The 72,089-nt window shown below is 40.8% G+C and overlaps 1 protein-coding gene and 1 long non-coding RNA gene across 2 annotated transcripts; one reads left to right on the forward strand and one right to left on the reverse strand.

Moving 5' to 3' along the window:
- Positions 1 to 240: 240 nt before the first annotated feature.
- Positions 241 to 28,075, reverse strand: rd3 (RD3 regulator of GUCY2D). Its single transcript, XM_003216007.4, has 3 exons — positions 27,943 to 28,075; positions 4,264 to 4,588; positions 241 to 3,641 (listed from the first exon to the last, which is right to left on the reverse strand). The coding sequence occupies exons 2-3, from the start codon at positions 4,557 to 4,559 to the stop codon at positions 3,344 to 3,346; spliced, it is 594 nt and encodes a 197-aa protein (XP_003216055.1). The 5' UTR covers positions 4,560 to 4,588; positions 27,943 to 28,075; the 3' UTR covers positions 241 to 3,343.
- Positions 28,076 to 47,461: 19,386 nt separating this feature from the next.
- LOC134296543 (uncharacterized) lies at positions 47,462 to 55,398 on the forward strand. Its single transcript, XR_010003333.1, has 3 exons — positions 47,462 to 47,803; positions 49,019 to 49,164; positions 54,915 to 55,398. It is a non-coding gene; the product is annotated as an uncharacterized LOC134296543 (long non-coding RNA).
- Positions 55,399 to 72,089: the final 16,691 nt, after the last annotated feature.

Genomic DNA, 72,089 nt, shown 5'->3' on the forward strand with positions numbered 1-72,089 from the left:
TTTACCTTTCAGTCCTCCGCAGCATAATCCCTATGTGTGTTTAGCCAGACATTAGACTGCATGATTACCACCTTGATAGTTTGGGGCTCCTATTGGCAGCGTAAGTTGTTATAAATTGAGTATTTTAAATTAGGAAAACACTTTTGTTAGTGCTCAAGATTTAAAAGTCTAGTAATGCCAGAAGTAATACTGAAGCTGGTAAAAAATAGAACACACATAAATCAATCTCACAAAGGCAGCTAAAAATTAAAGAAATGTATTTGAAAACGTAGTACAACAAACACCTGTTCACTCACAGATACAAAAGTTGATCAAATGGCTTACTAGAAAATGGCTTTTCATGCTTTTCTGATTTTTCCCTAACCTAAAAAGGAACACACACAGTACTAGATACAGCAAAGGGGAAGCAACGAGAAATAGCTATCATTTTAAGAGTAATCTGTTAAACGTAGATTCATACACCTGACAGAATTCCTCAGGAACAGCCTCTCCCCCACCCTCGGATTTCCTTTCCCTTGTGGAAAAGGGAAAAGGTTTGAGAAGAAATGTCTAAGTAAGGAACTACATGCCAGTAGCCTTTACACCACCACATTTGGATATTTTGCTGCTTGTTTAATGTTGCAAAATCAATATACAAATGCCATATAACCTTACAAAAATTCAAAGTTATAGAAAATGGCATAGCAAATGTCTGACTGTTAAAATATTTTGATTTTTTCTCTTTAGCTCCTGAGTTTAAATGTTCCAGGTTCAAACTGGATCTAACATTTGAAGCCCTGAGTTTGGTATCAAATAATATTTTGCTGGTATGCTCAGGAAAAAAAGATAATAGATACAAAATTCTTCAGTGTAGTGAATCCATACTGCTTTGTTTATATATTTGAAGGCTAAATCTAGCAAAATCCAGAAGAAAGTGGAAGCTCAAAAAATAAATGATCCATACCATGCTCTTCACATTGTGCGAAATCTATGCTACTCTTAACTATGAGCAGCCCATTCATTTTCAAGGGTCAGTTGAGAAGCCTAGTCGCAAGTCACAAATTTGGCCCTATGAAGCAAAGATAATGATTAAAGTGATCACATGCTCACAATTCCAGACCTTTTGTGGTGAGATTGCATTGTGCCTTCCATCTGTAGACAAACTGGAGTGATTTTGTACACATCTGTGTCTGTTGTTCCAACACATAAACAACTTTCTTCCAACAGGGAAGGAAAGCACAAGCCAGTAAAAAGTTATCTTGTGCTACCTTAAGTTTCAAAACAGCAGAAGGAAATGTGACGGTAATCGCTGAGAAACAGCACCATGGAAACAGTGCATCAAAGCACTCCTCTTTTCTTCTTACTAGAATAAGAGATGGTAGGTCTTTCTAGCTCTTAGGAGCTCTTGGCAACAGGAAAGATAAATGTATGCACTCCCACCCTACCACAAGACTGGTGAAGAGGACTATACAACAGAGTCTGTATGGATTTCTCTATTTCTCCTAAGGTTGGTAGCTACTTCAACTGCCTTTAGAACAGGGGTCCCCAAATTTTTTAAACGGGGCCAGTTCACGGTCCCTCAGACCGTTGGAGGGCCAGACTATAGTTTAAAAAAAAAAACTGAACAAATTCCTATGCACACTGCACATATCTTATTTTGAAGTAAAAAAAAGGAAACAAATACAGCCTCAATGTTAATAATCATCATAATTAAAATAATGAAAAGGGTTGGAAGAGCCCTTGGGCCATTTAGTCCAACCCCCTTCTGCCTTTGTGCACCAAAAGCACTAGCAAAGCACCCCTGCTTTAGAAGCAGCTCATAAGGACCATCTTAACTACTTCCCAAGAATGAATACATGCCCCAGAGAGCAAAATATAAATCCGACTAGCTTCCAACAAACTATTATCATTCCCCTCTTCCCTCAACACACATTTGAGCTAGAATGTATAGCCCTTTTAGATGCAAAGCTTTCACACTTTTAGTGTCCTAAATGCCTTATCTATGTTGGCTGGGGCTTCTTGAAAGCTGAAGGTCAAAACATCTAGATGGGCAAAAATACCCTATTATGCCATGAGGTCAAAGTAGTCCCACTTTATACTGTATATGCTGATGAACAAGGGATTTTAGCAGGCAGATCTGATCAAAAGCATGTCTTTGTAGAAACTCTTCCATTGCTTGAACTCATGACACTGTTGCCATAATTGGGTAGCATTTCGAAAAAAGGCATATTCTGCCATCTTGTAATGCCAGCTTCAGTTGTTATCTTGTTAAGCAGCAACACTTCTGTGCAAGAGTAAATGTGACAGTGCCTTGGCTGGCTGTCAGAATTAAGAGTATAGTCACAGCATGGCAATTTCTTGTGTGTCAGTCCCTAGATAAGTTGCTACAGTGGTATAGTGGTTTGAGCTACGACTCTGGTGACCAGGAGCTGAACCCTCACTCAGTCATGAAAACCTACTGGGTGATCTGGGACAAGCCATACAGCCTCACAGGAAGACAAAGGCAAACAAGTCTTGCAAAAAAAAATGCCATAATAGGTTTGTTTTAGGAATGGCCTAAGCTGGAAACAACTTGAAGGCACACAACAAGATACGCTGGAGCTGATAGGGTGGTTGATTTAAAACAATGATAGGCGTTCACATCTGGCCTACTCCCCAACACCTGAGAGGTCCAGACACACCAACCCAAATATTTCAATTTTAAAGAATTGAAATATTTGGGGGTCACAAATCTAGGGCAATGTCTCAAGAGGTGTGTGTGGAAATTTCACCAGATTTCTAGCCCAGGAGATGCTTCTTTTCCAACACAAATTGGTCCAGAATCAACCTTCGGGTCACTTCTTATTTGAAAAAATGTCATTGGGTGGAAAGGATCAAAATTGAATCCCATGATCATTTGGGCCATTTCAGGCATAAAGCATTTGAGCTTTCCACGGCATATTTTTGCCAACCTGCAAATGCATTCATTTTAGTTACTGTGGAAGAATCTTCTGGAAGATGGTTGGAACAGAAACACAGAGCCGATACAATTACTTTCTGGGCTTCTCTTTCAATCTGTAGAGGACAGACTAACCTTTACATAGTTTTTCACACAACATATCACACAGCCGGCCACCTGTGGTACTAGAGGTCAGTCTTGTATTAAAAGCTTGCTATGTACACACACAAAGAAAAACACAAACAAGCACAGAAATCTACAGAAAAGACATCAAAAATGTGTTCATTTGGATTCAAAACAAAACAGAGGCAAGAAAGAACACCCAAAAAGGGATGGAGAAAAAAACATTTAAAGGGGTCAATAAATAAGTAAATAAATTAATGCATGAAATGGTCTGTTTCTAAAATCTGGTTGTTATAAATAAAGTCAATAGTCCTTGGTACTCCTGAATTCAGGCATGCTCCATACTCTTCTGGCTGGATCAGTGCCCCTCTCGACATCTTCTGAAATAGTCTTGATATCACTGCTGAAGGGTGAAATCCTGGCTCGGGACTTGAAAGTTGAAAGGGAGATGCTTGTTTTGTGCTTTGTATTCCACTGCCTTGCCAGCTTCTTTGCCTCTTCCTCCTCTTTGCTCTTCTCAATGGCATCTTGAAGAACAGAACGGAAAAGTCGAGACACTTCTGGGGCTTCCGGCTCGTATTCAGCAACAAGCTGACGGAATCTAAGAGAAAAAACCAGACACAGAGTTCACACCTGGAAAAGTAAAATCACGAACGCTTCAGTTTTAAATCTATACTTTATAATGAATTTGTGGTTTCCTTACAGGAGTTCTTTGGCCATCCATTCGACCAGCAGGCCAACAGCCCATCATGGCTGCCACCACATCACTGCCAACAAGCAGCTCCCACCAAGAGCCTTCATGGCAACATTGCATTTCCAGTACACTGGTGTGACATCAGCAGAAATGCAACATTGTCAGCAAGCCTTGGAGAGGAAGCTGCTTGCTGGTGGCAACACATCAGCAGGGCCACTGACGATGCAGACAACAGGCTTGAACCAGCTCAGTTGTCCACATTTCCAAAACTCCAGAACTTCTTGAAAGTTCCAGAGTAAATCTTGTGTTTGGTTGACCTGGATTAACAGCGAGATGCAGCACTTCTGCTTCAAGTCTAGTTGTGCATTTCATGGACCACCCACAGCAGATTAGTAGTGAGTCCATATTATTTTGTAAATCAAAGAAGAATCAGATGCATCTAAGGGAGCAGAAATGATCTTTACAATGTTACAACATTATTTTGCATACTGATATTCCAGACTAATAAAAATATAGGTTGTAATCGTACCTGATAATGACAGGACCACAGTAGGAAGGGTGTATTTTGGAGCACATATCTTCCAGCTGCAAACGCTCCCCTGGGCTGACATCGTAGCTGTGTTTTGGGTAGCTAACCAGCCAGCCGTAGTCAACACCAGTTTTTATCTTACGGTACTCATTTTCTCGCTCCCTCTGCTGCTTCTCCGCTTCCTTGATCTGCCAGCCAAACTCCATCATCAGGGTCTCCACCACCATTTCTGTGGGGCTTCTCTGGGAAATGCGACTGGCGGGTTCATTCCACCCAAACCAGGAAGATAGTGCCATGACTGCTCTTTCTTGCTCCCTTTCTTTGTCTACAAAGGGAAAAATAAAAGGTTACACATAAGCAATCCATCAATCAATCACTTCATTTATATCCCATTTTCTTCCCCAACATGTGACTCAAGGTGGCTTACAAAATTAAAATATGTACAAGTAAAACCACGTAATATTGCTAAAAACATACAAAAAGTTAAGATGAAAATGATACTAGACTACAGCATTAAAGCCACATGAAAACTGAATTTAAAAGCAGAGATCACACAAGACCATTACATCAGTCAGTTCCCAACATCTTAGTGGAAATCGGGGCACAAGTAGGATGGCATTTCCAGCCACTAGCAAATCAGTACCATTCAGAGCAGAAATCCTCTCTCAATTTCTTATTGCCAACCTTGTTCACTAATAGGAACCCCATCTCCCACTTGTGTGAGACAAAAATTGAACATTTAAAAAATAAAAAACACAATTGTGCAGAAATTGCTGAGTTATGCAAAGAACACTCAGGATTCTGCTCCCTGTCTCCTTGCTTTAGGATTTGATAGCCCAAATAGTGCCCAGTGCATGATTGATGGCTGCTTTCTGCCTGAAATGCCCCCATGCCCATATTTAGAGAACAGGAAATGGTGTGATCAAGCAAAAGCCATGCCCCCCTGACCAGCATTGGCTAGAAGGGTCATGCAATGATGATGCTAGCTGGTAGAGAAAAGGTGAACTATAAAACATTGTTCTAAAAGATGCCATTGGTCCCTCTCTATACAAGATAGGCTGGCACTCACATGCATGTGTTCTGTTTTTTTCCCCTTTTTTGCTTTTCTGTAAGCCTAAAATAAAATTTACTCTTGATCTATGAAACATTTGGCAATTTTGACCTATCCTTGAAGCTTCTGAACCTGTTTATCTTGACCTGGGGTGACATTTGTGCCCCAACTGCCAACTGAACAGGCTTTCTTTGCCTGAAATGACTGATAGCTGGGGAATCAAGCTAGTTAAGCTTGGAGAAGATAATGATGCTGGGGGAAATGGAAGGAAAAAGGAAGAGGGGCCGACCTAGGGCAAAACGGATGGATGGTGTCCTTGAAGGGACTGGCTTGACCTTGAAGGAGCTGGGGGTGGCGACAGCCGACAGGGAGCTCTGGCATGGGCTGGTCCATGAGGTCACGAAGAGTTGGAAGCGACTGAACGAATAAACAACAACAACAAGCATATGTAACTAGTAGACTCTGGAAGATATCAGCAAACTTTTCCAAGCTGGAAGGAGTAGATGAGGATCCAAGTCCACTTGCTTGCCATTCTTTAGTTACTCTGCTTCTTAAGAAAACAGAAGCACACTTATAGATATCCCTAAACTAAGAATGGCAAGCGATTTGGCCTTGTGGACAGTTATAGTTTAAGATCACAAATGAGAGATCCATCATGTTATTATAAACCTAGTTTATTTTCCCAATTTCCTCCTCAAGATCTTTTCAGCAAGAGGAAGCTCGTCACAGGAAAGCTTGTGAGCTGCCCTATTTGTCATGTACTTGATGACAGCTTGCAGGGGAGTGTTAAGCGCTGCTGGTGTTTTCAATTTGAAGTTCACTTCAGGGCTAATCATCAGATTACCTACTGTGGCTTTTCCATTAGGAGGACCTAAAAAACAAATCCATAAAGCTCAAGATTGGAAGAGGATTTCCAAAGCTTTAATCTGAACCAATTTTTCATCGACTTAAAATGGTTTTTAATGCAATTTTTTACTAAAACTTTGTGATGGACAATAACTCATCCATGCTGGCGTTTAAATGAATACCTACTGAAAGTGAACTATAGCCCAACACAGTGCATAATCCAGCAAAAGGTTTGTTGCCAGCACTATCGAACCATCCAGGCTTAAGCTGCTCAATATAGTCTAAGCATCATCGAGTTTTGTTTTGGAATCTAGTTCGTGATTTCACTTTTGACAAACTGTGACTACAGAGATTATGGGGTTTAGAATGACACCAATGTGCCCTCTTAATAACACAGTAAAGTCTGAGAACAGTCACCGACCAATCCAGCAAACAGAGCTTGACTTCCTGTAAGAGAAATGTAAAGCCTGATGCCAGCCTCGAAGTAAAAGCTCCAAGCTTATGGTACATGATTTTCAAAAGTAATAATTTTTAATGTTGGTAATAGGAAGAAATTTGGGAAATGGGAAGCAGGGAGTACATTAAATACTAATGAGATGAATGATTAAATATCGACTAGTTGAGGTGGATTATAAAGCTGGATTTGCAAAGCTGTGTTAAACATCTCACATTTCTTCATGGAAATGTATATTATTTCATGAGACACTTCCATTTGTAGTTTCATTGGGCATTAAGAATTCAGTTACTATTTTAATCTGGATACTATATATGAATCAAATTCAGTTTTTAAAATTCAAACTTGTGGAAATCTTGTAGCGGAGTTTTTCAATCCTTTTTTTTTAAAAAAAACAGACAGTTCTCCATTTTCGTTGGGGCTGGGGATGCAGGACCTGCTGCAAAAAGTGTGGAAAAACTCAGATAAAAACACTTCCTTTAAACCCGAGAGTGTACCTCTTTAATAATCTCTAGGTCCTTCAGATGATTCAGAATCACAGTAAAGTACCTAGAGATTCCTAGAGTTCACATTTTAATCAAAGTCTGTAAAAGACAAACCCTTAAATGCAGAGGATAGAATATATAGCAGGAGAAAGTCCACACAAAATGAGTATATTGAATTTATGAAGGGAATATGCTTGAAAATTTGTGTACACTGGGAACCTTGCATGGAAAAATACATGAATTAAGCATACCCAAAATTGTGTACACATTTTCATGTAATTTATTTTAAAAATAAAAACCCCTGGGACAACCCAAACTTAAGACCAGAAATATTCTTAAATTCACATCAAACATAAACTCAAAAAAATGAGAAACTAAATACAAAGCTTTTGTTCCCAGTTGTCTGGAGTCTTGAAATGAAGGTTTTGGAATCCATTACAACATTTTATTGCTGTTTCTCATGAATATGTGCTCTTGAACACTGAAAATTGCATAACTTACATTGGTTGTGGTGCGTTTTCTATCACTGACTCATCAGCTAAAATTTTTATTACAGTTTCAAACACATTTAAAGGTCATTTGAAATGCCACTTTGTTAATAAAGATGCTGGTTCTCCAAGAATTCTTAAGCGTTAGAGATTTTCAGTGTCCATGATCACAGGAACAAGCACTTTCAGATAATACTAGTGAGATGAATATCAGGGAGAAAGCCATGTTTTGGAGGCCGAGGAGCAAGAAGACCCAATCCTCAGAGCTCAACTATACCAAGCAAAGGGACATTTTTAGTAAAAGTACTAAAAATGTCCAAAGCGACATCTTGGTTTGGAACCAAATTTGGGCATATGCAATGGTGGAAAAGCACTTCTCTATCCCCTCATTTTCATGGCATCCATAAGAACATACAAAAAGTCATGCTGAAGCGGACCAAAGGCAATCTACACAATGGCCAACCAATTGCCTACAAGAAACCTGCCAGCTAAATCCGAGTCCCATTGCACCCTTTGCCTTATGTTCCTCAGCCACTGATACAGGGGCATATGGCCTCTGATAATGGAAGAGATATAGGGACAATCTGATTAGTAACCACTGATGATCCCATCCTCCATTAATTTATCTAATCTCCTTTTAAAGCCATCCAATTTAGCAGTCAGCACTGCATCTTATAGCACTGAACTGCAGAGCTTATCTTTGTACTGTGTGACCATGCCTATTTCTAAGCCCCAAGACCCCTCAAAATATTATATAGTGGCTCAGGGCAGGAAGTGTGTGTGAGGAGGCTTCATGAAAACCATCAGAAGTACCTTGGATAAATAAGCAAATCCTGTGCACCAACTGAAGTTGACCCCTGGTGATCAAAACTATGACATGGCTGAGATAGATCTCCAGAATCCAGATTCTCTACATCAACTTAGAAAGGAGCATCTGGGAGAGAAAGTTTGCAGGAAAAGACTCTTATTCCCACAATATTCCTCTTACAACTATCCCAACCCCTTTTCTTATCTTTTAACTCAGCTGAGAATCCAGACAAATTTCCATTGTTCCATGAGGGCAGACATATGTTCAGTTATTCCCAAAAGAAATCAACTGAATGTGCACCAGGTACATATGCTTGAATGCATTTTGAGGTGTATTTCACATCCTGGTAGAAAGAAATATAAATTTAAAATGTAGTGTGTACTTCTGTTATATGCTCCTGGGACTACATTTTCCTTATCATTCTGAAGATAGCAAAAACACACTGAGAAAAGCCAAAGACAGCTGCTGTTTTCTCCACAATATTTATGCAATGAATGCTCTCTATCTTGCTTTTTCTTTCTTTCAAACACATCTGTCACACCAGGGATGGGCAGAAGATAGACTGGGATCTACTGGAAGATCTTGGGGGGATTTCCAATAGATCAACAAAGGTTTCTAAGTCATTTAATGACAGCTACATATGTCTAGCTCCTAAGTCAGTATATGTCACCGGGTTCAGCAAATGGATCTTGGAATTCAAGCAAAAGTTTAATGTGATTCAGTAAACCTAATATCTGCTCCCATTTGTTAAGAGCAGAATTGGTAACTTCTCATTTCTGGGCCCGTCCAGATAGAACCTTTATCCCAGGAGAGTGGCCAAATGACATCCCCTGAAAACATGGGAGCAATTGGTACAAAGCCCAAAAAATGTGAGATTTTCAGTTGCAGGAATATCCCAGTTCTGACCTGAAAATGCAGATATTCTGCATTCTGCATCTGTATGTCCCTACACTCTGAAAATACGGGTTTTTTATGTTGGTTTATTCCTGGGTTATACATGTTGTTTCCTGACTGGTTGTATTCTAAAAACATGGCAACTGTTACAGTTGACGAGAGGGAGAAAACTTTATCCTGGCAAGATAAACTTTGGCCTCCACACGTTAATGAAGTTTGTGACACACAAACAACGTTTTTGCCATGTAATCGACTTTCTCCATGTTTTTATGATAAAAGAAAAGGGGAGCAGATATGTATAACCCAGGAACTGCACCCCGTAGTTCCCAGGCACAAGTACACAACCAGACCTTTCTGCATAGATGGCCACGCAGCCTTTATAACCCATAAACGGAATCTAATCAATAATTCGCATATTTGCATCTTACCTTTTTTTTTAACCACCAAAATTTCCAGCAGACATCCCTTGATGGCCATTTTGGAGGCTGCAAAATCCCAGGACAAAGCACCAAGTGTGGACAACGGAGGCACAAATCCTGGGACCAACAGGTCTGTATGTGGACCTCTTCTTAGGTCCCGGGGTTTTTTTTGCCCCTGACTAAAACCCGCTATTTGGTGCTGTCTGGAAGCGCCCTCAGATGTAATGGCCTTCAAATTGCAGGGCCATTTCAGAATGTAGCTGGGGAGTTGATGTGTATATTAAAAAATGAAAATTTAGTATGATTAAAACGTAAGACTAGATCGCTTAAATAAACACACAGTGCCCACTGGCATGGGGCAAATGTTTTCCACTGCTATATTTTTCCTAATTATTAATTTTCTTCAAATGTAATCAATGTGACCCTGGGATCTCAATGTTTATGCTGATGGAGTAAAAGCTCTGATATATTCTACCAAGATGGTATGACCTCTGTAGTGGATTATACATCTGGCATCTGACAGCCAGCCCAGTTTCATAGAGAGAGGATCGTTATCAGAAAGTCGGCTACCAGGTGATAAACTGGCCACAGCAGCTATGGACATAATGATGGCATTTAAAGATAACTATTAGTATTGGTGTAGGACCTACCAGCATTGATGAAATTACAATTACTGTTTTGTTACTCATTAACACAATGAGTAAATAGATACAAGGGAATCTAGTTGATAGTTCTACAATACACTCTACAATAAGGCATCCACAAGGATTACGGACGCAAGACTGCTGTGAAATTGCAGAAAGGGGGAATTAAAATGCTATTTTTTAACCTGAGGGAACATTTCCCTAGGAATCTCTAAGCCTCTAGTGAGGTTCTATTCTCAACCTCTGGTGGAAGATGTATTCTTTAGGAATCTCTAAGTCTCCTATGGTCAACATCTGACAGAAGATGACCAGAGAGCTACACTGGAGGGCCCAGAGATTTTTAGAGAGCTCATATTAATTTGTTCCACGAATAAATAATCAAATGCATAAAAATTAAACCCACAAATATGAAGGACCAACTACCTTCTTAGACTGGCTTTACCATGGAGGTGCAAGAGTTACTGCTTACACTTCTGTTCTAGTTGATAGATCTACAATACACTCTACAATAAGGCATCCACAAGGGGCAAAGTCTGAATATCACTTCCCAGGTATACAAGAGCAACTGATATCCCCTTGATGAATTTCTGTATCACCCTCGATACTGTTTACCTGCAATAGAAAACCCAGGTGGTGTCCAGCTGTGTGTCAAAAGTAACTGGCATTGGGATTTAGTGACTCTAAAAGATATAGTGACATTGCCTTCCACACCTGAGAAAGAAGAAACTGATTTCAGGCTTGATGGAGTAGGGCTGAAGGCTCCTGCTTCTTTCTCGGGTGCATAAAAGGCAGCTAGACAACACCCAGTTGTGCACCTGTGGCCAGATGGGAAAACTCCACCCAAAAACCCCTGGACACCTTGCACACCTGGAGAGGGAGATACCTTATATCTCTAATAGAAAAGACATGACTCTGGTTCATGGAGCTGATTGTCTCAGGGATAAGTGAACTATATAAATGATACCAAAATCTAATCGCAAAGTGAGGAAAAACATAACTCTGAGATTTTGCAGTCAGGATCTCTCACTTTTGATGGTGGCACTGTCATGTGTCTGTCCCACACCAGAGATCCACCTATCCTACACTAAATTCCCCCAACATCTCGAGTAGCAGTGTATCTACACCTGTGGAGATTTACACACTACAGGTGGAGATTTATGCACTACCAGCAAGCCAACTGTCCAAAGCAAATCCAATCAAGCAGCTGAAATGAAATCCATGATCTAAGTACAGAAAGCAATATAGTATGAACATCTTTCTTATTTCAATAAAACACATTTCCTGATAAAACTCCGAATCTATTTATATGTGACACTGAAAATAAAGGGACAGGGTAATCCAAACAGTTGCCAGAAAGAGCTCAGATGGTAGAGGCTCCAAAGTATCCAAAATCCTGCAGGGCTCATCATGCCAGCGGCGTATGAGTATGACAGAAGTAGCTTTTTTGCTCCATATCTCCTCCACAGCTGGAGCTACATTTTTATTTCACTTTATTCCAATTTTCTCCTGCTGAAACCCAACAGAGGGAATTAATCTACATAATCTCCAGGTCTGGCACAAATTACTACCTAGTTTGGGGACATGTCAATGTGCAGAAGAGCTATAGCGCCTTCAGATTAGAGATAGGGAAGGCGCATACCATCCCCAGAGGACTCCAATTTTAAAAACAGCAACATGTTGCCCCCAAAGGCTTCCTCTAGGGCAGTGGTTCTCAACCTGTGGGTCCCCAGGTGTTTTAGCCTACAACTTCCATAAATCTCAGCCAGTTTACCAGCTGTTAGGATTTCTGGGAGTTGACGGCCAAAACATCTGGGGACCCACAGGTTGAGAACCACTGCTCTAGGGTGTGGAAGGCAATTTCTATACCTTTTTGCACCCTAGGGCTGTTTCAGTCCTAGGAGAGATCTTTATTTCCAAAAGTAAGTAACTTGGGGCATGAGGGGCAGAAAAAAATTAATTTAAAGATGTTCAGCTTGGCAATGGAATTCCATGGTCCTGAAAGAGCCTTTTTTTCCTCTCCAATATCAACACTCCAGCACCAGAGAGCAAAGAGCCATTGATGTTTCCTTAAGTCTAGAAAGGGAAATGTGAGCATAAATCTCCTCCTCCCTGCCTGCAAAGGAAGAGATCCAATGTATTCTATGGCCTCAAACTCTGGTCAAATAAACCTGCCAAATCAATGGATTTTGGGAAATGAAAAAAATCCTAAGAACTTTTTAAAGAAGATTCCCATAACTGATTAAATAATACAAAAATAATGTGCATAAGCATCCCTGTGAATTTATCAAGGCCGATACAATGAGAAGCTTAGACTAATGTGTATTTTTAAAAGGTAACACTAGACGCACCCTCCTGATGATGCAAACTGACATGCCCTGCAATCCCGTAAAGCGATGACGCTAGCAAAGGTCTTGGAAGCGTTAATACTAGTAAAAATAAATACAGAGCTTGGACAAGTCACATTTTTGGATTTTGTTTCCCAATGATCTTGCTGGTTAGGAGATACTAATAGTTGTAGTTAAATTTAGGAGCTTTTCAATGCACTAGATAAATCTTAATCAAGAAGGTCATATTTATTGTTTGAAGCCTCCGCAACTACAAGCAACTCTTTGCCAATACACTTTCAGCAGAAAGGGGTGCATTCTTTCTTGTTTATTAGGGCTCCCTCCACACTGCAGAATTATAGCACTATGATTCTGCTTTAACTGCTATGAGTGAATCCTACATTTACTACTTAAATGTATGTAGTAAAACTTTTAAAAGCTTTTGATTTCAACACACCAAAATATGGAAGTGAATCGCAACCATCTGTCCAGACCTGAGGCAATTTTAATTCCAACTTCAAATGCATTTTCATGTCTTCCAATATGAAATGGCACGTGCATTTCACACTGTAGTCTTGATTTAATGGTGCAAAAAGGAAATGTGGTGTGGCAGGGATTCCTGTAGCAGATAATCAGAAGGCTATGGTCTATTATATTGTCCAGCTGGCATGCTCACAAATGGCTAGAGCAAGATAATCATTCATCTTGCACATCCTTCCCAAACAAGCGCATCAGCTTCTACACTAGAAGGAACTCTGTTTCCATCACTACACAAATAAAGCTGTATCGCTGCACTTTTCAAAATGTATATATAGTAGAGTCTCATTTATCCAAACTTCGCTTATCTAACATTCTGTATTATCCAACGCAGTCTGCCTTTTAGTAGTCAGTGTTTTGTAGTTAATGTTTTCAATACATTGTGATGTTTTGGTGCTATATTCGTAAATACAGTAGTTACTACATAATGTTACCATGTATTGAACTGCTTTTTCTATCGATTTCTTGTCAAACATGATGTTTTGATGCTTAATTTCTAAAATCATAACGTAATTTGATCTTCATTAGGTTTTTCCTTAATCCCTCTTTATTATCCAACATTTTCACTTATCTAACATTCTGCCGGCCCATTTATGTTGGATAAGTGAGACACTACTGTAGTGGCCCCTCCTCATTTGTGTTTTTTTACTTTAGCAGGCCAGGCTTGCACAATGAGTTAAACCGCCAGCTATAGAAGATCCTGCCAACCAAAAGGTTGGCCGTTCAAGCCCGGGTCGGGGTGAGCTCCTGCCATCAGCCCAGCTTCTGCTCACCTAGCAGTTCGAAAACAACAATGTAGGTAGATAAATAGGTACTGCTTTGGTGGGGAGGTAAAAGGCACCCTGAAAAACATGCCAGCAAAAAACTCACTAGGAAAGGCGTCCACAGACATCAGGCTCCTCAGTGTGGAAAATGAAACAATAGCACCTCCCCACGGCTAAGTCAAGCACAGCCAGGCACTGGAGATGAAAAGAGGAAATCTTGCCTCTGTTTATGTACTGTCTTGTCTTTGTCAATTGTATAACGGCATTGAATAATTGCCATATATGTACCTGAGTCCCCTCAGGGAGATAGAGCAGAATATAAATAAATTATATTATTTTTACGGGAGCCCTGGTGACACAGTGTGTTAAAGCGCTGAGCTGCTGAACTTGCAAACCAAAAGGTGCCAGGTTCAAATCCCGGGAGCGGAATGAGCGCCTGCTGTTAGCCCCAGCTCCTGCCAACCTAGCAGTTCAAAAACATGCCAATGTGAGTAGATCAATAGGTACCGCTCCGGCAGGAAGGTAACGGTGCTCCATGCAGTCATGCCGGCCACATGACCTTGGAAATGTCTTTGGACAACGCCGGCTCTTCGGCTTAGAAATGGAGATGAGCACCAACCCCCAGAGTCGGTCATGACTGGACTTAACGTCAGGGGAAACCTTTACCTTTTACCTATGTTATTATTATGTTGTGGATTTGATTATTCACAGACTTGATTGAAAATGTTCTAAGATTTTCTCAGGTCTCCAACGAATCATCAACTTCCTCTACTCATGCTGGAAGACCTCTAGGGATTTCTTAGGTCTCTAATGTGTTCCTATGGTCAGCTTTAAGTGAAAACTGACCATAGCCACAGGGGTCCTGTGCTCCTGTGCCTCTGGCACCAGAGCCTTGCTACTGTGAAAGCACAGGCACTGCTACTATTCTGAAGACTTCTTTGACAGTGTCAGGATGGCTATGTTTGCTACCTTTTGGTTTACATGTCATTATCTTTGTGTGAATGCAGTTGGGAGCACAGGAGCTCTGTCTTATGGCACATGGGTGGCCATGTCACATCCTGCCAACTCTGGATGCTACAAAAGCAGCCCTGGGGACACTTTCTGGCCCAAGAATTGCCCATTCCTGCAATCATTATTATTATTTGAATTCCACAGCAAAGTTGAATAAACCTGACCTCTTCGCACAAACAAAACACGTTTCCTCAGTAACAAAATGTTCTATTGCTAAAGATGAGCTATTTTGTACTTCTGCATGGCTCCGCATTCATCAGAAGTTAAAAGAGACATAGCCATGTTTAAATTATTTGAGAAGATGTCATATTACAGAGGGGGCAAACTCTAGAGCACGGGTTCTCAACCTTTTTTGTTCCAAGGACCCTTTGCCAGTCAGGTGAAAACCACGGTCCCCTTCTCAGAATGTAGCAGCAGAAGGTTTTATGACACTCAACACTGGCATGTACAGTAGAGTCTCGCTTATCCAACCTTCGCTTATCCAACATTCTGGATTATCCAATGCAGTCTGCCTCCCACCCAGATCCACAGCTGTTTCTCCAGGCAGCAACACACAGTGGGCCAACACGCCCAACAACAACACAAGTGCAACCACGCTCCCAAACAAGTGGCAGACTTGTTGTAAAACATAATGTTTTGGTGCTTGATTTGTAAATTCATAGCATAACTTGATGTTTAATTGGCCTTTCCTTAATCCCTCCTTATTATCCAATATTTTCACTTATCCAGTGTTCGGCTGGCCTGTTTATGTTGGATAAGCAAGGCTACTGTATTTTAGAATTATTTTAAAATATGATATATGCAACAACTTTAATGTGATATGAAATGGATACTACTGTCATTTATTGTCTGAATTCATTAGTAAAGGAAGTGCTAGATTTCAATTAGAGTCCAGAGGGGGGGGGGGAAACTTGAATGTCTTGTCGAAGGCTTTCATGGCCGGAATTGCTAGGTTGCTGTGAGTTTTCTGGGGTGTATGGCCATGTTCCAGAAGCATTCTCTCCTGACGTTTTGCCCACATCTATGGCAGGCATCCTCAGAGGTTGTGAGGTCTGTTGGAAACTAGGCAAGTGGGGTCTATCTATCTGTGAAATATTCAGGGTGGGAGACTGCTTGAGGCAAGTGTGAATGTTGCAATTGACCACCTTGATTAGCATGGAATGGCCTTGCAGCTTCAAAGCCTGGCTGCTTCCCGCCTGGGGGAATCCTTTGTTGGCATTGTTGGTTCGTTAAGAAAGGAATACGCAGGCCGCTTATACACTGGCTGGCCCTGATTGATTCATCTCTGGAATTCCTCTGTTTTCTGAATGTTTTTTTAAGTTAATGTCCTGATTTTTGTGATGACTCATGGGCCTTGTAGTCCCGCTCCTAGTGTCCCTGTGGCAGATGAGGATGAAAACATGGGGTTTTCTCCGGATCAACAACAGTCGGAATCCTTACAGATGCCTGATGTTGATGTTCTTGCCCAAGAACCAATTAAAACAGACCTTGAGCAGCTCTCACCTCCCTTCGCTAGGAGACAGTCCTTTGCTGCAGACAGGGGAGTGAAAGAGCGGGTTCGCAGGAGTTTGAGAATTGCAGCCAAACAAGACACTGATTAGCCATGTTTCCCCTGGGAAAATCCAGGGAGTCTCACATCTGGAAAGTTGGGTTTCGTTTCCTGTTCTCTAGGGAAAGAGAGCGCTGGACACCTGTTTGGCGGGAAAACGAGACCCAGTTAAAGGTGCCTGGCACGGTTGATTCTGTGCGGAGACAACAGAGCAGCTTCAGGAGTGATTTCGTGTTTCCAGCCTTGTGTGGACTTCGCAAAGTCCGCAAATCCAGTTTCCTTGCCTTGCCTATCCAAGTATTCAAGAATCGCCTTGCCCCGTTCCTAGTCACGGACCTTGTTCCTAGAATCAAGTTTTGTTTCCAGCCTTGTTGCAGATTTACCTCGGACCTTGAAAGACCCTGGACAATTCCCCACACTATTGCTTGGCAATAGTGTGTGTTTCGGTTTATTGGATTTTATCTTTGGACTCTAATATCATTTATTGGACAAACTATTTCTGGACTATATTTGACCTCATTTGAAAGGTCTGCTTCTGGACTATATTTTCTACTTGTTTTTATCATTCTTATATATTTCCTTAATAAAGATATTAGATAGTTTATTGGCCTCCGTGTATGGTTCTTGGTGCTCCGCTGCCTTGAGCGTGACAATTTTAGAGTTTCTTTTTAATACTGGTAGCCAGATTTCAAATTCCCCCAGGCAGAAAGCAGCCAGGCTTTGAAGTTGCAAGGCCATTCAATGCTAATCAAGTTGGCCAATTACAACATTCACACTTGCCTCAAGCAGACAAGAGTTCTTTCTCCCTGGGTTGAATTCAAACCGGTAACCTTCAGGTCAGCCTTAATAACCTCATAAGGCTGTTCTGAGGCTAATGCTGGAGGAAGAAGCCCAATCTGTGTATAAGTAAGAAAGAAATAAAGGGGCTGACAACTTTGCTGTGATAACTTAGCATCACCACAACAATAATGCAAAGTTCTTACCTACTATTGAGAGTTTACCTAATTAGTGCTACTACATCCAGAAAAGACAATTCTCTGTGCTCAGTAAGTCTGATAGGATGGCTCTTTCTAGGTTATTACAACCACAGTATGGGAATATAATGAAACAAAGGCACTTTCGACTAGGCTGTGATTGGTGCTCATGCCGTGTGCTTCAGCTCATACAAAAGAAATTAATCACAGAAAACATCATGGCACTGGACAACCAGCTGCTTTTAAGGAACCCCAGAGGAATTGGCACGGTTATTCCTGACTTCACAGTTCTGGGGCTGAGTTTAAAAATAACTGCCTTGCTTGATCTGTACTTTTCTCTTATGATCACACAACCATGGAAGGGAAATTTCCCCTTATCCAAGACAGATCCTTTCTCACGTGGTGTGAATAATCTGGGACACGCTACAAAATAGGAATGGGCAATTGCAAGTGTTAGGGAATTCATTTTCACAGAGTCTTTTGTATGTTACCAGAAGTCCACTTCCATTTACTTGTAGATCATTCTTCCATAAATGCACTAAATTACTAGAAAGAAATCTATGTCCACTGTGCAAACAGAATTATAGGAAAGGTTTTCCCCTGACATGAAGTCTACTCTAGAGGTTGGTAATAATCTCCATTTCTGAGTCAAAGAGCCGGCATTTTCCATAGACACCTCCAAGATCATGTGGCTGGCATGATCGCATGGAGCTCCGTTACCTACCTGCCGGAGCGGTACGTATTAATCTACACACATTTGCATGTTTTCAAACTGCTAGGTTGGCAGAAGCTGGGGCTAACAGTGGGAGCTCACCCCGCTCCCTGGATTCGGATCACCAACCTTTCGGTCAGCAAGTTCAGCAGTTCAGTGGTTTAATCTGCTGCACCACCGGGGCTTCTGAATTATAGTCAGCCCTTCACATTTGCTGGGATTAGGAGTGCATGAACCCTGAAAAAGTGGGGAAAGCACCAATCAAAAAACATTTTTAAATATCTCCCAAGGAATAATAATAATAATAATAATAACAACTTTATTTTTATATCCCGCCACCATCTCCCCAAAGGGACTTGGGGCGACTTACAAATGGAACCAAACCAATAACAACAGAATAAGACAAGTAAAAACACATTTACAACATAATAAACAAATAACAATCTAATTGAACAATTAAAAACAGTAGAATATAGAAACATCATTAAAATGAATCAGAGCAAACCTCAATAACCAGAACCAGGCATCTGGTGGGCAAATCAAAAATTAATCCCTATCTCCTCCAGAATGACTCCATGGTCAACTTTCACTGGAAATTCAAAGAATGTGTAGGTCTTCCAGCACGACTCCGTGGTCAACTTGTTTTGGAAGTCGACCATAGAGTTGCACCGAAGAGCCCGGATATTCCTGAGCAGACTACGTTAATCAAGTTTGCAAAAAGTCAAATCCGCAAACTGTGGGGGATAGCTGTATTTGTTTTTGTTATTTCATGTCAAGTTGACTTTGATTTGCAACAAGCCTATGACTAAGAGAATTCCAACAGTCCTGGTCACCAATTGTGCTCTTCAGGTCTTGCAAACTGTGGTGCCATCCTCTTCTTTTCCTGCTGTCTTCCACTTTACCAAGCAATATCTCATAATGAGACAATGCAGTGACGTTGGCATTTTATTTAAAATGTTAATTGAGGACCCGAACTGCACAATACTTCCAAATTTTGGTTTTGAAAAGAACAGTATCTGCTGGAAAGTTCCAGGAGTTTGCACCTATATGACAGCCGGGCAGTCGACTTATGGCAATCCCATTTATTTTATAGAATTTCCATAAGAAATGACTACTCAGGCCTCTTCTGCACTGCCATATAAAATCCAGATTATCTGCTTAGAACTGGATTATATGGGAGTGTAGACTCAGATAATTTAGTTCAAATCAGATAATGTGGATTATTTTGATGAACTGGATTATATGGCAGCGAAGAAGGGGCCTTGGAGGCTGTCTTCCTCTGAAATATAGGCTAAAGCATCTGGTATTCCTTGATGGTTCGCAAACCATCAGACCTGCCTCTGCCTGGCTTCCAAAATCAGACAGGAGTTAGTATATTCAGGCACTCCAGTAGCACCACTCTCGTTATTTGGTCTCCTTCTTGCTAATTTCCAGTGACGGTTGGGGCAAAATTATGGAGACCTTCTGTGTTGTATATCACTGCAATATGGTAAAATGCCCATCTCATCCTAAACATACCTGCTTTCATCTCAATTCAACATCTAAGCAGGGTTTGGCCTAGTTAGGACTTGGATGGGAGGCTACCAGAGATTTCCAGGTAGGGTGGGAAAGAATCCTGCTTAAAACCATGGAGAGACATTGCCTGCCAGAGTTGACAGTGCTAAATAAGTTAATGATCTGAATCGGTTTAAATCAGCCTCCCATGTTCCTATGCCTTCTAACATCAGCACTTCATGTGAAGTGGGTGAAAAAGAAATAAGGAATCTAGTTCTTTCTAGCTGCTGTTCAATAAGTCACAAAGATAACAATCAAATCGTAGTCATAAGAATCAAAGAGTTGGAACAGACCACGAGGGCCATCCAATCCAACTCCTTGCCTTGCAGACACACAGAAAGCAATCTCAACAAATGGCCCTTCAGCTTCAGTTAAAAAACTTCCAGAGTTAATTCCAACACATTGCTAAAAAGATAATCCTAAGCAAAACAAGTAAAAAGGGCAACTGAAGAGCTCTTTTCACAAAGTCCATTGAAACCATGACTTCTGTCTTATGTAACTGACATTAAAGTCTCTTTTTCTGGACGGCTTGAGATGATTTTAATGTAAAGCAAAGCATTTTCAGAAGCATCTGCAATCATCTAAAGACCCTTCCATGACCTATTTATGCCAAAAGCACTTTGATTTGAATCAATTTAATCCCTCTGCAGTCAATGAAATTAAATCAGCTTATCACTCAGGGTCCATGGGAGATGATGGACTGAGAAGAATTCAAGTCATAAACTCCTTTTGGACCCAAGTCCTCTCTGAAAAACTATGGGACCAGAGCTTGGAAATTTGTTTTGAATCCTACAATTTTAATGCAACATGAATTTTTTAAAAAAAAAACCAAAAACAAACCTTGTTTTTGCCATTTTATATACAGGACACCATTTTACTACACCACTAAATACAATGAGACGTTATTATCCACAGATTTTGAGGGTTTGGGAATCAAGCCCATACAGAAACCAAAGTCCTACTGTATATCATTGTTCCAATATAGAAGTCTCCGAATTGTAAACATCTGACTTACAAACAACTCATAGTTAATAACAGGGGTGAGATAACAGGAAGTGAGAGAAATGTATCCCTAGAAAGGGAAATTTGCCCCTGAAAGCATTATCATGGAGAAAAGGTGTTTCCACTGAAGCTTTCTCACAAATTTCTTCAAAATCCAACTCTCACAGGGAAAGAAAGTACTGTAAGGTGAAATCTTTTGATCAGGGACACTGACAGCAAAACAAACACCACAGGGGTGTTAACTCTGAGTTGTTTTTTAGTTGGATGTTTGTAACTCGGGGATTGCCTGTATTGCTCTTTTGTATTCTAACATACGGAAATATTTTCAAATAACCCAGTTTCTATATACAGTAGAGTCTCACTTATCCAACATAAACGGGCCAGCAGAACGTTGGATAAGCGAATATGTTGGATAATAAGGAGGGATTAAGGAAAAGCCTATTACACATCAAAGTAAGTTATGATTTTACAAATTAAGTACTAAAATATGTTTAACAACAAATTTGACAGAAAAAGTAGTTCAATATGCAGTAATGCTACATAGTAATTACTGTATTTATGAATTAGCACCAAAATATCACGATAAATTGAAAACATTGACTACAAAAATGTGTTGGATAATCCAGAACGTTGGATAAGTGAATGTTGGATAAGTGAGACTCTAATGTAGTTCTTTTTTAATCAGGCCCCTTGCAGCATGGCAAAATATTTTTTTACACATTTGTTTCTTTAAAGACATTTTGTATCATCTCTCAAGTCAAAAAACCCTTGATGTAATTCAGTCTTCCTTGATCTGAGTCTGCCTGAATATTTGGGGACATGTTTCTCAGCCTTCTTGGTCAGTGATCATCCTGGGATGAGACAATGCAATTTTCAGTCAAAAAAATATAGAGGGGTCCAATTCGAGAAAGGCTCATTGTGATAGAGCATAAAACCAAATTCTACCAACTCAATTCATTCCCGAAACTGCAAATGAGAACCAGTGTGGTGTAGGGTTTGAGCATTGGATTATAACTGGAGAATAGGGTTTGAATCCTTGCTCGGCAATGGAAACACACTAGGTCACCTTAGGCAAGTCACACCTTCTCAGCCTCGGAGGAAGGCAAAGGCGAACTGCCTCTGAACAAATCTTGTCAAGAAAACCACAAGGTCAATGCAAATCAGAAATGACTTTAAGGCACACAACAATAAAGCTGCAAACCCCAGAAGTTCATAGGATACTGCCATGGGAGTTAGAGGTACAACGGTGTAATATGGAATGGCTCTTTATAAGAAAAAAGGGTTCACATGAACAGAAGAGAACCCAGACTGCCATGGATTCTGTGCTAGTGCAAAATCCAGTAGTCAAATTACTCTCTGGAGCAGCACATAGAAACCATGTGACATTACTTCAATAGGAATTGCAATTACCTTGTTATCTTAGTGAGCCTACTCCAAAGAAATAGCTGTGTCAGTCTCTTGCAGCATATAAAGGAGGAAGGAAAGGTGTAGGAGGAAAATAATAAAATAGAGGAAAATAAAAAGAAATATCGCAGCATCTGGTCCCCCCCCCCCCGCTAACCCCTCAATAACCTCTTAGTCCAATGGCCCCTTGGGTTGGTTTTAGGACTCCCCATGGATACCAAAGTCTATGCATATCATAGTAAAATTGTTTCCCTTATATACAATGGCAAAATCAAGGTTTGCTTTTGAGATTTTTCAAACAAATATTTTCAAGCTTTGAACAGTAGAATCAACGGATGCAAAATCCATGGATACAGAGGGTCGGCTGAACTTGCTTTTTATAAAGCGGACACCTAGTGATCACAAGACAAGCAAAACTCCTCTGCAATCCACCAAAACTCTTCCTTTAGATCCCACAAAGTCACACTTTTTTTTTCATATCAATGCTCTGCTTTTAAATTAAATGTGACACCCATTAAACCTGATGGTTTCCGATGCAGATCATATTACGAGGCTACCTAATGAAGAGAACTGTAGAACTGTTGTTCTTGACAACACAATGAATCATTTCGAGTTTGCAACATTCACAAGAAGGCATTGGCTGAACCAGTAGGTTCCTATAAATAGCTTTACAATAATGCTGTTGGAATTGAACACCTTCCCCACTGGGAAACAGCTATGATTAAAATCACGCTGAAACTCCCCATTTTAAATCTACAATTAGTGAATTTAAGAATTAAGCGTAGATAATTGCTTCTTTCCAAAAGAGAATACAATACACATAGGCTGCATTCATACCGTCAAATGCCATATTCAAGGCACGCAAGCAACAAAAAAGAAATTAGTGACAGAAGGTGCAGTGCTTTGGATCACATTGAACTTTGGCCTGAAATTCTGCCATAATCTTCATTTAATCAACTTTGGGACTTTCCATGGCTCAATGCCCTTTCTTTTAAATATGAATAATAGAGCCTTGCCTCGCAGGAATTATTAAGATAAAACATGGGGTGGACAGCTTTTCATACACACACACAGTATAAATTTGTGTACATAAACATCTGCTTCAAACAAATGGTTGATGCTTTGAACTTCAGTAGGGCTGAAATTGTTAGAGGTGAGGAAGAAAGAAGTAGTGTAAACGCAATTCATTCTCCCTGAAAGGCAATAAAAACCAATAGCACCAGCCATGCATTTGGACACAGGGTCCGTAGTTTCCCCACCATCTTGTATTTTCTGGAATATAGGAGACTCAATCTGGAAGGGAAAGCAGGCACACAAATCTGTTTCCACGAGATGACAAAGGGACTGGGATTGCACTCTAGAGTGGAAACATTATGGATGGCACCTAGCTTTGGAAATCAGATCTGTGTATTCATTTATCTGCACTAAGGCTGGGATTTTTGAATTATATTACTGCAAAGTTGGAAGAGCCATCCAGTCCAAACCCCTGCCATGCAGGAACACACAATCAAAGCATCCCTGAGAGATGGCCATCCAACCTCTGCCTTAAAACCTCCAGAAAAGGAGACCCCCATCCCACTCCAAGGCACCATATTCCTGTCGAACAGTTCCTGATATCAGGAAGTTTTCCCTAATGTTTAGATGGGATATTTTTTCCTGCAATGTGAATCTATCACTCCATGTCTTAGTCTCCAGAGAAGCAGAAAACAAGCTCGCCATGTGTGTTGTCGAAGGCTTTCATGGCCGGAATCACTGAATTGCTGTGACTTTTCCTGGCAACTCACATCTATGGCAGGCATCCTCAGAGATTGTAACCTCACAACCCCTGCCATAAATGTGGGCGAAATGTCAGGAGAGAATGCTTCTGGAACATGGCCATACAGCTTGGAAAACTCACAGCAACCCAAGCTCGCAATTTCTCAATGCGCCATCCTGCCAATATTTAAACATGACTAACATGCCTCAGCCATCTCTTCTCCAAGCAGAAGATACCCAACTCTTTAAGCCATTCCTCATAGAGCTTGGTTTCCAAAACCTTTATCATTTTGGTTGTCCTTCTCTGGTCACGTTCAAGATTGTCAATATCCTTCTTAAATTGTGGTGCCCAGAATTGTACACAGTAGTCCAGGTGAGATCTGACCAAAGCAGAATAGAGTGGGACTATAATTTCCCTCAAACTCATCACTATACTCCTATAGATACAGCCTAGAATCACATTGACTTTTTTTTTAATCTGCTGCACAACAGCTTCCATAATCCCTTACACAGGCCATGCTGGGAATTTTAGGATAAATTATCTACAGAACAAAAGGTTGCTCAGCACTGAGCTATACAAGTCCATGGCAAGGGGTTGGACTGGATGGACCTTGTGGTCTCTTCCAACTCTATGAATATATAGGCATGGGTAAACTTTGGTCCTCCAGGTGTTTTGGACTTCAACTCCCACAGTTCCTAACAGCCTCAGGCTTAAGCAGCTGAGGGGGGAAAGGAAGGGGCCTGAGGCTGTTAGAAATTGTGGGAGTTGAAATCCAAAACAGCTGGAGGACCTAAGTTTGCCCATGCGGAGTATATAACACTTCAACCTCATTGATTTCAGCTACAATCTTGCAAAACATGTGCTTGAGAGTAAACCCCACTGAATTCAATGCGGATTACTTTTCTTAAGTAGACACAAATAGGCCTTCTCTGTTCATTTACTCGCTCGACAGACTACTACATTGCCATAGCAGCAAGAAAAGTGCAATGTTTCGACACAAATACACACAGCTGAAACAGCCTTCCCCAATCTGCTTCTTCCCACATGTACCACACTATGACTCCTATCATTCCTGCCACTGGGGATGAGAGAAATCATAGTCCAGCATGTTAGCAGAGCAAGCAATACGAAAGGTTGGTCTCAACACATTACAGTATCTGCTGGGTTTTGGCTTCTAGACCCCTATAGACACAAATATCTGGAGATAATCAAGTTTCATTATATACAACAGCGTAATAAAACAACATCTCTTATATAAAATGGCAAAATCAGGTTTTGCTTTCTGGAATTACAGAATCATAAAGTTGGAAGTGACCTCGTGGGGCCAACCCCCTGCTAAAAAGCAGGAAAATCGCATCCAAACCTCAAAAGAAGGAGCCTCCACCACAGTCCGGGGCAGAGAGTCCCACTGCTGAACAGCTCTCACAGTGAGGAAGTTCTTCCTGATGTTCAGGTGGAATCTCCTTTCCTGTAATTGGAAGCCAATATTCGGCATCCTAGTCTCCAGGGCAGAAGTGTGCTCCCTCCTCCCTATGACTTCCTCTCACATATTTAAACATGGCTATCATGTCTTCTCTCAGCCTTCTCTTCTCCAGGCTAAACATGCCCAGCTCTTTAAGCCGCTCCTCATAGGGTTTGTTCTCCAGACCCTTGATCATTTTAGTCACCCTCCTCTGGACACATTCCAGCTTGTCAACATCTCCCTTCAATTGCGGTGCCCAGAATTGGACACAGTATTCCAGGTGTGGTCTGATCAAGGCAGAATAGAGGGGTAGCATGACTTCCCTGGATCTAGACACTAGACTCCTATTTATGCAGGCCAAAATCCCATTGGCTTTTTTCGCAGTTGCATGACTTTGTTGGCCCATGTTTAACTTGTTGTCCAGGAGGACTCCAAGATCACATGTACTGCTTTTGATTGCTATATCCTATATGTTTATTATATGTAATTATTATTATTATTAAATATTTTTGAGCTGTGTGTGGCTGAACCCGTGGATGCAGAATCTGAGATTTGATTGCTATATCCTATATGTTCATTCTATGTAATTATTATTATTATTAAATATTTTTGTGCTGTGTGTGGCTGCAGAAATCTGAGAATACAGAGGGCCGACTATATTAGGAAAAAGTTGAAAGAGAAATGGTGAGGGTTCCCTCTAAGTTCATGGCACTCAATGGATTTCCCCTCCTTCCCTTGTTTCACTCCAGAAAACAGTAAGTGCCTTTACATTGCAGAACGAATGCAGTTCGGTGCCACTTTGAGTGCCATGGGCTCCTGGGAGTTGTAGCTTGGATGGGAAAAGGCAAAATATCTTATCAAACTAGTGGTGTTGAACTACAGTTTAGATCAGACTTGGGCAAATTTTGTCCCTTCAGGTGTTTTGGACTTCAACTCCCACTATTCCTAACAGTCTCAGGCCCTTTCCTTTTCCCCCTCAGCCGCTTAAGCGGCTGAGGGGGAAAAGGAAAGGGCCTGAGACTGTTAGGAATGGTGGGAGTTGGCGTCCAAAACACCTGGAGGGACAAAATTCGCCCATGCCTGGTTTAGACGCACTTGGAGCCAGCATGAGACAATGAACAAACAGAACAGCAGAGCCAATATACAGGACACTTTCTCTTTGCACATCTTGAAATACAACCAGAAACATCATTCCAACTCAATGAAGTCCAGGGTTGCTGCTTACAAATAAATAAATACACACAGAGAACTACTTCAAGAATCCAGTGAACAAGCCAGGAGAGTAAAGACAAAGATCCACCCAGAGTAAAAGTGTTCTTACCATACATCAAGGAAACCACTGACTGCATAGGGAAGCTGATGAAGAAATACAACCTACAAACTATCTACAGACCCATTAAGGAAATCCAACAAATGCTACGTTCAGCAAAGGACAAGAGGAATCTTCTCAGCTCTGCAGGAGTCTACCATATACCATGCAGCTGTGGACAAGTCTACATTGGGACCACCAAACGCAGCATTGCACAGACAGGAATCAAGGAACATGAAAGGCATTGAAGACTTATTCAACCAGAGAAGTCAGCCATAGCAGAGCACTTGATGAACAAACCTGGACACAGCATATTATTTGAAAACATATTAATACTGGACCACTCTCACAACTATCATGTCAGACTACACAGAGAAGCCCTTGAAATCCACAAGCATGTGGACAATTTCAACAGAAAGGAGGAAACCATGAAAATGAACAAAATCTGGCTACCAGTATTTTAAAAACCTCTCAAATCAGGACAGTAAATAAAGAACAACACTCAGAAGACAGTTTAATTCCAGACATGAAACAATCAGGGCCAGCTAACACCTCCCATGAAAGGATTCCCCCAGGCATTGAAGCTGAAAGGCTGTTCAATGCTAATCAAGGTGACCAATTGAAACATTCACACTTGCCTCGAACTGACAAGAGTTCTTTCTCCCACCCTGGACATCATTCCACAGATATATAAATCCCACTTGCCTTATTTCCAACAGACCTCACAACCTCTGACGATGCCTGCCATAGTTGTGGGTGAAACATCAGGAGAGAATGCTTCTGGAACATAACCATACAGCCCAGAAAACCCACAGCAACCCAACCAGAAATATCATTCCAACTGAATGAAGTCCAGGACTGCTGCTTACACACAGAGCAGGACTTCAAGAATCCCCTTCTCGCCCAGCTGGGCATATCTACACTGTAAGACATAATGCAGTTTGATACCACTTTAACTGCCAAGGCTCAATGCTATGGGAATCCTGCAAGTTGGTAGTTTGGGGAACGCAGCAGCATCCTTTGACAGAGAAGGGAAAAGGTTTTCTCAGACGACAAACCCCATGATGTGACAGCATTGAGGCTGGGTCTATACTGGAACTGAATGATATGGTTGGTGTAGATCCAACCCTGTTAAAGTGGGGTCACACTGCATTCCTTCTGCAATTCAGAAACGACCTCGAAACCCGACCCGAACTTTGCCGGGCGAACGGGACCTCCATCCCTCGACTCACCCGGGAGGAAGGAACCGGCGTCCAATCCGAAGTTCAACCGAAGCTCGGCTCTGCTGGGAAAGGAGAGATCCGGAGCGAGCAGGCGCTCTCACTCTCTCCAGCCCAAAGGAGGGAGAGCCTGGATGCGCTTTCCGAAGGTGGGCGTGGCCAATGGCTCTCCCCTCCAAAGACCCCGCCCTCCCGGCGTCTGATTGGCAGTTGCTACAGCGACCAGCCTAAGCCTCTTTTGTCTGCCCTGAGAGGGGTGGATGAACGCTACAGTCGGGGCCCCGTATCCACGGGTTCTGTGTCCAAGGACTCAATTATCCGCGGTTTCGAAAATATCCCCCACCTCAACTAATTCATAAAAACACACTATGATTTTTGTCATTTTATTTTGATTTCTAGCCATTTTTATTTAGTACTAGTTTGGGTTATTTGAAAAAGTCCATTTTTAATTGTACAAAATGCATAAGGTTGTGGGCAAACTACAACTCACATCATGCCTGGTTAACCCCAAGAAATTCCATCAGTATTTAAAGTTTGTTATGTTGGGCAAGTTTGCCCTAGTCTAGATGCACCATCAATGAGGTTCAGCTGCAGGGTAAACTACAACTCCCACTAAGGTCAGTCCCCTCAAACCCCCTCCAGTAGGTTGAGTCAGTCGTGGGGGTTCTGTTTGCCAAGTTTGGTCCAGATCCATCGGAGTTTAGGTTCACAGTGCTCTCTGGAGGTAGGTGAACGATAACCGTCCGTGAAGCTGGAAAAATGTTTTTAAAAACTGCCTCTGAGTCTGTCTAATGTATGTTGTTTGTCTGTTGGCATTGAATGTTTGCCATATATGTGTTCATTGTAATCTGCCCTGAGTCCCCTTCGGGGTGAGAAGGGTGGAATATAAATACTGTAAATAAATAAATAAACTCCCCCAGATCATGGTGAATTTTGCCCAAAAACCTCCAGTATTTTTGGTGGTCTTGTGTGCCAAGTGTGGTCCAATTCAATCTTTGGTGGAGTTCAGAGTGCTCATGGATTGCAGGTGAACTATAAATCCAAGTACCTACAACTCCAAAATGTCCCAGCCAATTCCCCCCAAAACCTAGCAGTATTCAAATTTGGGCATATTGGGTATGCATGCCAAGTTTGGTCCAGATCCATCATTGTTTGGGTTCATAATGTGCTATGGATGTAGGTGAACTACAACTCCTATAAATCTCTTCAGTATTTTTCTTGGTCATGGGGGTTCTGTGTGCCAAGTTTGTTCCAGGTCCATCATTGTTCAGAGTCCTCTTAGATTGCAGGTGAACTATACATCCCAGTACCTACAACTCCTATAAAATCATAGTGACTTCTCCCCAAACCTCTCTAGTATGTTCAGTTGCTGTTTGCTGTGTGTTATAGAAAATAATATGAAAGGGTTATGGGATAGACAGTGGATGGATTCATGCAAATTCCACACCAGAGGAGAGAGTAAGAGACACTGGGATGTCTGTGGTGGAGGAAAAACAGGAAATCCAGGATGAAATTGTCCCCGCATGAAAGCCTTCACTTGGGTGGTGGGCAGTTTGGTGTTTGTGGACACTGGCAGGGCTCTTGGACATGTTCACGGCACTCGCTATAACCTGCGATGTCATTGGAGAAGGGCCATTGGTGGCTCCTGAACCGTGGGAGCTATAGCTGTTTGTGTCTGCATGTTTCGCAGAAGTCTGAAAATGCACCTGAGTTGGTACTTGTCACTAAATTAAGTCATGGCAGTTGGAGAAACAGGTCAGAAATAACAGGATGCATGTAGTTTGACACCACTTGAGCTGCCATGGCTCAATACTATGGTATCTTGGGAGTTGTAGTTTATTGAAGCACCAGCATTCTTTGGCAGAGAAGGCTAAATACCTTGTGAAACTACAATCTCCGTGATTCCTTAGCGATCTGGTCCAAACTTGGCCTGTGTACCCGACATGCCCAATTTTGAATACCGGTGAATTTTGAGGGGAATTTGCCTGAACACTTTAGAGTTGTAAGTGCTGGGATTTATAGTTCACCTGCAATCAATGAGTACTCTGAACTCCATGGAATTGGACCACACTTGGCACACAGAGTCCCCATGACCACCAAAAAATACTGGAGGTCTTTGGGGAGAATTCACCTTGATTTGGGGGAGTTGTAGTTCACCTATATCCAGAGAGCACTTTGAACCCAAACACAGATGGATCTGGACCAAACTTGGCACACATACCTGATATGCCAAAATTTCATTACTGAAGGGGTTTGGGTGGGGAACTGACTTTTTTTTCTGGGAGTTGTAGTTCACCCACAACCAGAGAAACTGACCTCCAGCCATGACAGTTAAGGCAATGTCAAGCTGCATTAATTCTACAGTGAAGATGCATCATCAATTGCCCAAAATACTTTGTGGTGCCCGTACTCGTATATTGTTGTTAGGAAAATGTACATATACTCCATTATAATACAGTAGAGTCTCACTTATCCAAGCCTCGCTTATCCAAGTTTCTGGATTATCCAAGCTATTTTTGTAGTCAATGTTTTCAATATATTGTGATATTTTGGTGCTAAATTTGTAAATAAAGTAATTACAACATAACATTACTGCGAATTGAACTACTTTTTCTGTCAAATTTGTTGTATAACATGATGTTTTGGTGCTTAATTTGTAAAATCATAACCTATTTTGATGTTTAATAGGCTTTTCCTTAATCCCTCATTATCCAAGATATTCGCTTATCCAAGCTTCTGCCTGCCTGTTTAGCTTGGATAAGTGAGACTCTACTGTACTTGCAGCTTGTAGGGAGCAACATTTTGGTTCCAAATTATCTCATTTTATTTAGTTCCGAAAGGCCAGTGCATTCATTCACTCACTCATTCATTCATATATATGGATAGTGCGATTTCATCAATGTCTTGAGTAACGAGGCCTTGTTTTATTTCACAGCAACCAGTCAAAAAGTGACACCCCCCCCCCCCCCCCCCGTTTTAATGCTTTCTCATACATACACAAATAGTTTACGATTTGTTATTATGCAGCAAGTCTCGTCCAGGTCCAACTCCTGGCTGATCAGGCGCAAATGATGTAAACAGCCAGAAACGTATTCAATGCATGCAGAGATTACAAAGGTCCACCCATCCGCCTGCAAAAAAGAGAAAGGCGTGAATGGTCCTTCTGAGATGGATAGACTATTATTAGCATCACCGTGGATGCATTTATATCTCAAGGATTGTTTTGTAAAGTTTGCAATTATACGATACAACTGCAAAAAAATTAAATTAAAAAGTGATACAATCTGAAATCTATAGTGTAGATCAGGCATGGGCAAAGTTTGCCCATGCCTGGTGTAGATGCACTCCTAGACCACTACTGAAAACACTTTAACCACACTGTCTCTCACACATATGAATAAAGGAAGCTCAAAAAACCTCCCATCCCTAGCTGTTATTATCTTTTCTCATCCTATCCTCACTGGATCTTTAAAAAAAATCAATTCTGCATTTTGAACATGTAACTGATTTTTTTCTGAGAAGGCTAAAAATAAAAAAGCTGGTTATTTATTGAATGATTTATTACATAAGAGCTTTTTTTAAAAAGGCTTGTGTCAACTACTACAACCAGAGATCGACGGGTTTTGTTTCTAATTAATCACAGAGGATGATGGGGATCAGATGTCTTTGCCTTAGATTTGTTTTTTCTGCTGTCCCTTAATACAGCGCTTTATAAATCGGGCCTGGCTTTACGTATTTGACTGGCGGGTTTTAAATCAAATGCTAACTTGATGGAAGATGATTCAGGCTCTCTAGGCTGTAAAGCAATTGGAAGTGATTAGCTGCAATAAATGGGGAGCGGGTTAGAAAGAGCTAGGGACATTCATGATTAGAGAAATATTACATTATAATCTTACATTACATTATAATATTATAATATTGCATTCATCTACAGTGTGGATTTAATGCAGTTTGATATCACTTTAATTGCCATGACTCAAACTAGAAATTGTAGGAGTTGCTGTTTTACAAGGTCTCTAGCCTTCTTTGCCAAAAACTGCTAGTACTTCAACAAACTACAACTCCCATGATGATGATGACGATAATAATATACTTTATTTATATTCTGCTCTAACTCGCCAAGGGGACTCAGGGCGGATTACAGAACACATATGGAAAACATTCAATGCCATTATACACTTAACAAGGACAGACAATACATAGACAGAGGTAAAAGCTTTTCCCATATTTTCCATTTTCGGCAACTGGAAACTGTGCTCCAGCCACGGGAGGGAGGGGGGATGCTGTCACTCCATCTTCTACGCCGAGGAGCTTTGTTGTCCTTAGACGTCCTCTGGATCGAATTGCCTTATGGATGCCTTTTATAACCTCCCCACATTTAAAGCAGTACCTATTTATCCACTCACATTTCTACTTTCAATCTGCAAGGTGGGCAGGGAGCTGGGGCTGATGGCGGATGCTCACCCCGACCTGAGCTTGAACTGCCGACATTTCGATTGGCAGGATTTTCTGCAGCTTAGCAGTTTAGCCCGCTGAGCTAAGCCTGGACCCTATAGTATTGGACTATTAGTTAAAGTTAAAGTGGTACCAAACTGCATTAATTTTATAGTATAGATGCACTCAAGGGCTCAGAGGGAAGCTTGTGCTTCTTCTTCATTGGGATTCCCCAACTCTCTCCTGTAAAATTGGAATCTTAGTAATTGCGAGAGGATAATATATTCTGTGAAAGCACCATATTTATTTGATCCCTTGAATATACGGGACTTAGCAGATTCAGTTTGTTTTATTAAGCAAAACCACTGAAAGTTTCTTTACTGAAATGGATCACATAAAGTACTATTTCCATAGTTCAGGGAAATTTTCTTAGATCAGTGCTTTGCATACTGTGGCGTTCCAACTGTTTTGGACTTTAGTTCCCAGAATTCCTGACTATTGATGATGCTAATTCCAGTAGATACTCCACTTAGGCAGAAAAAATGAAATGCAAAGATACAGAATGGGGGATTCCTGGCTGGACAGCAGTACATGTAAAAAAAATCTTGGAGTTCTCATAGAGAACAAGTTGAATATGAGCAGACAATGTGACGCGGCAGCTTAAAAAGCCAATGGGATTTTGGCCTGCATAAATAGGAGTCTAGTGTCTAGATCCGGAGCCCCCGGTGGCACAGCAGATTAAACAGCTGAGCTGCTGAACTTGCTGATCGAAAGGTTGGCAGTTCGAATCCAGGGAACTCCTGCTGTTAGCCCCACCTTCTGCCAATCTAGCAGTTCGAAAACATGCAAATGTGAGTAGATCAATTGGTATCGCTCCAGCTGGAAGGTAACGACACTCCATGAGGTCATGCTGGCCACATGACCTTGGAGGTGTCTACAGACAACGCCAGCTCTTCGGTTTAGAAATGGAGATGAGCACCCCCCCCCCCCGAGTCAGACACAACTAGATTTAATGTCAGGGGAAAACCTTTACCTTTACTAGTGTAGATCCAGGAAAGTCCCTTCGGGTGAGAAGGGCAGGATAGAAATATTGGAAATAAATAAAGTCATGCTACCCCTCTATTCTGCCTTGGTCAGACCACACCTGGAATACTGTGTCCAGTTCTGGGCACAGCAATTGAAGAGAGATGTTGACAAGCTGGAATGTGTCCAGAGGAGGGCGACTAAAATGATCAAGAGTCTGGAGAACAAGCCCTATGAGGAGTGGCTTAAAGAGCTGGGCATGTTTATCCTGCAGAAGAGAAGGCTGAGAGGAGACATGATAGCCATATATAAATATGTGAGGGGAAGTCATAGGGACGAGGGAGCAGGCTTGTATTCTGCTGTCCTCGAGAGTAGGACGTGGAACAATGGCTTCAAACTACAGGAAAGGAGACTCCACCTGAACATTAGGAAGAACTTCCTCACTGTGAGAGCTGTTCAGCAGTGTAACTCTCTCCCCCGGACTGTGGTGGAGGCTCCTTCTTTGGAGGCTTTTAAGCAGAGGCTGGTTAGCCATCTGTCGGGGGTGCTTTGAATGCAGTTTCCTGCTTCTTGGCAGGGGGTTGGACTGGATGGCCCATGAGGTCTCTTCCAACTCTGTGAGTCTATTATTTTAACTTGGAATTCTGGGAACTGGAGTCCAAAATATACAGAGGACTATCTGAACGACGTGGTTAGAAATAGCGATTTTGTAGCTGCTTTTGCTAAACAATTGGGAGTCAGAAACCTTTGATAATCTACTTGTAATTCAAATCATCTAGAAATCTATCCGTAGATCAATTCTTGTTCATTCCTGCTTTAGAGAACATCCTGCTGCACATATAGGACACTGTTTTATTTACCACTGAATATCCATGGCTTTTGGTATCCATGGGAGGTCTTGGAACCAAACCCTAGCGGGTACCAAAGATCAACAAGTTGGTCTAAGAACCTATTTAAATTAAGATATCTTTGCCTGCTGCAAATAGAGGAATCTTAGGCCCCTTCTACACTGTCTTAAAAATCCAAATTATCTGTTTTGAACTGGATTATATGGTAGTGCAAATTCATGTAATCCAGTTCAAAGCAGATAATGTGGATTATCTGCATTGATAATCTGGATTATATGGCAGTGTAGAAGGGGCTCTAGTATCCTTTGGAGGAGCAAGACTATGTCCAGAATAAACATGGATTTCTCAATTCTTGCCATGGTTCAGTGATGATTCTCTTGAGAGAGCAACCCAACTTTGATAATAAGAGGCAGAGGACTGGAAAAGATAAAGAATGTACTGAAATCTCCCGAAACTTCTCTTATATAAATATGTTTCTTAGCAACTGTTTGCATTTCTATAGCGAGGACTACGCAACTTGAGAGTGGGAAAATTTTCTTTCAGTGTATCTCTCTTTCTCTCTCTCTCTCTTAGATCTGATGTGAAGTCAGGGCTGTGTCACGAAGTTCAATGAAATTGAAAGAGAAATTCAGTAGAAGCAAAACAAGGTATGCATTTTCCTGTTTGTACAAAATTAACTTGTAGAACATTTATTCTCAATATGTAGTCAAGGTTTCTGGCTTAAACAGTGTTGTCTTTCATAAGGTGAAAGCTTTGCAAAGGTCTTCCTACTAAGAGTACTCCAGTTTGACCCCACTTGAAATGCCATGACTCGATTTTGTGATTCTAGGAGTTGTAGTGTTGGTAAGGCACCAACACTCCCTGGCAGAGAAGGTAGCTCCTATGATTCCATAGTACTGAGACATGGTAGTTAAAGTGGTATCAATCAGCATTAATTCTGCAGTGTAGATGTACCCCACGATAGTAGGCCAGGCTTTAGCACAGCAGGTTAAACCACCAGCTGCAGTAAATCTTCTCAATTGAAGGTTGACAGTTCAAAGCCCGGGTCAGGGTGAGCTCCTGGCCTTTAGCCCAGCTTCAGCCTACCTAGCAAAATGTGAGTAGATAAATAGGTACAGTACAGTCTCACTTATCCAACATAAACGGGCCGGCAGAACATTGGATAAGCAAATATATTGGATAATAAGGAGGGATTAAGGAAAAGCCTATTAAACATCAAATTAGGTTATGATTTTACAAATTAAGCACCCAAACATCATGTTATACACCAAATTTGACAGAAAAAGTAGTTCAATACGAAATAATGCTATGTAGTAATTACTGTATTTACGAATTTAGCAACAAAATATCACAATTTATTGAAAACATCGACTACAAAAATACGTTGGATAATCCAGAACGTTGGATAAGTGAGTGTTGGATAAGTGAGAATCTACTGTACCACTTAAAAGTGGGGAGGTATTTAGGCACCCATAAGGTAATGCCAGAAAAAATGGCAGATATTTGATTAAGAAGGAAGTTTATGAACAAAAAAGCTCTTCGGCAAGGAGATGGAGCGACAGCAACCCCCGTGGCCAGAACCGAGCACAAACCTCCAGGATGCCAAAGATGAGAAATGCCTATATATACCTCTATGTACAAATGTCTGTCTTGTCAGTGTATAAATGGCATTGAATGTTTGCTGTAGATGTATGTTCTGCGATCCACCCTGAGTCCCTTTCAGGGTGAAACGGGCGGAATATAAATACTGTAAATAAATAAATGAATAAAATGGGTCTTAGGTATATCCCTTTTGTGGGTGTTTGGAAATCAACAACGCTTTCTTCTTCTGGTCAGGCCCTACCTATGATCTTCCCTGGCCCCTAATGGAGCCTGATTTTTATTATGTGGATGTTAAGGAATTCTTACATTTTTATTCTTTGTGAAGACAATCAAATTCATAGAATGGTGATAAACCCATTCAGAAGATTCCAATTTTATTCTAAGAATTCATCTATTATCCTGCTCAGTTTATCAAAGCAGTCCTGCCTTTAATAGCATATGAGGCCCAGTGGATCATTACCAAATGAAAAGCCAAGTCCAATAAACATTGTAGCATATTATGACTACTTCAGACTTTCAGGTCCCATCTAAACTGCCATATAATGCAGTTTCATAATGGACTTTAACTCAACTGAATTGCATTATATGACAGTGTAGACCAGGCATGGGCCAACTTCGGCCCTCCAGGTGTCTTGGATTTCAACTCCCACAATTCCTAACATTCCTAACATCCTACCAGCTGTTAAGAATTGTGGGAGTTGAAATCCAAAACACCTGGTGGGCCAAAGTTTGCCCATGCCTGGGCTAAAGCATACCTTTGTGCTTTACCTGAAATGTTGTATGCCTTGATACTTATTCTCAGAGCCATTGGAGCAAGACAACTACCTGAGGTGGTGAATGCTGGGGGATAGAGGTGTATGGGCCTCAAGGCATTTCTTGGAGCCTCCTGAGATCACCTCCTGCCTTCATGCATCATGGAGGACAACATCCCTTTTCTGGTGTTGAAAGATATTGAATTACCAGTGCAGCTTGCATCTGTAGGAGGAGGAGTGAAAAGTGCCGTCTTGTTCTTTGCCTACAGAAGCAAAACATCTTGAGCTGACTCTGTTCTCATAGTTTTAAAAAGCCCACTGGGTAAGGGTAGGCTGAGGGGGGAATGGCCTACGGCTGTTAGGAATTGTGCGAGTTGAAGTCCAAAACACCTGAAGAGCCAAAGTTTGCCCATGACTGGTCTAGACTCTAGAATAATGCAGTTTGACACCAGTTCAATTGCCATGGCTCAATGCTATAGAATCTTGGGAGCTGCATTGTGGTGCGGCACCAACTCTCCTGGAATAGAGACCTTGTAAAACTACAACTCCCAACTTATTTGTTTTTGTATGAAGTTTCTGTTGATGGACCTTGGGGTCTGACCACAAAACTAATATCTGTCTTCCTGAAAATAATTCCCATCACAGTTTGCTTTGAAGCCTTTTATCTATCAACGGATTCTAAGTTCTGGTTGCATAGACTGGTTTCCCCAGTAGACATTAAAGTTGCATACATGACTGCAAGTGGAAGTGGAAATGGAGAACATAAAGCAAATACCAAGACACTTTGGGGGATACATTCAGGCAGTACGAAAGCTTATATTGCATTATAATTTAGCACTCGAGTGCCACTGTTTCCTTCGGAGCTCAATAAATAATGACAATGATGAATCCTAATAACATTTTAGAGAATCCACGGTATTCCGTATCAGATCAAATTTCATAACACTACCCAAAATTTTCCACCTGAAAGCATTAATTATTGTGTAAGGGACTCCACTGGCTTTTCATTGCTGCATGTCTTCCATAACCATTTTATCAGTTACCACAAACAGTTAAACAAGCAAGTCATGCAAAATCCCCATGCGCTATAATACAGCTGGGGCCTGTGCATCCAGTTAAATTGGAAGGAGGCTTAAGTCTTAAATCTCAGAGGGATCAGTGATTACTCACAGGAGACAATCCAATGGCTGTTTATAGCTGGTAGTCACAAAAGTTTGGTGATTTTAAGTAATCCAGGAAGGTTGCTAAAAGGTGTGTGTGTGTGTGTGTGTGTGTGTATGTGTGTGTGTAGGACAGTGATTCTCAACCTTTTCAATGCCGCGACTCCTTAATACAGTTCCTCTTGTTGTGGTGACCCCCAACCATAAAATTATTTTCATTGCTACTTCATAATTTTGCTACAGTCATGAATCATAATGTAAATATCTGATATGCAGGATGTATTTTCATTTGCTGGACCAAATTTGGCACAAATACCTGATACGCCCAAATTTGAATCCTGATGGGGTTTTGTCATTTGGGAATTGTAGTTGCTGGGATTTATAGTTAACCTATAATCAAAGAGCATTCTGAACTCCACCAACTATGGAATTGAACCAAACTTGGCACACAGAACTCCCATGACCAAGAGAAAATACTGGAAGGGTTTGGTGGGCATTGACCTTTAGTTTTGGGGTTGTAGTTCACTTACATCCAGAGGGTACTGTGGAATCAAAAAAATGATGTATCTGGACCCAACTTGGCACGAATACTCGATATGCCCAAATGTGAACACTGGTGGAGTTTGGGGAAAATAGACCTTGACATTTGGGAGTTGTGGTTGCTGGGATTTATAGTTCACCTAGAATCAAAGAGCGCCTTGAACCCCACCAGTGATAGAATTGGGCCAAACTTCCCACACAGAACCCCCACGACCAACAGAAAATCTCAAGTGGATCTACACTGACCCAAAACCCGGGATCCGGATATTGAAAACCCCTATAGTGAATACTGTTATCAGGTTTTCAGGAATTGGCTGTGATAAGTATTTAATAGTGTGGTGTTTTTTTAAAAAAAAAAATAGCATGATCCCAGCATATACCTGGAACCAATACATGTAGTTTTATATATTCAGAAAAGGGTGTATTATACAAGTCTCCTATAAGTTACACCCTTTTCTTGGCACCTCCATTGTTCGTTCCATTGAAAACAATAGGGTTCACTATTATCCACAGCTTCATGCATCCATATAGTTTCCCAGGAAGTATCCACAAATATGGGGTTCATATTGTGGACTGCCTTTTAATGGATTTTAAATAATTTTAAATATGCGTGTGAGATGGTTTTTTCCTAGTCGTTAATCTGTACTGGTATTTAGTATTTGCAAGCTGCCTTAGGTTCCCAGGATTGAGGGGAAAGCAGGATATATATGAATTAAATTAACAGATAATAAATAATACTTCCACCTAAATCCAATTATTAGTCTCAAATAGAACAGACCATTGAATTAATGGAGCTTACGTAATGATGACTTACTAAGTTTCCATTAATACAGTTGATTTACGGTACTCCAGACCAACAAATGGATTACGGCCTAAGCTGGTATGTCTACCCAGCCTTTCTGCCTTCCTCCAGCCTCTAGACAGGGAGGGAAAAGATCTGAGAGATAATGGTGTTCTGGAAAAAGAATGGGAAGGAATAAGAGAAGCGGGTACGAGGAAATGAGAGAGGTGAGAGGCAACTCCACTTTTGACTCTGTTCCCATCTCTGGATGCAGCTCTGCCCATTGCCATTAAGTGGACTCCAACTGTTTAAACTTTGAACCAATAAGCAGTGTACCTGTATGCTGAAAATATAGGATACACCTAGGAACTGACAGTTATTTCAGCTTTATTGGTTGGTTTGATGGTTGATTTATTTTTGCTATAATGTTCCTATTTTTCTGTTTTTATGCTATTGTTTATGTACTTAGTACTTACTATATACTATGTATGTACTTAGTATGTCATATTTTATATTTTAACTATGTTGATTGGACTTGTCCCCATGTACGCCTCCCCGAGTCCCGTCAGGGAGATGGAGGCAGGATACAAAAATAAAGGTGTTGGGATGTTGTATGTCTTTCGGGCTGTGTGGCCATGTTCCAGAAGTATTCTCTCCTGACGTTTCACCCACATCTATGGCAGGCATCCTCAGAGGTTGTGAGGTATTGATAAACTAAGTAAGGAAAGGAAAGAATATATATCTGTGTAGAGTCCAGGGTGTGGCAAGAGTCCTTTGTCACTGGGAAGCCAGCATTAATGTTTCAGTTAATCACCCTAATTAGCATAGGAAAGGTTTTTGTCTTTTGCCTGGGGGCATCCTTTGTTCAGTCAATAGCTGTCCTCTGCCCTCAGAGTGTTGGTTCCCATCCACTGTTCTGATTTTAGAGTTTTTCAACACTGGTAGCCAGATTTTGTTCATCTTCATGGTCTCCTCCTTTCTGTTGAAGTTGTCCACATGCTTGTGGATTTCAATGGCTTCTCTGTGTAGTCTGACATGATAGTTGTTGGAGTGGTCAAGCATTTCTGTGTTCTCAAATAATATACTGTGTCCAAGCTGGTTCATCAAGTGCTCTGCTATTGCTGATTTCTCTGGTTGAATTAGTCTGCAGTGCCTTTCATGTTCTTTGACTCTTGTTTGGGCGCTGCAGTGACAAAGGACTCACCCTGGACTCTACACAGATATATATTCTTTCCTTTCCTTACTTAGTTTATCCATACCTCACAACCTCTGAGGATGCCTGCCATAGATGTGGGGGAAACGTCAGGAGAGAATACTTTTGGAACATGGCCACACAGCCCAAAAGACATACAACAACCCTGTGATCCTGGCCATGAAAGCCTTCGACAACACAAGAAAGTTGTTGTTGTTGTTGTTGTTATATGAAATTTTGTAAGTCAACTATGTTAACTTTTAATGAAGACTATTTTTGGTCTCTTGAGACCAAAAAGCAATATAACTTATGGGAGAGTAGATTTTCTGGGGGGGAACTGAAATAACACTTCTGAAAATCTGCTATATATTTTATGCATTGGCATATCTTTGTTCCTAACAGTTCAAAGAGAAAACGAGGGATATCAGTCTAACAACTGAGAAACCTAAATTGCTTGCATGAATACTAGTGGATATTCGCCACTGATGAGAAAATTTACTCAAGCGAGGTTTTAACTCTTCTCAGGAAGATCATGCTTTACAAAAAGGTTATGATTATTCCAAATCCTTTTTATAAAGCATGATCTTCCTGAGAAGAGTTTTTTAAAAAGGTTATGATTATTCCAAATAGGAACCCCTGGTGGAGTAGTAGATTAAAGCCTTGTAACTTGAAGGTTGGGTTGCTGACCTGAAGGCTGCCAGGTTCGAATCCCACCCGGAGAGAGCGCGGATGAGCTCCCTCTATCAGCTCCAGCTCCATGCGAGGACATGAGAGAAGCCTCCCACAAGGATGGTAATAACATCAAAAACATCCGAGCGTCCCCTGGGCAACGTCCTTGCAGACGGCCAATTCTCTCACACCAGAAGCGATTTGCAGTTTCTCAAGTCGCTCCTGACACGAAAAAAAAAAAAAATATTCCAAATAGTGTGAATGCCAATTGATCTCCAAAAAGGGTCAGGCTTCCAAATGGCTATGGAGATTCTGGTTCTCCAAAAGGTTATGTCTCTAAAAAGCCATGCCTTTTCAAAAAGTACTGCTGAGCCAAATATCCCCCATCCTATACTTGTGTCTGAATATAGAATTTTGCATTTGTCCCTGTTTAATTTCACGTTTTTAATTTTAATTATTTTTTCTTGCAGTACATCTTGCAGTACATTAGCTACCCCTCCAAGTGTTGTATCATCTGAAACTTTGATAAGGATTTAGCCCATCCTATTTAAATCACTGATAAAAAATATTAGAAAGTGTCAGCTCCAGGACAAACCCTGCTGCACTTCACTTGAGATCTCCTTCCAATGTAAACTACAGACAAACACCGCAGTTTTTGCAACCACACCCTGAAGACTGTGTTTGCTGTAATATCAGTTTTTAGCTTGCTGTTAATTGTTAATTGGAGTGCCCATATCTTAGCGTGCCTGGACATGTTAGCTCAAGTGGCTGATCTTGCACTGAACTTGACTGCACCGATCCCTTAGATCAATGATTCTCAACCTTCCTAGTGCCACGACCCCTGAATACAATTCCTCATGTTGAGGTGACCCCCCAATGAAATGAAATTATTTTCATTGCTACGTCATAAGTGTAATTTTGCTACTGTTGTGAATCATAATATAAATATCTGATATGCAGAATGTATTCACTGGACCAAATTTGGCACAAATACCTGATACGCCCAAATTTGAATGCTGGTGGGGTTGGGGAGCGGGAGGAGTGATTTTGTCATTTGGGAATTGTAATTGCTGGGTTTTATAGTTCACCTACAATCCATGTGCATTCTGAACTCCTCCAACAATGAAACTGAACCAAACTTGGCACACAGAACTCCCATGACCAACAGAAAATACTGGAAGGGTTTGGTGGGCACTGACCTTGAGTTTTGGAGTTGTAGTTCACCTACATCCAGAGAGCACTGTGGACTCAAATAATGATGGATCTGAACCAAACTTGGCACAAATACTCGATATGCCCAAACACTGGTGGAGTTTGGGGAAGACAGACCTTGATATTTGGGATTTATAGTTCACCTACAATAAAAGAGCCCCTTGAACCCCACCAATGATAGAATTGGGCCAAACTTCCCACACAAAACCCCCATAACCAACAGAAAGTACTAGTCTTTGGCAACCCCTCTGCCACCCCCTCGTGACCCCCCCAGGGGTCCTGACCCCCAGGTTGAGAAATACTGCCTTAGATAAGCCAAACTTGGCTAGGCTCATACATTTGAAAGCTAAACCTCTTTCAAAATCCAACCCAAGATGTTTCCTGAAGCAGTGGTGGGCTGTGGCTCCATATTAGTGGTCGCGTGAAGCCACTCTGGCTTTTACTAGAGAATTTTAAAGAAGAGGTGTAAAATGTGGATCTTATTTTTGGGGATAGGGTTCAGCACCTTGGATAGGGAATAAGGTTTGGAACTGCTTTGAAGGATTTTCCCAATAGCTTGAAGTTCCTGCCATCCTGAAGAGACAACTCTTACTAAAACTGTACACTGTATATTAGTTGCTTGCTTTACAATCAGCCTAGACATTACAAGGAATATGCTTCCAGTTCAGCTATTCTCAGCCTTACAAATAAATTTTCTACAAATGTCAGCAATGACCTCAGCAAACTAAGGCTGTTTTTCTTTCAATCATCAATCATATGGCAAAGCATGCAAAATGCAACATACCTAGTTGTGGACAATCACATACTATGACAAACAGATGTCTTTCTCCCCCTGGGAGAGTACTTCTTCTCAAAATATACTAAGTAAATAATCTGAAAACAATATAAACGATTAACCTTCAGTCCTATGGGATAAATGAAATGTTCAGCTACAACTATCTGTAAATTGAATGTTCAACCACAGCTATCTGACAAAGTGCCATTCAGATTAATCAGTTTGAAATCATTGTACAGTATTTATCCCTGCCCTGCCTGACATTTGCTCCTTTAAAAACGTCTTACTCCTTTTAAATGTTTTAGATTTCTGATATAATTAAACATTACTGTGTAGTTATGCTGTTTGAGATGCCCACCCTTGTCCCTTAAACCTGCCATCCACATTCTCTGGCCAATGCAGGAAAACTGGGTCAAACTTCAATACCAGGGGATCCTTTTATATGGAACGCACATCTAAAAAACCATAATTAGGTATCTGCTGTTCTTTAGGAATTGTTAACAACCTCTGAAATGATACTGGTTTTTCAGGAAGGCATTTTAATGGAAATTAAGAACTTTTACAAAAATGACACTTTAATGCCTAGAGAGTGAGCGACGCAGAAATGGCAGCATAATTTTATGTTTCATTTTTAGCAGCATTATTTCAAACTGGAAGAATAATAGCTAGTTAAAGCATTTAAAGGCTTTTCTTTCTTCCCCAGGGGCTCATTTAGCAGAGGTGGAGTATAGAAATTTTACATCTTCTCTCTATATGCGTGTGTGTTTTGGTTTTGGTTTTTCTTTTCGCTACTATGGCTTAAGAGTTATATGTATGTATGTAGAACTATCTGGGGATATCAAATAATGACTAAAATGCCAAGGGAGAATTTCCCAAGGTTTACCTCATAATAAATGGCTTTAAACCAGGGGCTGGACATTTTTGTCCTCCCTGATGTCTTGGTCTACAAAACCCAGCCCTGCTTAGATGCTGAAGTCAATTACCAGCATCTCCTGCACATTCATATCTTAGCTGTCTGGAAAATGGATAGCAGGCCCGAGGCACTGCTAGATCTTAGGAAAGTTTCCTTTTGGGGAATGACATTTCTGAAACTTTCCTCAGAATCATAGAATCATAGAGTTGGAAGAGACCTCACGGGCCATCCAGTACAACCCCCTGCCAAGGAGCAAGAAAATCACATTCAAAGCACCCCCGACAGATGGCCATCGAGCCTCTGCTTAAAAGCCTCCTTTCCTGTAGTTTGAAGCCATTGTTCCGCATCGTAGTCTCCAGGGTAGGGCAGAAAACAAGCTTACTCCCTCCTCCCTATGACTTCCCCTCACATATTTATACATGGCTATCATGTCTCTTCTCAGCCTTCTCTTCTCCAGGCTAAACATGCCCAGCTCTTTAAGACGCTCCTCACAGGGTTTGTTCTCCAAACCGTTGATCATTTTAGTCACCCTTCTCTGGACACATTCCAGCCTGTCAACATCTTGGTCTGACCAAGGCAGAATATATAGGTAGCATGACTTCCCTGGATCTAGACACTATACTCCTATTTATGCAGACCAAAATCTCATTGGCTTTTTTAGCCTCTGCATCCCATTGTTGGCTCATGTTTAATTTGTTGTCCACAAGGACTCCAAGATCTCTTTCACATGTACTGCTGTCGAGCCAGGTGTCCCCCATTCTGTAACTTTGCATTTCATTTTTTTCTGCCTAAGTGAAGCCGGGCGGTGGCGCAGGCTGGTTAGCAGCCAGCTGCAACAAATCATTCTGACCAAGAGGTCATGAGTTTGAGGCCAGCCCGTGCCTGCGTCTGTCTCTGTCTCTGTTCTATGTTATGGCATTGAATGTTTGCCTTATATGTCTGCAATGTGATCCACCCTGAGTCCCCTTCAGGGTGAGAAGGGCAGAATATAAATACTGTAAATAAATAAATAAATAAATAAATAAATAAATAAATAAGTATCTTGCGTTTGTCCCTGTTGAACTTCATTTTGTTAGATTCGGCCCATCTCTCTAGTCTGTTAAGATAGTTTTGAATTCTGTTCCTGTTTTCTAGAGTATTGGCTAATGGCTATCCCTCCCAATTTGGTGTTGTCTGCAAACGTGATGGTTGTGCCTTCTAAGCCTTCATCTAAGAGTCATTAATAAAGATGTTAAACAGAATTGGGCCCAGGACGGAACCCTGCAGCACTCCACTCGTTACTTCTTTCCAGGAAAACAAGGAAGCCAAGAAGACTAAACTAAAAGTGTCATAGTTTGGACATATTATAAGAAGTCGAGACTTACTGGAAAAGACAATGATCCTTGGTGAGACAAAAGGCAGTAGGAAAAGAAGACCACATTACAGATGGATAGCCTCAATCAAGGAAGCCGCTGTTCTGAGTCTGCAAGATCTGAGCAGGACAGTCACCTGTCGAAGGTATCCAATTCATACGGCTGCCATGTTAAAGTCATTTTAACAGCAATTAACAACAAAGACATGAATAATGTCAGACTTGAATAACTGAATTTGTGTCAAACCAATGTCCCTAATTATCTGAATCCAGCAGATTCTTGATCCCAGCTACCTAGCCTCTAGTCATTTCTTTGAAATGGACTGTACTGCGAAATAAATCTCTGAGACTCCATATCCTTCTTATTTCTCATCCTATCTATGGAGTTGATTTGGCACTGCACATCACATTTTCTGAGTTACTCCTTGAAACAGAATTTCAATCTTGTCTATGATCTGCTTATTAAGGGGGAGGAATAGCAATGAGATGAATGCCAGCATTTCAAGACTTAGCTCTGTGCTCCTCAAGGGGGTGGATGAGGAGTTAATTGAAAAGAAATTAAATATAGTAGGTCCTCTATATTCACAGATTCTGCCTCTATGGATTCAACCATCCACAGCTTGAAAATATCCCCTCCCAATTCCAAAATGCAAACCTTGATTATATATTTTATAAAAAGGATACCATTTTACTACACCATTATATGCAATGGGACTTGTTTATCTATGGGCTTTGGAATCCCCTGTAACCAAACCCCAAGCTGAGCAACCATTCCAAGTATGGGGCAGCAAGTGGGGTTATTTAAGTGGGCTTTGTGACTCTGAGGCCCTTGCCAGCTGCAATAAATTTTGCAAAGAGTTTTTGCTATATGACAACTTTTATCTTCACCATTCTCAGTAGAACTGTCTGAAACAAAAAGTAAATTGTGTGGTTTTTATCAAAAGCCAATTTTCAAAGCTACTAAAGTTGAAGCAATGACCAAGCCTTCCATGTTTGGCTGCTCCAGTGTAGAACTAGTTTATAATTTGTATGTAGATACTGGTTAGGATCTGAAATATCAGCCGTTCTGTATCTCCCAGATGAGGCATGAAGATGGAGTGAACCTTAAAACTGAGCAGGAAGGAAAACAGACAGCAAACGAAAAAGTTGGCCAAAGGATCTACCAAGTTCCAGCACAACTTTTCAGTCCATCCCACTCACAGCACTGGTCAAGACAAATAAAACGTATTCCGAGCATCAGGATTCTATAGAACTTCAAAGTTACTCAGACAACAACGAAGTGCACATGAGCAATATGTAATGCATCATGCATCAATAATTTGTTTGTTGTTTAACAAGTTATTATCAAGCCTGGCACTGTATGCAAGCATAACTTCTGGCTGTTGGCCTAGGCACCCCATATTGCAGTTATAGCATTTCTATCATAACATTAAAAAGGTAAAGGTTTTCCCCTGATGTCAAGTCCAGTCATGTCTGACTCTGGGGGTTGGTGCTCATCTCCATTTCTAAGCCAAAGAGCCGGCGTTGTCCGTAGACACCTCCAAGGTCATATGGCCGGCATGACTGCATGGAGCACTGTTACCTTCCCACTGGAGCGGTACCTATTTACCTACTCACATTTGCATGTTTTCGAACTGCTAGGTTGGCAGGAGCTGGGGCTAACAGCGGGTGCTCATTCCGCTCCCGGGATTTGAACCTGGGACCTTTCAGCAGCTCAGCACTTTAACACACTGCGCCACCACCAGGGGCCCCTATAATAACATAGAGCTCCGCAAACAATACAAGTCATGGGGAGATGTCAAGCTATTGTCAAGATGGAGTCGATCAAGCTCATTAAAACAGATCAGCAAACAATTGAATCTTTCCTTCTTATGTTTCACCAACATGGCAAGTAGCTTGTGTTATAGAACTAGGATTCCCATTGCCCTTTCATTCAGAATGTATAAATGCTAGCATTTGTTGGCTTTCCTACGTGAAGACTCTAAGCAAATTGCTTTTTGGAGTAAAATGCATACATCCGGATAAGTGACAAACTCACTTATGAAATTATGTGCTCACTCTGACAATAAGATTTAGACCAATCCTGGGGATAATCTAAACTATGTCTTGCAATGGGATGCATATAATAAATAGCAGCAGCAACTTTGGATGCAGCTGTTGTTTGTATTTCTAATCTTGTAGGGTTCGGGAAATGCCATAGCCAGTGTCCATAAAATATCCTTGTACAGGCTACAACTCCCCTAGTTGCCTATTAAGCATTGGGAGTGCAAGATATGTGGGGTGTCATGTATCATGTTCCACAGTTGATGGTGGTTGGAGACGTCAGGCCTAGCAGTTGGTGATGGAAGGGGTTAATGTAAGTTCTACAGGGCTGAGTAATCTGTAAGTAGGAGTTACAGGTAAAAGCAAGTAAGGGTGAAGGCATGCAAGAGATAGGTTGCAGCTGGGTTGTACTGGATATAAAGAGCTGGTATGGAGAATGATCTTTAAGAGAAAAGTACTTTGGTTCTACTTTGGTTGTGGATGCTGCTGGTTTTTCCCCGGGTTTGTGAATTTTTGGTATCCTGGCTTGTTTCCTGAATTCCTGGAACCTGGAACCTCTGGACTGGTCATTGACTATGGTATAGACTCTTGATCCTTGGGCTTTAACTCTCAGTGTTTGACTATTGGACTGGACCTTTTTGACTATGGTGTCATTTTGTATCTGCATTGGCATTTGCTATCAGTTTTGTTTTGATTCTGTGGCTGAGTGCTATCTTTATGTTTTACATTGGGACTTCGAAAACAGCCAGACAGTAAGTGCTTCTTTAATTAAACAGTTTAACACAAGCTGAGTGTTTCTTATGGTTCACCTCTGCCTGCGTACTAACAGAGCCCTGGCATTGTGACATGGGGAGACAATTTTCAAGAGAGTCATGTAAACTAAATGACAGTGACAAGGAAGTGAATGTGTATTGTGCAAATGATCCTACTGTAATTACTATAACTGTTAATAAAGTCTAATGGACTGTGAGTTTTCTACAAGCTGTCCAGTGGAAACTCCTTCAAATATGCTGATTTCTAAAGCCAAGATTACTATAAGTGCCAGCATACATGACAATGGATTTCCAAATAGCTGTTGATGCACCAAGAGAATCACCTTGGCTTGAATATTGAGCTACAACTCTGCAGATTAGGAATCAAATCCTCATTTGGGCATGGAAACCCATTTGGTGACCTTGGGTAAGTGACACTATCTCGGCCATGGCAAGAGGAAGGCAATGGCAAACATCTCTGCTAAGAAAACCCTGTGATAGTTCATCTTAGAGTATTCATAGGTTTTACACTCTTGAAGATGATCATCAACAACAATGAGAAACACAGAGTGATCCCTGCAGCATACAAAGTGTTCATGCATAGAAAGTACATATACAGGGAGTTGATGAAATGTTTGTGTTGAGGGTTTGCCTGATTCCACTATATTCTTTTCTTTGGATGCTTGAACTATACTTCTAAATTCTTAACTACAATGCTAGAAATTTGAGGACTGGAAGAAAATTTTATGGCAGCAGAATGCTTATTTGGGGGCAATGCCCCCATTTCCCTTCCTCCCATGTCACTATACTTCTGGGAATGGCCATTAGGGCTGGTGGATTCTGGGGACTGTGTTGCAAAACCCAAGCCCTGGTCAGAGTTGCCTTGACCTCAGAGTCTTGCAATCTAGTATTAAGATCTCTTTGACCATATCGGTGTGATTCATAATTGCAATGTCTCTGATGCTCATATGCATGTTAACACTTTTAGATGCTTCTCAGTATTCTCTCAAATATAATGAAATGTTTTCTATACAATTTCAGATATTAATAATATAGATAGCAAGGTTTATTCAAGTCTGACCCTACAATCTGGTGATATTTCTGGGTGATACATCTGGGAGAACGAAGACAGAGGAGCTGAAGGCCACGCATGTACTACTCAGCAGAGGACAGCACTTTATATGAAGGTACAAATTGGAGACAGTCCTGCAGATAAACATGTTCTCTATTTGAAGGAAGCTCTAGTCCAAATCTAAAAATAAACAATAAACAGCAGAGACCTGAGAGCTGTTCTTCAACCTTAGCACCTAGACAGGCACACCAATCAGGGACACATAGTCACAGTCCCTTACTATAATGATCTATTCTAAATTCTTGAGCTGAAATACTGTTGATGCTGCTGTGTAACTGCATTCCCAATGGTAGCCTCAAAATAGAAACAGCCAAGAGCACACCAGTGGCAAGGGAGAGATTGAAAAGTCACTAAGAGGAGGCTGCCAGATCCCAAGTGTCTATATTTCCAAAGTTAAGAAGAAGGGGATCCTTGCTGCACAGCACAGATAAATGTCCTGCCCCCCAACTTGGCTCCAAAGACAGACATGAAATTGAACAATTTAAGGCAGTTGTGGATAGTGAGATCCGAACCCCAGATAGCAAAACCCATGCTGTGCATACTGAGACCCGTTAAGTGGATAACCGGCACTGGCCATAGGCCACCTGTGGATCCATGCCTGGCGAGACAAAAAAGCTATAACCCAATATTCCCTAATCAAGAAGTCTCATCAGTTGAATAATAAGCCACTGAGGTATTTTATTCAATACAGCTGTAAAGGATGACCACTCGCTGTAAGCTGCAAAAGGAAGCCGACATGTTTTGCACAAGCAAAAAAGACATTTTTATATTTATTTACTTATTTATTTACAGTATTTATATTCCGCCCTTCTCACCCCGAAGGGGACTCAGGGTGGATCACATTACACATATAAGACAAACATTCAATGCCTTGACATAGAACAAAGACAAATGCAGGCTCTGAGCTGGCCTCGAACTCATGACCTCTTGGTCAGAGTGATTGGTCTCAGCTGGCTGCTCACCAGCTTGCGCCACAGGGAGATCTTTTGTTTTTCCTGTGCCCACCCAGTTAGAGCATTGCCGTCATGGACAGCTGGGGAGGATTACCTCTCAGAGGCGGGACTGCGGTGCCCACCAACCAATCAAAGAGCGTTCCCCACTTCCAATGTAGATTTCTGCTCTCCAATAGTTGACGGGGGCAGGATGACTAGTTTCTTGAATGGATTGCTGTGTCTTATCCTTGAGAAAAACAAAGTGGGGCATGGTTTTTTTTGCTAGGATAATTGTGTCACGAGTCCTCAGCAAATGAGTCTAACACCTCTGAAGCTAGTGTTCATTGAGTTCCAGACCAGAATATTGTTCAAGATGAGAGAATTGTAAAGTCCATTCCTGGGAAAAGAGGAAATGACATTGTGGATAACTGGGGCCAGACCTCATGGTGTACTGGAGGAGTGCCGGGTGATTAGTATTTTCTTTGGGACATGAGAGAAGCCTCCCAAAAAGATGGTAAAATGTCAAAACATCCGGGCGTCCCCTGGGCAAAGTCCCTGCAGACAGCCAATTCCTTCACACTAGAAGCGATTTGCAGTTTCTCAAGTCACTCCTGACATGGAAAAGGTGTCTTCTTTGCGTCCAAGAGACTGCACAAAGGGCAGGCAGTGCGGCCTACAAATCCTGTTGTCCTCTGCACACTTGGGGTTATGGGAATCCATAGATTCCAGTGATGAAGGGTGCTTGAGTCCTATTGTTGCAATGATGACCAGGAAGTGCTGGAGGGGACTCCGAGGTCAAGAGGTGTAGGTGAAAGGTTACCTGAGCCTCGATCCAATGGCTTGATCTCCAAAAAGTTTTATATGGAACACAAAATATAATATTATACACACAAAGGGGTCCGTGGATACTGGGGGAACCCAATTATGGGAGTCCAGGGGCCCACGGGGGCAAGGGTTGGTTTTGGGTTAGTTGGGATGAAGGGAGGTTATACTCTGGTGAAGGGACAGAAGGAGCCCTGCTCTGAGGGCTGTGGGGACTATGGGGCTAAGCAATTCCTGGGGCCGGCTGCAGGAGAAGGTGAAGAGAGGGGAGAGAGAGAGACAGGAGGCAAAAAGGGATACAAGAAGTCAAATAATGGGATAACGCACCACAGTACACATTTATTGAAGGGTTAGGTAAAGGTAAAGGTTTCCCCTGACATTAAGTCCAGTCATATCTGACTCTGGGGGTTGGTGTTCATCTCCATTTCTAAGCCAAAAAGCTGGTGTTGTCCGTAGACACCTCCCAACGGAGCGGTACCTATTGATCTCCTCACATTGGCATGTTTTCAAACTGCTAGGTTGGCAAAAGCTGGCTCTCACTCCGCTCCCGGGATTTGAACCTGGGACCTTTTGGTCTGCAAGTTCAGCAGCTCAGTGCTTTAACACACTTCGCCACCGGGGCTCCACAAAGTATTGAAGGGTTACTTTGTAATAAAGAGGGGAAAGAAAGTATCCAGGGTGCTGGTCGCTTCAGCTGGGCTCCTCCGCTTCTCCGAACATTCACATAACCGATCTCAGTGAGCCTCTGGGCTCCCGCTCTCCATGGCTCCCTCTGCTGTGCCTTCAGTTATATTTTGTTAATAATTTGACCCGGGAGGGGGGTGGGTCACCTCAGACACACCCGTGGAAGCCATGCATTAAAAAAATAGACAGGAGATTTCTCTTCCCTGCTTCAGTTTGGAAAATACCTCATAGATTTGAGAACACCTCTCACTATCTATTATCTTATTATTGTTGTTATTATTGTTATTTATTATTATCATTATTTATTTATTTATTTATTTATTTACAGCATTTATATTCTGCCCTTCTCACCCCGAAGGGGACTCAGGGCGGATCACATTACACATATAGGCAAACATTCAATGCCTTTTAACATAGAACAAAGACAAGACAAACATAGGCTCCGAGCGGGCCTCGAACTCATGACCTCCTGGTCAGAGTGATTCATTGCAGCTGATTGCAGCTGGCGTGCTCTCCAGCCTGCGCCACCACCCGGGCCTTATTCCCTACAATTATTAAATATCATTCAATAGCCTTCAGGTAGCATTAAATGACATTAAACAGTTTAAAACAATGAAATAATAAAGTAAACTAATATATATTAAACAACAATAAGTTAAACCCATTTAAACCTTTTAAAAACTATGTACGTCCATATTTCAGGTGAATTAATGAGGGCCAAAGCCTCTGATGGTGGGCTAAGTTTTAAATTGGTATGTCAATGACATGACGGTTAGTATCAACTGGCCCTCCAAGTGAAGGGTATTATAGAGTTGGGATGCCACACTGAGAAACAGTCCATCCAACTTGCAGAGTGTTAGGTTTGGGAAGACTGATTTAAGGTGACAAAGAACCGAAAAAGGAAGCCAGATTGTTTCACTTGTGTGGTTTTTACACTTTTCATTGTAATCTCTCAGAATTGTAGATTTCTGAAGCACCTTAGAGTATAAAACATCCAATTCTATATCTATATAATGGTTTCATAAAATTATATATCACGTTTAAAACAAAGCTGAACCATTAGTTTAAAAAGGCAGAATCTAAAACTAAACCAGTAATGACAGCAAAACAGTATTTGCAAGTGCAAACGTATAGTTTTAGGAACTAGCCAAAGAAATCTCATCCTGTCTCCACACTGTCAGTTTAAGCTTTCCCTAAGACGTGGAATCCCTGTGACATCACTCCAAGCTGGATTTATTTCCTAGCTCTTGTTTCTGGCAAATGACATGGCAACCTTATTTATTTAACCCCGAAAGACCTATGCATAATACATGCCTTCATGACCACATGGCTTGAATTCTGTAATTCCCTCTTAGTAGAGCTTATAGCCTCACGTCAATGCCACTTCCAACTAGTGAAAGGAGTGGCAAATTTGTTCCCTGATTTGAGTTACTGTCATTATCATCTTAGGTTTGTCCTGAATTCCCTGAAATATCTGCCTTCCTTCTCCTAATCAGATGCCCTCCAAATATACAGTATTACTAACCATGCTGACTGGAAATGATGAAATGTGATCATTTACAAAAGCATGAAATGGCATGTTTACATTCTGAAAACATTTATTGGCATTACAGTAAATAAGATTTCTTCTATGTTTTATATCCTAGTGTATATAATTGATGCAGTGGATCCAAAGAGATGAAATACATCACTCTGATTCATGTAATTGTTTCCAGTTCTTAAAGGCATGGCTTTTCATAATACAGGTTTCCCTTATCCAAAATATGTGGGACCAAAAGTGATTTGGAATTTTGGGATACCTGTGTGTGGATAAACATACAGAATGAGACATCTCAGAGATGGAACCCATATATTAAAACAAAATTCACTGATGTTTCATATTGACCGTATACACATAGCCTGAAGACATGTAATGCAGTAATAATTTGTGCACAAAAGTTTGAGGACACCGAACCATCAGAAAGTGAAGATGCCACTATCTCATCCATCTATGTGGACAATTTTGGGGTATTTCATGGAATCGTAGAATTGGAAGCAAATAATAATAATAATAATAATAATAATAATAATAATAATAATAATAATAACAACTTTATTTTTGTATGCCGCCTCCATCTCCCCAACGGGGACTCGGAGCGGCTCACGCGGGGGCAAGCCCAATACAGTCATATAATATCATAAAATCAACAGTTAAGACATTAAATAACACATTTAAAAACAAATTAAACAACTCATAGTTTAAAATAGACATAATTAAAATATTAAACAATCATCCAAGGCATTAAATACATCAAATAGACACAACAAGTAGGGAAGATAAATCTGAAAGGAAATCAAAGTATAAAGTGACAGGGTAAGTTTCAATGTGGATATGGCCCAGGTTATAACGGACTTGTCTACTCAAAAGCACAACGGAACAGCCATGTTTTTAATTGCTTCCGGAAGACAGTGAGGGTTGGTGCTAACCTAATCTCCCTGGGGAGGAAATTCCAGAGCCGGGGAGCCACCGCAGAGAAGGCCCTCTTCTGCGTCCCCCCAACTGCATTTGCAAAGGGGGAGGAAACGAGAGAAGGGTCTCCCCAGAAGATCTTAGAGATCGCATAGGTTCATAGGGGAAGATGCGGTCTTGGCCTGGCTATCCAGGCCAATCCACCTGCCATGTAGGAAACGCACAATCAAAGTACCCCCAACTAATGGTCATCTGACCCCTATTTCAAATGCTCCAAAGAAGGAGCCTCCATCACACTCTGAGGCAGAGAGTTCCACTGTTGAACTGCTCTTACAGTCAAGAAGTTCTTCCTAATGTTCAGGTGGAATCTCCTCTCCTGTCCTTGGAACACATTGCTCCGAGTCCTAGTCTCCAGGGCTTCATCACCATAATCCAGTTTTGATACAAACATTTCCGTAAAATTTGATGAAACTCATACATAAAATGCACATGGGCTGGTGCAATGCAGTGATTCAAGTGTCTTATCAAGACTGGGAAAACCCAGGTTCAAATCCCTTCTCAGCCACAAAGCTTACCAGTTGACCTTTGGTCATAGGTTCTTTCTCTGGAGAGAGGCAGGGAGGGCGGGAGAGACACAGATAAACAGAGGAAACATCTGCTTTCTTCAAGGGTTGTTCTGCCCCATGCTATCTTAACTACTTAAAAGGCGAACTGTCTGTGCAGGGAACAGATGGGAGACTATATAGCTGAATCAAACAAGAGTTTATTAACTGACAAGAATTTTAGACTTTCTCTCCTCCTGAGTCTCACTACAAAGTCTTTATGAGGAGAGGTAAAGTCTTTGAGAAATAGACACAGTTCTAGCCAAACTGAGGCTCTTGAATCTTTGTTTCTCCTTATTGTCTCTTTCTTGTATAGTGTTCAACTGTCTCTAAGATAGTCTCAATATTTAACTCTGACTGGACTTGAATATAGATCCGACTGAACTTGAATACAGCTTTGACTGGACTTGCTATTTTGTACATCTTCCATCCTTCCTTTCTCTTCACCCTCAGTGAAGGCTGACTCTTCCAAGAACCAAAAGTGCCTTGTGTGAGTGTCTTCATGGGGCATGACAAGGAGGGTGTGATATAAATATAAGGACAACTAGTGTATTAATATAGCAACAACAGGTAAATGTATAATTAAATAAAAGTCCTAATAATTTATATGATCATACTCAAAACAGTGTGTCATTGTCTTTTTTAAGTCTGCTTGTTTACGCTGTTAAAGATCTATGTAAAAAAATATAAACTTAGATTTTGACTAAAGTGTTAGTGGGTTGCAACCAAGCATAATCTGGATCACAAACAGCACAGTCAGCTATTCTGTGCTGAGCTTCACCATGGAGCTTAGGGGAAATCTTTCTACTATGCACTTGCTCTACGTTGTGAAAGCTCTAGGCAACAAAATGTTGGACAGAGCTTTCCTTTGCCTCTACTTTGTCAGGAACTGTCATTATGAAATTGACAGAATGATTAAATATGAGTTTGATGTTACTGCAGTTATCAAAGTGGATGTATTCCTGGCCATTAGATGCAGGAACAACAAGGATGGGGTCTTACACTACAAAACAGAAGAGTAATTCAACATGTTTCAGCAAACCTTTTATCCATAACTAACTATATATGTATGAAACAACCAGATCAGCCAAGCCTAGCATAAGTACACAAAAACATGGCTCAAGAGACCACTTGAAATCTTCTTCAAGATTGTATGCTGGGATGATTTCATTTCTCTTTCACCAACCCCCACTATTCTTATGCTCTTCATTTTAAGTGGCCAAACTATAAATCTTTCATTCTTTCATAGGCTGAAAAGAGTCAATGTTCATTTTGCATGTTGTAGGCAGTCTAACATGATTGCAGCTGCATTGGTTAAAGGAGAATTTTTCTCTTTTGCAGTTCATGATTTATTGCATTGTTCTCTACAGCCACATTGCTCCAACACAACATACATGTTTCTGTTTTGGCAGTTGTCCACCGCTATCCTCTTAATGCCAATTATGCCTTTAAAATCAGCTACACAGAGGACAAGGAGAGTTTGGATAGTCAAAAAGACTTTGTTGGAAGGAATTTCTTGGTCAGAGGGTTTGTTAATTGAGGTATGCCTATAATGTGTTTAATGACAGTTGGTTCAAGGGCCGTTCACCTTCCGGTCCCAATTCAAGGTGAATACCATCATTTATAAGGCCCTAAACGGTTTGGGACCCACCTACCTTCGTGACCGTATCTCCTATTATAAACCTGTTCGATCCCTCCGCTCATCCGGGGAGGCCCTTCTTTCGCCACTGCCTTTATCCCAGGCCCGTCTAGTGGGAACGAGAGAGAGGGCCCTTTCTGCTGTGGCCCCCCGACTGTGGAATTCATTGCCCTCTGAGATCAGGCAAGCCCCCACCTTATTGGCTTTTAAGAAAGATCTAAAAACATGGCTTTTTCGATGTGCCTTCGGGGAGTAAATGTTATATACCTTTTTGATTACTCCCCTTGGATTTTATCCTTTGGACTGTTTGGACTGTTCCATCTTATACCCCTGTTCTCTTTATTTATATGCCTCTCTCTCCCGAGTTTTTAATTAAATGTTCATGTGGCCCGCCCTGTCTGCTCTGATTTGTGTTGTAATGTATATGATTATTTTTGTACTATTATATTGTGTTATGATATATTGTTTTATTTTGTTATATTGTATGGTGTCTGGGCATGGCCCCATGTAAGCCGCCCCGAGTCCCCATCGGGGAGATGGTGGCGGGTTATAAATAAAGTTTTTTTATTATTATTATTATTATTATTATTATTATTATTATTATTATTAAGGGTGTGATATCTCAGTTATGATTGAACACAGCTTGGAAAGTTGCTTTTAAGAAGGATGGATATCACAATATGGTGAAACCTTCCATAACTCAGCTGTGGCAGGTTGATGCTCAACAGAATTTCACTGCTACAAAATGTAGTGACAGTAGTTGAGTTGGCTTTAAAAGAAGAGCAGATAAATTCATAGAGGTTAAGGCTTGTCACTGGTTTTTCATGAGGACAGCTATGTGTCACTTCTAGGATGAGAGGAAGTATGCCTCTTTATATCAGATTTTCTTTTATCAAATTCTCTCTTTTGATTGATATTACAAAAAGAATAGTCATTTCCATCAATACTAACAAGAGTGTGATTATCACGAAAACCAATGAAAAACTACACTTAACATCATCCAGTCTCATATCACAACAACAAAGAACTGCATGCACCATTTAAAAATTTCATCAGGGAAAATATTGGCACATACAAGAAAACTAAGCCAAACATGATCAGAATCAATCTTTCTTTTCATGCCCCTGGTCCGTTTCAAATTGCAAAAAAGTTTCTCAGCCAGATCAGTTGTCCAATCAGGAACACATGGATAAGTTGGGCGATTTGCTGAAGACCCTAGATATTCCAGAGTGGTGTTCTCACAGGTTAAAAAAGCAATATTTTCATCTTTGTGGGGGTCCTGTACCCTTAACTCCAGATAATGTGTATGACTAGCATCACTTGAAACTTTGATTCCTTACATAAGCAATTACCTGCATGATCTCATTCCAGAATTTGCTGATTTGCAAGAACTCCAGCCAGAATTGTTTTAAGGGATCTCTGTTGTCACAAACCTTCCAACACAAAGGAGCAACTTCAAGTGTTATCTTAGTAAGCTTGTCTGGAGTCCAATGCCACCTATGGGCTAATCCCAGTCTTTGTTCCTTGCTAATGGAGAAGATGAAGCAATAGGAGAGAAAGCACCAGATTGAAAACCATTGTTGATCTGTTATTTCTATCTCAAGATCCATTTGCCAGGCATATTTTGCACCAGTTGGCTTGCCAAACGTTATGTCCATTATTTGTAAAACAGAGAAGCTACGCCCTTAAGGCAGTGGCCATATTTAACACAAATCTATTCAAAGTGGGTGAATGGCAGTTGAGGCCCGTGCACCAGTGAACGAAATTACTTGGAAGTATAGCCATGAAACCTGCAAATGTATCAACATAGTTGAAATATCAGTGAAATGCATGGGATTGCCATTGCAAATATGTAAACTTAGTTTGAATATCGTCAAGATACATAGGATCACCATTGCAATACAGTGTTCCCTCACTACTTCGCAGTTCACTTTTTGCTGATTCGCTGTTTCACGGTTTTTCAATAAACTCTAAATGACTATTATAAATCATAAAAAATTACAATTTACAGAAGGGAGGAAGGAGAAGCTGAAGGGAGAGAAAAGGAGCCCAAGTGGCAACGGGAGGAGGCGATTTATCAACACACAATTGGTTGATAAAGACTTAAATAGTGTATAACTACTAAAATAATGTATAGATATTAAAATAAATATAGCGTCCCAACTTCACGGATTTTCACTTATTGCGGGTGGTCCTGGAACCTAACCCTCGCGATAAGTGGGGGAACACAGTACATGGGATCACCATTGTCAATCAAGTCACCAATCATCCCAATATTGGATTTTTAAGCGCCTTAAACTGGTTATGTGTGAAATTGATTACACAAAGAAATCATGAAATTAATTGATACTTCGTACATACCTTATGGAATAATTCAGTTTTCAGAATTTGAGGTGAGGAATATTCAACCTGTATTACAGAGATTATTCCATAATCCCCTGGAGATGGTATATCACATCATACCATGTATATTCCATCTAAACAGCACATCTAGAATATTGGCCAACATTGTTTCATATCATCTCTTTCATATCATCTCCCACAAGAAAAAAATATCAATGATGTCATTAATCTTGATGGTATCATCATCATCATCCCTTTTATGTTGGTGAGCTTTGGGCATTGGCAAAGATAACCCATGAAAACTGAAGATACGATACTATGAACTGCTTATGCTTTCTTTGATTTTGCTGAAGCTCTTTATCAGCAGCAGGTGAGAGGCTAGAAAAGTTAGGGGGGGTTGGCATAGTACTTCAAGGACTCATGTAATTTCTTACATTAGTCCTCCCATTGGAAAAAAATAATAATAACGTAAATATATGACATTATGAAGGAATGAAGAACACACTCCAAAGAGAGGAAAAGAAGTTATTAATAAAGAATCCAAGACCAAGAATGATATGTTACTGCTGGAAAGTTTTGTAAGAACCTGGGCTCAAAATATGGTTCTGCAATGTAGATAGAGTTCCTCTTTGTGCACACAGTTCATCACACACAGAACTTGTCATGTAACTTTTGGGGAAAACAACTCTTCTCAGGATTTCCCAGCTGGCATGACTGGAAGGAACCTCTCCAGCCTCTCATATGCTGTAGATTTAAGTAATGCCAAATAAACAGAGCAAAACAAAGGAAGGACAATGGGACCTAGGTGGGGTTTGGTTCCAGGATCCCTCATGGATATCAAAATCCATGGCTGTCCAAGTCCCATTATATGCAATGTGTAGTAAAATAGTGTCTCTTATATAAGAGGCTAAAATAAAATGCTTTTTGTATTTAAAGAATATTTTTCAAGTCATGGATGTTTCAATTTATGGATATAGAATCCATTTATACAGTGAGTCGATTGCAAAAGCCATTGATGATATAGCTTTAGCATCCGAGTGTGATGGAGTCTCCTCCCCTGGGGTTTTTTAAACAGAGACTAAATGGCCATCTGTTGAGAGTGCTTTGATTGTGTGTTCTTAAATCGTGGGTGGCATCTGGACTGGGTGGACCTTGTGGCCCCTTCCAACTTTATGATTCTATGAATGTGTTTATCTCAGCCAATGTTCAAAAAAACATAAGAATCAAAGTTATTATGATGACTATGGGCACATCTTATAGAATTAATGCAGTTTGACACCACTTTAATTGCCATACTATGGAATCTTGGGATTTCTAGTTTGGTGAGGGACCAGTGCTCTTCGGCAAAGAAGGCCTATTTATTTATTTATCTATTTATCTATCTATCTATCTATCTATCTATCTATCTATCTATCTATCTATCTATTTATTTATTTATTTATGGTATTTATATTCTGCCCTTTTCACCCCGAAGAGGACTCAGGGCGGATCACAGAACATACATACAATGCCTTTTATACAGAGACAAGACAAACAATTGTACATAGAATACAGGTATATATAGGCTTTTTCTCATTTTTAGCGTCTTGGAGGCTTGTGCTTGTTTCTGGCCAGGGGAGAGTTTTGTCACTCCACCTCCCTGCCGAAGCGCTTTGTTCGTAAACTTCCTATTTTATGATGAATCGGCAGCATTTTTTTCTGAGTGCCTTTAAAATACCTCCCACTTTTTTTTAAGTGGTACGTATTAATCTACTTACATTTTTGCTTTCGAATCGCTAGGTAAGCAAAAGCTGGGCTAAAGGTCAGGAGCTCACCCTGACCTGGACTTCGAACTGCCAACCTTTTGACTGGTAAGTTTTACTACAGCTGGTGGTTAACCTGCTGTGCTAAAGCCCTGCCAAAGACTTTGTAAACTACAGCTCCCATGATTTCATAGCATTGAGCCATGGTAGTTGAAGTGGTGTTGAACTGCGTTAATTTTACAGTGTGGAGACACCCAATGAATGCAGGTTTCTTCTAACCCTCTAATGGTCCCCTTAACAAAACACTACTAAGGGGGCTGAAAATTATCACAGTTTCATCCATCTTCTTTGTGAATACAACAGAAGGGTGATCACATTCTTCGCCATTGTAACCCCCATAAGAGGAACATTAAACAAATGCTGTATTGGATGCATCCAAAGGCCCTAAGCTCCATGCGGAGCTCACTAACCTCCCTGCTCAGGCATGTTAAGCTCCAATCATTGTCATGCTGACACAAAGGGGGGGAAAGAACAAGAGTAACAACAATGAACCTCATATAATGTGAGCTCGCGAGGAGGTGGGAGGGATGGGGAAAGCAGCAAGCGCCCCAGTGAGTGCATGTGGATTAACACGTACGTGTAGGCAGACAGATTACCATGAGCTGTGTAAGCAGAATAGCTGCATTAAGGCAGAGGGGGATGTGCACTTGACAGCTTGCCAAGAGAAACAAAGATGGGAAAAGCTAGCTTGCATAAGATTAGAATGGGGGTCATTCACTACATCAGTCGAGGACTTGCTGTCGGTGCAAGCTTTCTCTTTATTAAATGAAAGGGAAACTATTGCTTCATTGTTACACTTAATAATAGAATCCGAGAGCAATCAGATGAATTCTAACACGCTACTATCTTTACTTCTACTATCATTTTCACGACCACCTGTTCTGTTCCTTCACTAATAAAATTTGGTTTCTGGGTACCAAATTGGTTTGATGCATTTTGATTTTAAAAACTGCATTCTGGCCTCAGTGAAAATTCCAGTGCATTAAGGTTAGAGTCAGCATTAGGCTTCTGCTCATGCCTTAGTGTGCCTTCAAATCACCCATCAATTTATGGATTTGGGAAGGAATACTCAAAGATGTGTTGTCGAAATTAAAGCCCTGGCAGACCGTGCAAAAAGAATCTGTGAACCCCACCTCCTCCAAGGGGCACTGAACCACCTAAACTGGGCTCTACAGGCCAATGGAGACTCCACCACAGACATCAGAAGAGCTGCAAGGCCAAGAACAAGCCATGAGAGTCAAGACAAAGATCCACCCAGAGGAAAAGTGTTCTTACCATACATCAAGGGAACCACTGGACACACAGAGAAGCTGATGAAGATACACAATCTACAAACTATCTACAGACCCACTAAGAAAATCCAACAAAATGCTGCGTTCAGCAAAGGACAGGAGCATCCACTTACCTCTGAGTCTACCGTATACCATGCAGCTGTGGACAAGTCTATATAGGTACCAGCATTGCCCAAGCATGAATCAAGGAGCATGAAATTTATTTATTTATTTATTTATTCACAGTATTTATATTCCGCCCTTCTCACCCCGAAGGGGACTTGGGGTGGATCACAATGTACATATATATGGCAAACATTCAATGCCATTAGACATATGACATACACACAGAGACACAGCGGCAATTTAATATTTTCCAGCTTCCGGCTTCATGAGGGTATGCTCAGTTCCGGCCACAGGGGGAGCTGCTGCTTCATCATCCACTGTGACACTGAGTCCTTGATGGAGTACTTCCTCATTCTTCCGCATGCTGCTGGACGTTTTTATGGTGACACAAATTAGCTAAATTAGCCTCCCCTAATAAAGCGGTACCTAAATTTCCTACTTGACAGATGCAACTGTCTTTCGGGTTGCTTAGGTAAACAACAAGCTAGGCTATTTAATGGTTGGGTGCTCAAGACAACCAAGGCTGGTTTCAAACTCATGACCTCTGGGTCAGTAATGATTAATTGCATCTGGCTACTAACCAGCTCCACCACAGCGTGCAGACTAATTTAACCAGAGAAGTCAGCTATAGCAGAGCACTTGATGAATCAATCTGGACACAGCATGTTATTTGAGAAGACAGAAATGCTGGACCACTCTAACAACTATCATGTCAGACTACACACAAAAGCCATTGAAATCCAACAAGCATGTGGATAATTTCAACAGGAAGGAGGAAACCATGAAAATGTATAAAATCTGGCTACCAGTATTAAAAAACTCTAAAATCAGGACAGTAAATAAAGAACAATGCTCTGGAAACAGAGGAATTCCAGATATGAAACAATCAGGGCCAGCTCAGGATTCCCCCAGGCAGGAATCAGCCTTGAAACTACAAGGCCATTCAATACTAATCAGGTCTTTCATTGGAACATTCACACTTCCTCCAGCAGACTAGGGTTTTTTCTCCCACCCTGGACCTTCCATAGATATATAAACCTCCCTTGCCTAGTTTCCAATATACCTCACAACTTCTGAGGATGCCTGCCATCGATGTGGGTGAAACGTCAGGAGAGAATGCTTCTGGAACATGGCCATGCAGCCTGGAAAATGCACAACAACCCACTACTCAAAAATGGTTTGCTATTTCCTTCTTCTAAAATTTAGCTCAGAGCACCTGGGATTTGTTGGTGGTCTTCCATCCAAGTATTAACCAAGTATTAACCTGCTTAACATCCAAGAGCAGGTGGGACTTTATGCCTTTTTTGGCCTTAGTGCCATCAATAGTCAAAGGGAAACCATTACCTTGGGAGGCAAATTCTGGGCATCAAAAAAGGGATTTTAAAATTATTAATTTGATTCATTAGTGTTGTCATTACACTCCCCTGGAGTCACAGGTAAAGAATATTCTGTCTCAGGGCTTAGCTTCCAAGATTAGATGTAATCTAGTGCTTTTAGGGCACTTACCTAGAAGGCACATGATGTTGCAAAGGAAGAGCTGAAATGGCATTTTACATTGTATTTGACTAGGATTTTTTTCAGAAATGAGTTGGACCAAATTATTAGCATTTAGTGCATCTTAAGTTTTCTCTCCTTTTTTGCTCTTTGGGAACTTATGGGGCCTCTTTGGGCAAATGCCAGTGAGCCCTAGATATTTTGTGTCCTGAGGCACAGGACACGATGGTTTCTCCTGATCACAAATCCATACTGATGTTCTACACTGCCATTTAGAACTTTTTAATATAGTCAATCATAGACTCATATAATGCAGTTTAACTGTATTGAACTGTATTATATGAGTCTACACTGATTCATATACACTGCAATGTAAATGGGGCCACAGAAAATCAGATTAGCATGGAACTGGCAAAGGGACAGCATTAGTCACTTCATCTTACTGAGACCCCTTCTACACTGCCATATAAAATCCAGGTTATCTGCTTTGAACTGGATTATATGGCAGTGGAGACACATATAATCCAGATCAAAGCAGATAATGTGGATTAACTGCTTTGATAATCTGGATTATATGGCAGTATAAAACAGATCTGAGTATGTACCTCCTCTGTAGAATGAATGCAGTTTGACACCACTTTAATTGTCATGTAATATTACTAATAATATTACAATATGTTGATACAGTACAATATAGTAATTTGTTACCAGTATTGTACTATACTAATATAATATTGTATGTAAATTTAATTTGTAAGCCGCTCTGAATCCCCTTCCGGGTGAGAAGGGCGGCATATAAATGTAGCAAATAAATAATAAATAATAATAAATGGCTCAAAGCAATGGGATCATCGAAGCTCTAGTTTTGTGAGACACTATTTGTCAGTTGAGGTCTTGTAAAACTATGACTTTTGTGATTCCACAGTATCGAGCCATGGCAGTTAAAGTGGTGTGAAGCTGCAGTCATTCTACAGTGAAGATGCCCTTTTAGCAGACTATTGGCTGTCCTGAAAAAGTAAGAATTATTTGCTTTTTCAGGGTCAAAACATTTTGCTGCCAAAGGCACAGCAGGAAATGATCTTCTCCACCCAACCTCTGGCAGAAACTTGCGCAAACACCCCTCCATCTCCCAGGTGATAAAAATATAATAATCAAAGAGTAAATAACTAGATGTTTTGTAGCCTTTGCATAAGACCCAAAGCTTGCTGCCTGAGTGAGTTATCTTCTTCTAACTGGCAGATCATCCCCGTTTTGGACAATTTGGCCTTCAATTGCATATTCAATAAGCTAGTTTTTGATGTGCATATATTGGATGTTTGATTTTACTCATTTTCATAGAGAACAACAGAGAAATGGCCCTCCTCCAACATGTGAAGCCTGAATTGATACAGATATTTTTGTGTTGGGGGGTGGCTTGATTCTGTTTGTGGGAACTATTACTACATAGTGCATACTCAGACAAGTGAGTACAGTAGATCAATAGGTAAAAGAAGTGGTTGTGCAGACATATCTATCAACAAATAGGTAAATCAAGTTGTTACACACCTGGCTCCCCCTTATAAGCCTGCTCCATAGGGATCTCTGGTGGACAACAGGAGGGTTGCAGGAGGGACTTTTTAAAGAACAGAAGGAGCTGCTTTGTACTGCATTGGGCTGTGGGTGTATGTCAATCATGTCAAAATTAATCAGATGCCAAAACTGCAGTGTAATGATGGGAAAATGTGATATCTTTGTCCCTTGTCACTGTGTGCTTTTAAGTTTCCTATTTATGGTGGCACTATCCCTGTTATGGGGTTTTCTTGGCAAGATTTGTTCAAAGGAGGGGCTGAGAGAGAGTGGCCTGCCCAAGGTCACCCAGTCATTTTCTATGGCTGAGTGGGGATTTGAATCTGGGCCTCCAGTCACCACTCCGCATTAAAACCACTACAACAGTGGTTCTCAACCTGTGTGTCCCCAGGTGTTTTGACCTACAACTCCCAGAAATCCCAGCCAATTTACCAGCTGTTAGGATTTCTGGGAGTTGAAGGCCAAAACATCTGGGGCACACAGGTTGAGAACCACCACACTACACCATCCTGGGTCTCAATGTCATTAATGGGGGCATCCATGCCTTGCTGAATTAGACATGCATTTTCTTTCTCGGCTTGTTTCTTGCTTCATTGCAAGACTTCATTGTTTTCTCCCTGCACTGTAATTCATACCCATTTAAACACATTTTCCCTAAGGGGTGTGTGTGTGTGTGTGTGTGTGTGTGTGTGTGTGTGTGTGTGTGTATATATATATATATGCATGTGTTTTCTATAATGGATGTAGTTCTCCCATTTACGAAACTGTATGTGTGTGTTCCTCCCCGTACAGTTTTTTAGCCATTTGCCTTTTAAAGTGTGCATATTGTTTTACGTATTCCTTATTTACTTAGTAGTCTGTGAGACTCATAAATGCATTCTCACAACGAGCCTTAGAAGTTCTGGAAAGTAAATTTCACAACGTCCACATGTAATTCTTTGGCATACTTACACAACTCTTCTTTGCATTCAAAGCTAACTTTCATCATCTTTGGACACCTTTTTTGTCTAGATTTCTTGTCTGCAAGTTGCTTAACAAAGCCAGATGAGCTATTCATTGTAAAAGGACAAACAAGTAATCCTTAGACACCCGGTCCTTTTATGCTGCCAGTCATGGTTTCTTGGGTGCAGTATAACATTTTAAGCCTTCATTATTCATAATGGGTCCGCTCAAATGGGGAAATTGATATATTTTCTCTGTTTCAGTTTTGCCGGCAGGCACATCCTTTGCAAATGCCATTGTGAGAGGAAGTCTGAGGACGTACCCTTGACAAAGAGTAATGGAGAGATACGAGTATAATATGCCTGAAACCAAATAAGGAAACTGCGGTCTTGAATGTGCCACCTCTTCATAAAATCGGAGAATCGATTATATGTAGTGTTTCAGGAAGATACAAATGTGGCATTTTGACAGTATCATTTTTTATCTCTCTGAAAACTCTGAAGGTTGTGGCCAGCCTTCAAAATAAGCAGAAGTCATATCCTGAACTGAATTATTATTATTATTATTATTATTATTATTATTATTATTATTATTATTATTTATGTTTATTTATAACCTGCTTTATGTGTCCCAAAGGAGATTCAAAGTGGCTTATATTAAAAGTATGACCACACAATTTAAAATATACAAATATGCAAACATTAAAACAGAGTTAAACATAACAGTATTAAAAATTCACAGTTAAAATCCATTTGTGAAGTGGCCTAAGACATTCTTGCTAAAGAGACTTCAGACTTTACCACACAAGGTTAACAAACTGAAATTGCAGCAGGATAATATTTATTTCTTCAATTCTAAGATGCACTTTCCCCCAATAAAAGCATATCTAAAAAAAGAATACATTTCACTTTTCCTAATTATCAGTAAAACCTAGCAGTTTCTCCATTTTGAAGCCTTTCTATTACATACTTCAGTGTGACAAGTCCCTTCCACTTTTGTTCCAACATGGCAGCAATCATGTGGTATGTTCCTCATGTGGTATGTTCCTCATGTGGTATGTTCCCAAGCAGACTGTTTTCTATTTACTCCGATTTCTTGTCTCTCTTAATTCATATTGCCTTAATTGCAAAACTGCATTAAAATGGAAATAATTATAAAAACCAAAAGGCACACTGGATTGGGAAAAGGGCAGGAAAGCAGAATTATGGAGACTGTGCAGATGACAGACCACAGAACCATACATTGCCAAAGCAATGTTGTTGTATTAATGCAAAGAAGTGCAATACTAAATGTACTAAATGGGTATATTTCCATTCCCTACATCAGAAATTTCCAACCAATTCATGTTAGCGATACACTTTTTAGACATGCATTATTTTGAGACACAGTAATTCAGGTTTACTACCAAACTGGGGGTTAAACCAACCTCTTATAAGTGATATGGACATATCCAAAAATTGTAATAGCGAAGTGTACAGGGACACAACATAGTGAAAACCTTTCATTTATATTTTTGAAAATATACGATTTATCGTTTATTTCACAAAGACTCAGAGGTTTTGTGTTATGTTCACATGACACACCTACAAACTGAAGCTGACACAATTCAATGTATCGCAACACACAATTTGGAAAGCTCTGCCCTACACTAATGAGATGGTGGCAAGCCAGCATGGTGGTGTGATAAAGTCCTCAATACATTTTTTGCCGCATTAAATTTGTAATATTAATACAAAGGCCATACTCCTCAGAAGCCCTTTTCTGCTCCATCTTCTGCCATAACAACACAGAGAGAGAGAGATCTATGCATGGAAGAAAAACTAAAAGGGAGACCTAAATCCCTCAAATGAAAATGCTGGGAAGCATTCCATTCAAACTGTGTTTCAGCAGCAATCCTACCAAGAGCTGGGGAATGATGAATGAATGTCTTGGCTAGAATTTGTGGAGGGAAGGCATGGCTATGGAAAAGGCCTTGCTCAATTCTCAAGTTGCACTTCCAGATTTCCTACTACACTGCTATGTTTAGCCAGGAAAACTCTCTTTTAGAATAAGCAGGAGTGGCCTCTAGTGGTGGAAAGCAGGACATAACTGATGCACCGCTAGAAATCCTGACAAAGGGACTTCCAAACCCATTTTCTTTATTTAATGATCACCAGCATTACATTCCACTATTGCATAATGAAATGGGGAAGGCTAAACTACTCAGACCACAAAGCTTCTAATCCCTTCTCCGGCAACAAATGCAACATACTATATATAACCTTTCCTGCTGTGGAGGCAAGCGATGGAGAAAGTATTCATTGCTCAATTGGCGGTGACAGGACTACTCATCTGGTTTTAAAGAGAGATTGCCAGTTCCTTCCCTACATCCAAGAAAATGTCATCTCACCCTCTAACTCACATTCGCATGCTGCCCCATTAAACATCCTTGCTAATCTGAATGCTAATCATTTTATCAGTGATGCTCCATTACCCCATAAGCTGAGGCAATCGGTGACAAATGAAGTAGGTAATTATGCCTCCGCTGTGATGGATAACAAAACTTCTGGCAGGTGTTGGATGCAGTGTTGCAAGGAGGGTTGTTTGTGCAGTTTCTGGAAATCAAGAACAACAGGGATAAATTTCAGGAGGTGCAAACTAATGCCTCTTGGTAAACTTTGGAAGCAGTACAGTCTGCCTTCCACATTCACTGGGGTGAGGTGTGTAGGGCTCCTGTGAAAGAGAAAAAACACATATAAAGAAATTGCTAGGGTTTTTTTTAGCCCGAGGGACTATCTGTCTAGGAATTTCTAGGTCTTCCAGCATGACTCTGCATTGGAAGTTGCCCACAGCATCACATTGGAGGACCTAGAGATTCTTAGAAAGATGTTCTCTCTAAAAATGTCTAGGTCCTTCAGTATGCCTGGAGTCACACAAGATGACCTAGAACTTCTTAGAGCAATAACATTTTAAATCAAATCCATGAATAATCAAATCTGCAAAAGTCAAAACTGCAAATGTAGAGATACATCTGTAATGGCAATATTTTCCTTTACTAAAAAAGATCACTGGCTGATAACAAAGCATATATCCCATCCATAAAGCTTGCAACTATATTGCCATCCCTACTCCCTTGCAGTCCCTTTGGATATGGATTATACAATATGAACATAAGAGGACACGAGTGCAACACCACAGTGTGGAAATCATCTCATTATATTCAATTTCCAATGATATCAAGGTTAATTGTGAACCCCTTTCCTGCTTCTTGGCAGGGGGTTGGACTGGATGGCCCATGAGGTCTCTTCCAACTCTATGATTCTATGAAAAGCAGATCTATCCAATGGTGGACTTTGCTATTGCGGGAGACCTTTTCTCTCTATAATGCATGGAATAACTTCGGTGTTTTTAGACAGTGGACAGGCATTTCCAGTCAAAAAAAAATTATGCATTTGTGCTTTGCCTCTCTAATGGATTTTTTTAGATGAAGAAAAAAGATAGTAGATGCTGCAGGAAAACAAAGGATCAGAATATGCAAAATAATGCACTCATTCATTGATTTTTTTTTAAGGAAAAGAATTGTATCAACCTCACGTATGCTTTTAAACTCAAGACGTTCATATTAAATTTGGAGCATAATGAATATCAAGTATTAAGTTTGGTTTTATTCTTCCGTGTTCATTTCTGACCAGTGCAACCAGTGAATGAAGTGCAATCCACTCTCTCTCAGACTCAAACCTTGTTAAGAAAACCCGTGACAGGTTGGCCTTAGGGTCGCTAAAAGTTATGAATTGAAGGCACATAACATTTTTAAATACCAAACTCAGAATAATCCTTAACATGGTGTTTCTGATTTTTATATAGAGTTGTGAAAGCTGGACACTGGAAGAAAGCAGACAGAAAGTCCTTCAAAAAGTGCTTATACGTGTGTGTGTGTATGTGTGTGTGTAATATCAATGCATAACATGGAATTCTGAAAAGACAAATAAATGGTTCAGCATCTATAGCCAAGGCAAATCACAAAATTATGTTTGTGAGGCAGTAAACCTTTCGGGCCCTGGTCCAACAGATTTGATTTTGATGAGCCTAAATGCAGTGACTCTCTCCTCTGGATTAAATCCAATCCAAACATTAAAAATGCAGAGGATTTTGAAATACAGTTTAGCACTGAAGCTTGTGCAAGATTTGGTGAAATATGCAGCTCAGTCATATGCATGTGTATTCAAAAGTCACTCTGAATAACTGAGAACCGACTTTCATGTAAGGATGTGTGGTATATTCATAATGAGTTGCTGAATGACTGCAGTAGATGTAATGTGTGTCAAGAATGTGGCAAAGGGGGTAAGAGAGTTCCCTTTTGATGGTGCTTCAGTTTTGGATAGAAATTGTGAGAAATTGTAATGGATTCTGAGCCAGGGATAATGTAAAATCAATACACTTTGGCACTACTTTAACATGACTCGATTGATGGATCCCTAGGAGTTGTAGTTTAACTAGGCCTTTTGTCTTTTCTGCCTAACAGTCCTGTTGCCTCACCAAACTACAAATACCAGGATTCCCTAACATTGAGCCATGGAAGTTAAAGTGATGTCAAACTACATTAATTCTACAGTGTAGACACAATCTTCGCCATGCAATTGATTGATTGTATGACAGACTAATTTCAGTACAACCAACAGATATATATATATATATATATATATATATATATATATATATACACACACACACACACACACACACACACACACACACACACACACACACACACACACACACATACATACACACACACACACACATCCAAGATGCTCCTGTTGATACTGAGGGGGAATGTGTTTTAGAATCAAAGAAATAGGATATTTATTTTTATATTATTATCCAGTGTTTCAGTACAGTTTGCCTTGTGCAGAAGAAAGGGTTTGTCTACACAAACTACAAAAATTATACTTCATGGGCAGTCTGATCCTGACACATGATGTCCTTAGCAATTTGTTTGCAATGCAGTGCATTATGTTTTAATCAATTAAAAAAAAATAACTTCCTTTTTAACTTGAGATTTTACAGACAATCCAGATTCTTGGGCTTCGTTCCTTCAAGTGGCATCAGTTTGCTGTGTAGTTTGCAGGAGGAGTCAGTGGTGGGCTGCATTTGTTGGCTGCAAGTGAACATTTCCACCAGCAAATGGTTCTTTCTCAGGTTGAATTTTTAGAAGGTTTGTGTGTACAAATACTTGCATACTAATCTATATCAAATAAAAGGGAATTAAGGACAGAAAATTTTCAGAAAGGTCATCAATAGGATCTGAAAGGATTTGAAAGTTGAAAAGCAATGTTAGCACTCTGTATCCACATATTCTTTTTCCATGGATTCCACCACTCATGGCTTGAATATATCTATACCTATATCTATATCTATATCCTTAATTTGATGTAAGGAATGGCATTTTAGTACGCCATTGTATATAATGGGACTTGAGCATCTATAGATCATGATGTTAATGGTGGGGTCCTGGAACCAAGCCCCCATAAATATCAATACCCCAGTTGTAGCTTACTGGACTACAGGTATATTACCCCACTTTTGGAAGGTTCTGTTTAGCTACCATGGGCTAAATCCACACTGTAGAATGAATGCAGTTTGACACCACTGTCATAACTGTCATGACTCAATGCTATGGAATCCTGGGAGTTGTAGTTGGGTGAGGTACCAGCCCTCTTTGGCAGAGATCATGAAAAACTACAACTCCCAGAATTCCATTGCATGGCAACGTGGTAGTTAAAGTGATGTCAAACTGCATTCATTCATGCACCTCCAATTGATAGATATTGCAATATGGATGTTTCTCCAGGAGGTGGACTTGGATGTGACATCTCTATCCTTCTGCAGTAAATTATTGCTTAGCTTCCCGGGTGCCTCCCTAATATCACCATATTGAAAGACTTTTATATCCACGAAGCATCACAGCATTTGGAAGTTTTTAAAAATCCACTAAAATCCTGGACAATACAGAAATGGGCTGGGCTTGAAAAAATATGGGATTAGTAAAATATGACTTTGTATTCTGAGTCTGCCCATTTCTGTCACACTGATGCACTTGGTATGCAGTGCAAATAATGGTTGCATAAACCAAAGTTGCCCAAGGCAGCAACAAGGGCACCAGGGAGAGAAACACATCCGACTGTATCTTAGAGATCCAGGCACTCCCCAGAATATGTTTCCTTGTACACTTGGGAGAGCCCCACCCCTTTACACTTGTCATTCCCTTCTGGGAAATGTCGCATCAGTCCACACCTCAAGGGCTGTTCTCTCTAAGCATACACATACTG

This window comes from Anolis carolinensis, chromosome 1 (genome assembly GCF_035594765.1).
Source record: "Anolis carolinensis isolate JA03-04 chromosome 1, rAnoCar3.1.pri, whole genome shotgun sequence".
NCBI classification, from domain to species: domain Eukaryota; kingdom Metazoa; phylum Chordata; class Lepidosauria; order Squamata; family Dactyloidae; genus Anolis; species Anolis carolinensis.

Coding starts and splice junctions, on each gene's coding strand:
- rd3 (XM_003216007.4), bottom strand. CDS start 4,559: ATGGCACTATCTTCCTGGTTTGGGTGGAATGAACCCGCCAGTCGCATT. Junction 3,642..4,263: donor TGTGGTCCTGTCATTATCAG/GTACGATTACAA, acceptor TTTTTCTCTTAG/ATTCCGTCAGCTTGTTGCTG.